The 60,948-nt window shown below is 28.8% G+C and overlaps 8 protein-coding genes and 1 pseudogene across 9 annotated transcripts; 7 read left to right on the top strand and 2 right to left on the bottom strand.

Moving 5' to 3' along the window:
* Nucleotides 1-329: 329 nt before the first annotated feature.
* Nucleotides 330-2,166, top strand: LOC126552384 (uncharacterized). Its single transcript, XM_050207082.1, has 2 exons — nt 330-1,031; nt 2,089-2,166. The coding sequence occupies exons 1-2, from the start codon at nt 330-332 to the stop codon at nt 2,164-2,166; spliced, it is 780 nt and encodes a 259-aa protein (XP_050063039.1).
* A 2,892-nt stretch (nt 2,167-5,058) lies between these two features.
* LOC126552383 (putative nuclease HARBI1) lies at nt 5,059-6,245 on the top strand. The gene is made up of 2 exons (XM_050207081.1): nt 5,059-5,309; nt 5,692-6,245. Exons 1-2 carry the CDS (start codon nt 5,198-5,200, stop codon nt 6,243-6,245), a joined length of 666 nt encoding a protein of 221 aa, XP_050063038.1. The 5' UTR covers nt 5,059-5,197.
* A 502-nt stretch (nt 6,246-6,747) lies between these two features.
* On the top strand, nt 6,748-7,950 carry LOC126552382 (craniofacial development protein 2-like). The gene has a single exon (XM_050207080.1). The coding sequence runs from the start codon at nt 6,748-6,750 to the stop codon at nt 7,948-7,950; it is 1,203 nt and encodes a 400-aa protein (XP_050063037.1).
* A 2,393-nt stretch (nt 7,951-10,343) lies between these two features.
* On the bottom strand, nt 10,344-50,201 carry LOC126552168 (fibrinogen silencer-binding protein-like). Its single transcript, XM_050206810.1, has 7 exons — nt 50,119-50,201; nt 12,783-12,987; nt 11,534-11,738; nt 11,086-11,187; nt 10,876-10,983; nt 10,655-10,762; nt 10,344-10,564 (listed from the first exon to the last, which is right to left on the bottom strand). The coding sequence occupies exons 2-7, from the start codon at nt 12,984-12,986 to the stop codon at nt 10,344-10,346; spliced, it is 948 nt and encodes a 315-aa protein (XP_050062767.1). The 5' UTR covers nt 12,987; nt 50,119-50,201.
* On the top strand, nt 14,863-16,632 carry LOC126552381 (piggyBac transposable element-derived protein 4-like). Its single transcript, XM_050207079.1, has one exon. The coding sequence runs from the start codon at nt 14,863-14,865 to the stop codon at nt 16,630-16,632; it is 1,770 nt and encodes a 589-aa protein (XP_050063036.1).
* LOC126552169 (uncharacterized) lies at nt 25,284-27,028 on the top strand (annotated as a pseudogene).
* LOC126552380 (uncharacterized) lies at nt 32,624-35,533 on the top strand. The gene is given in 6 exon segments (XM_050207078.1): nt 32,624-32,755; nt 33,033-33,257; nt 33,342-33,731; nt 34,241-34,393; nt 34,438-34,708; nt 34,711-35,533. Coding segments are annotated over 6 exon segments (1,974 nt in total). The 3' UTR covers nt 35,514-35,533.
* On the bottom strand, nt 33,713-52,627 carry LOC114126894 (uncharacterized). Of its 2 annotated transcripts, XM_050206812.1 has the most exons (9): nt 52,483-52,627; nt 52,318-52,424; nt 52,026-52,192; nt 50,905-50,945; nt 50,723-50,832; nt 50,322-50,380; nt 50,184-50,262; nt 36,186-36,295; nt 33,713-33,805 (listed from the first exon to the last, which is right to left on the bottom strand). In XM_050206812.1, the coding sequence occupies exons 3-8, from the start codon at nt 52,056-52,058 to the stop codon at nt 36,243-36,245; spliced, it is 375 nt and encodes a 124-aa protein (XP_050062769.1). In that variant the 5' UTR covers nt 52,059-52,192; nt 52,318-52,424; nt 52,483-52,627; the 3' UTR covers nt 33,713-33,805; nt 36,186-36,242. The 2 variants fall into 2 exon arrangements, with proteins under 2 accessions (XP_050062769.1, XP_050062768.1); XM_050206811.1 differs by lacking the exons at nt 33,713-33,805; nt 36,186-36,295 and having other exon boundaries at nt 50,125-50,262.
* Nucleotides 52,628-53,374: 747 nt separating this feature from the next.
* Nucleotides 53,375-56,413, top strand: LOC126552379 (uncharacterized). Its single transcript, XM_050207076.1, has 2 exons — nt 53,375-53,561; nt 55,677-56,413. Exons 1-2 carry the CDS (start codon nt 53,375-53,377, stop codon nt 56,384-56,386), a joined length of 897 nt encoding a protein of 298 aa, XP_050063033.1. The 3' UTR covers nt 56,387-56,413.
* The last annotated feature ends 4,535 nt before the right edge of the window (nt 56,414-60,948 follow it).

The raw sequence follows: 60,948 nt of genomic DNA, 5'->3' as shown, positions 1-60,948 counted from the left end.
AAGTCTGCAGCAAAAAAGTTTTCTGTATCGAGATCTACATTACAACACAGACTTAAAAATCCTGACAAAAAAGTATCATGTGGACCAAGTCCAGTATTATCTGAGGAAGAAGAAAATACATTAGAAAAATGGATACTGGAAAGTTGTCGGAAAGGATTTCCTCAAAGAAAAGAAGATCTTTTAGTTACTGTGAAACAATATCTAGACAAAAACGAACGAACTACTATTTTTAAAAATAATTACCCTGGTAATTTTGTTATGTTAAATAAATTTTTATATTACAACCATTTATTATGCTTTTTATAGGTATTGGATGGTACAAATCTTTCATGAAGCGTCATCCAAATATATCTGTCAGGACAAGTGAACATGTGACAGCTGCAAGTGCCTGTATTAGTGAACAAGATATAAAAAAATGGTTTGAAGGTATTAAACAGTATTTAAAAGAAGAAGGTTCGTATGATATATTGAGTGATCCAACAAGAATTTTTAATGGTGATGAAACGGGGTTTTCCTTGTGTCCCAAAACAAAAGCAGTTTTAGCTCCTAAGGGTTGTAAAGATGTTTATGAAGTCTCAGTAGGGAATTCAAAAGAAAATTTGACCGTCATGTTTGTATTTAGTGCAGCTGGAGTGATGTGTTATCTGATGGTTGTGTACAATTACAAAAGAATTCCTCAAAATATTTTGAGCTCAGTACCGTCTAACTGGGGAATTGGTCTGTCTGACAGTGGTTGGATGAAATCAGAAACGTTTTATGAGTTTATTGCAAATATTTTTCATCCTTTTTTAGTACAGAATAACATAAAACTACCTGTAATTTTATTTGTTGATGGACATAAAAGTCATCTCACATATCAACTTAGTACACTTTGTTCTGACTTACAAATTATTTTAGTTGCCCTATACCCTAATTCGACTAGGATATTACAACCAGCCGATGTAGCTGCTTTTCGCCCACTCAAAGAAGGTTGGAAAAGAGGAGTATTTGAGTGGAGGAAACAAAATTGTTCAATGGCGGCTGTAACTAAAGTAGATTTTGCTCCAATTTTACAAAATGTTATTAAAGAAACAATAACACCAGATATTTTAAAAAATGGGTTTAGAGCTTGTGGATTATATCCATGGAATCCAAATAATATTAATTTTGATAAATGTCTTGGCAAAAATCTAGTAGCTGCAGTTGATGAGCATTGTTTAACTGAAAATAATTTGAACTTTGAAAAATTGTGTGATATTATTGGTCCAGAAATTATAACAAAATGTAATACTATTAACGGTTCTATAGAAAGTACACCTATATCTGAAGAATTGCAAGCATTAATTAATGTGTACAATTTATTAAAAAAGAAATCAAATAATGAAGGTGTAATTTGTATTCAACATCAAGATGATATAATTGATAATTTACATCAAGATGATATTATTATTGATAATCTATATCAAGATGATATTATAACTGATAATTTACATCAAGATGATATTATAATTGATAATCTACATCAAGATGATATTATAATTGATAATCTATTTCTAGATGACAACAATCACGATAGTAATATATTTTGTGTAAATCAAAATGATATTTATGTTGAACAGAGTACTAGTGCAGTTATTTCACCTGAAAATAATAATACTGATATTTCAATTACAACTGATAAAAATGTATTACAAGAATCGGAAGACAAAATTATCACACCACGGGCTAAGATAAAAAAACTTCAGGTGTCTCCAATTGACACTTGTCTAATATGGCCAATAACTCCTGAACGTAAGGGTAAGCGAAATACTGAGAGAGTTCCATTTGTTATTTCTTCTGATAAGTGGCAAAGGATGTATGAAAAAAAAGAGCAATCAAAAAGAAACATTATGGAACAAAAAGAAAACAGGAAAAAACAAAGACTGGAGAATAAATTAACTAAAACTAAAATTGTGCCTGTAACTAAAAACATTAAAACAAGAAAAAATGTGGTCAGAAATATTTTTAAACCGTTGGCTTTAAGTAAAAAACCAGCTGAAACTATCACTAGTGGACTTTTTGAAAATTCTAAAACAAAACAAATTTCTGATGTTTTGACCTTAAACACAGATGAGTGTAGTAACAATTCAAGTTCTTCTAGTATTTATAAAAATACAGGACTGTGTTTTAGATGTGGACATAGTTTAAATGATGTTCAAAATGGTTTGTCTTGTGAGTTTTGCTCATACATTTATCATCTAAAATGTTTAGATAAAAATGAAATCTGCAATGAAGGATCAGGGGAATCAATTTTATTTATATGTAACTCCTGCCAAAAAAATTTAACCAACACACCAATGTGATTTATATTTTTAGTTAAATATATTAAGATTTTTTTTACATGTACCAACTACCTATTTATTTAATATTTATTGTTATGACAAGGTACTATTGTTTTTTTTTAATTTTTAAAGTTTTAAATTGTTAATATTTTTAAATTTTGTTATGCAATTTAAATCATTTAATTGATTTTAGTTTATTTAGTTCTATATTATTAATATTTTTAAATGTTATTAAGTATGAAACTTAAATTATTTAATTGTTAACTATTAAATTTGAGAAAATTATAAGACTAGTGATAAAACATAAGACTGTTTTAATTATAACCAAATAAACATTTTAAACATTGAAATGTATTTTATTATTTCTTCTTATTATAATCAAATATTAAAACTAAATTATTAGGTACCTACATAGCTACATTTTAATAGGTATCTGCCTATTAAAGTTGTTTAGCATAATTATTATTGCTGCTAGATGTACTAATTTTAGTTTTTTTATGATTTGTATCTATTTTACTCCTAACCACAATACAGTACTACATATTGTGATAAAATAAAATGTTAGGAATCTTAGAATAAGTTACCTAAGTGAAGCATATAGGTAGTTAAATATTAAATTATAAAATATCTTTACAACACAATTAGTTAGTTCATTAGTAGTTATTTTAGTAAGAATTATAAACTAAATATTATGTATATTTTTCTACAGTTAGGTGTAGTTTGGTTACTTTGTTTGGTGCTTATATATGTGTTTTATAATTATTATTCATTATACCCAAGTAGTAGCTACTATATATCTATACAATAGTAAAAGAAAGTAATTTTATTTATTAATTTAACCAAATAAATCGATAAAACTATTAAATTACATATATAATTTAAGAGGATGCCAATAACAGAAATTATAAAACCAATAACACAATTTTAGGTGCCAATAACTATAATTTTCGGTTATTTTATACTTGATAGTAAATAAAAAAAAAGTATTTAATATTTATATATAATGATCATATGGTAAGATTGATAACAATTTGCTTAATCATTGAAAATGATAATAAAAGTTTAAACTATGTTTAAGTCTGAAATATCATGAAAACAAATTTACACTTTTCTAAAGGGTGCCAATAACTGTATACTTTACCCTATGCGTTCTCTCGTGGTACGGAGTATAGTTTGGCGGTCGCGGTTGACGTTATGTTATTAGTTTATGTTACAACTTAACGATTTTAACGATAATATTAAACGATATTAAAGGACACTGGTTTTAGTCAGTCTTAGTGATTTTTGTTGTGAATACTGAATAACTCAGAATAATTTCACACCTACCACGAAACCTACCATACGTCTGCAACGGTGCTGTAAGTAGGTAAGTTAACCTTAAAAGTTTAAGTTTAAGTTTAAGTTAATCTATACTATCTTGTAAGTGTATATTATTTTATAGGTAGTTATTACTTATTAGCCAATGTACTTACCTAGTACCTACGTCGTATATGTACATTGCACGTAGGTAGGTATATAATATAGTTTTGGTATTTTCTCTAGTTCCTGATTTTTTCTATTTTTTAATTGAATTGAAGTTTAATTATTAAATTTAAAATTGTAAAATATTAAGATGGAATGAAGAATGTTTTAGTAGCTACTACCTAAATATAAATGTATAGGTAGGTACTCGTGTAGTTACCTACCTAAAATTATATCATTATTCATTAACTACTAAAGTCTAGGTAAGTTAACATATTAATACATAGGTTATAGGTACCTACTATACGACTAGATAAGTTGTATGTTACAATGTAATTAAAATATTACAAAATACATAAAATGATGGGTACATAAATTTACCTAGGTATTATTTAATAAAACACAATATTCATCAAGACAATTTATTTTATATTTGATAAATGTATACTTATGTGCTATTAATGTTATTCATAACTCATAATACTCAGTAATACATTTTGTAATTTGTGACTATTAGGCCCGGTTTTTCAGTCATATTTAACTGCTAGTTAGAGACACTTAACTGTCAGTTAAATTTAACAGAGAGTTAACTGAAACTTTTCAGTTTATCAGTTAATGGTTAAACATAACTGTAGGATAAAGTGTTGGTTAAGTTATCTGTTACTTTTTCTACTAGTTAAACTTTTAACTGAAAGATTTAAACATAGAATAATATAATATAATATAATTATATACAAAAATTAACACCTTATCATTTTATGATTACAATGTACTAACTATTTTGGCTAAAAATTTATACATTTTATGTGTACCCGTCCTACATATTTGTTAATTTTTTTTAAGAATAAATAACTAAAAAACATATAATGAATCTTCAACCAAATCTTTTATTTGATGACAACGATGACGAAATATTAGAGTTTATTAATTATCGTCGAAGACCTTACACGGTACGAGATAGAATTAATCATATGATGAAATGGGATGATCATGATTTTAGGATAAGGTTTAGACTTTCTAAAATAGTTGTTGAACAAGTATTGGAATTAATAAGGAACGATATATCTGTAGAAAACCAATGGTAAGTTTGGATTAAGAAATAAAAAAATAATTTATTTAAGCAAATAAAATATTAAAATAATTGGTAGGTACATCCTATTTTGTACCAAAATAGTAAGGTTATATTTATGAAATTAAAATATAAGTTTGTAAGTATTAAATCAGCATTTGTGAATGATGAAATTCTATATTTATTAATAATCATCACATATCAAAATGATACACCTTCTTCTTTGGCTTTCTACAGGCCTTTCAGGTTCATTGCCGAAACAACTATTTACCTCTACTTTTCTCTATTTTTTGCCATTTCTTCCCCATTCCATACTTCCAGCATCTTCAAGTCTTTTTTTATTTATGATACACCTTACTATTTTTAAATGGCATTTTTAAATGAAGTGTATACATTACAGAGATCTTTCTACAAAATTGCTCGATTCCCAAAAGTTATTGGTGCAATAGATTGCACACATTTTCGAATTCAAAGCCCAGGTTATTTATTATTATTAAACTTCATATAAAAATAATTTACATTGTAATGCTATACATAGGTAGAAGTTTGGTATCTCAATCACCAATAAAACATCTGTATCAACACCTCCCCAATTGTTTTTTTTATGCCTCAGGGCTTCATTATTTAAATAATATAAAAGTTATTTTTACGCACTAAAAAGTAATAAATAATAATAATAATATATATTTTAACTCCTGATAATGCAAATAATAAAATTTACTTAATTAATATAAAAATAAACATTATGAGAAATTATCGCCTATGATGTTGCATAAACAAATTTAGATTTTTTTACTAGCAGGTACATATTTTTATGTATCAAATAAAATAATAATAATAATAATAATAATAATATTTTAGGAGGTCATAATGCCGAATATTTTCGAAGCCGAAAAGGATATTTTTCATTAAATGTCCAAACAGTTGTTTCACCCAATTTAAAAATAATGGACATTTTAGCTCGTTGGCCAGGATCTTGCCATGATCAAACTATTTTCAGGAATTCAAACATTCACAATCAATTGGCTAATGGTAAATGGGGAAAAAGCTTAATTGTTGCAGATAGTGGATATAAAAATACCAGTCATATTGTGACTCCTTTTATAAATCCAAGAGGAAACATTGAAGAGCTATACAATGAATCAATAATTAGAACCAGAAATCCAGTAGAAAGAGCATATGGAGTTCTTAAACGTAGATTCCCAATTTTATCTCTTGGTCTACGCTTGAAGCTAACTACATCACAAGCTGTAATTGTTGCTTGTTCAGTTTTACATAACATTGCATGTGATAACAATGATTTAGAAGCCCCCGATCTCATAGACATAGTATTACCACCAAATGAAATAATCAATATTAATCCCCAAGAAATATATGAAGAGGGTTATGCAAGACAACAATTGATTAACGAGTAATTCTCTAGACTATAAACATAATAAAAATAAAAATAAATTTTTTTATTACCTAGTTAAATACATATTTATATAATATTACTAATAATATATTTTAATTATTTTAAATTACTTTAATATACTTTAGCCCTCAGGGGATACTAATTAATTAGTATTACGGGTTTGGCGAACCCGGGGCCCCGAGCTCCTACTGGCGGAAAGTCCCAGGTGGATGATTCCAGTAGGAAATGGCGTAGGGATTATGGCGTCCCCATCGCCCGATGCAACAGCGTCGCAATAGCCTCGACCGACCGATTCCCGGGATAAGGAATCTCCTCTACTAAGCCAACGGTCTTCGGAGTGGATGAGCGAGTAGAGTAGGGCAATCTCTTGTCCTAAGGTGAGAAATCGTCTTAAAGGGCGGATGAATTATCAGCTGTGATAATCAACGGCTTGAGGATGCAGAAAGCAACAGGGATACTACTGCATTAAAGATCTAAGGATAACCCTAACCTAAGTAACCATCATGACAAGTCCCCCTCACAATAACAACCTTACTGATCATGGAACTCGGATACCAAGATCCGGCAGGAGGAGTGACAAGGCTTCTCAGGTCGCCAGCATGCGAAATCCTTGTGCAAAATTTAGAATTGGAACATGGAATGTGAAAACCCTGCTCAAAACAGAAAAAGTGGAAGAATTAAAACAAGAAATGAAACGTGCAGAACTAGACATCTTAGGAATCTGTGAAACACGATGGGCTGGAAATGGTGACTTTACATCCGAAGAATTTAGATTTATACATTGTGGAAACGAGAAAAGAGGAAAAAATGGTGTTGCGCTGATACTTAGAGGAAAATGGAAAAATAATGTCCTGAATACCTATCATGTTAATGATAGAATGATGATGATTAAAATACATGCTGAACCCACTGACATGTATGTTATACAAGTTTATTTTCCAACATCAAACAGTGACGATGAAGAAGTGGAAAACATCTACGAACAATTAGAAGATTTACTCAAAATAACTGAAGAGAAATCAAATGTATTTATTATCGGAGATTTTAACGCCTCTGTAGGAGAACAAAACTTTACATCGACCACAATGGGAAAATTTGGTCTTGGAAAACAGAATGAAAGAGGACGGAGGCTTCTGGAATTTTGTGAACAAATAAACATGATCATTACCAATACATTTTTTGAAACTCCAAAAAGAAGAAGATACACATGGAAAGCGCCTGGTGACATAAACAGATTCCAGATTGACTTTATTCTAGTGAAAAAAAGATATAGAAATCAAATTAAGTCTAGTCACAGCTATCCTGGTTTCGACATTGACAGTGACCATAATCTAGTCCTTGCTAAATGCAATATTAAATTTAAAAGAAGAATTAAAGTACTAGAGAAAAAATGGGCAGTGGATAAACTTAAATCCGATCCGACTCTGAAATCTTTTCAAGAATTAATGGAAAAAACAGACAACAGTTCGTGGGAAGAACTGAAATCTACCATTACACAGAATGCTGATAAAATACTTGGTAAACATATCCTAGAACCTAAGAAACCCTGGATGACAGAAGAAATTCTAGAACTCATCAAAGAAAGAAATATTTGGAGAAATAAAGACTACGATAAGTATAAAAAATCAAGAATACTGTTACAGCAGAATGTAGGAAAGCCAAAGAAAAATGGATGGATGAAAACAGTGCGGAAATTGAATATATGATGAACAGTAACAATAATGGAGTGTACGCAAAAGTGAAAAGATTACAATACGAACCCAGGACAAGAAGCAATATAGTCAAAGACAAAGAAGGTAGGATTGTGTTCGATAATGAAAAAGTAGCCAACAGATGGAAGGAATACATGGAAGAATTGTATGTGGGACCAGAAATAACAATTGAAGATCAATACATTGAAAATGAAGAAGAAGTAGACAATAACATGAAGGGACCACCAATTGACGATGATGAATTTAACAAAGCATTGAAGGAACTAAGTGATAAAAAAGCAACTGGTGTTGATGATATCCCAGCAGAAATATTAAAGAGTTTGGATGACAAAACGAAAAAATCCTTATTTAAATTCATTTCCCCCGGATTTCATCCAAAGTAGAACCATCACAATACCCAAAAAAGGGAATGCTACGGAATGCTCAAATTATAGAACAATTGCTTTGCTCTCACATGCCTCCAAAATTCTTCTAAACGTTGTTAAAAACAGATTGAAAAGAAGAATAGACGCTCATTTACACGAAGACCAATTCGGGTTCAGAAGTCAAAGAGGCACCAGAGAAGCAATCTTAGCATTGAGACAGATTTTAGAAAGAAGAATAGACGTGAATAAAGATACTTACCTGGCCTTTGTTGACCTTGAAAAGGTTTTTGACAAGGTGGATTGGAGTATCCTATTTGAAACATTAAGAAATGCTGGCATTGATTGGAAAGACAGGATATTTATTCTTAATCTGTACAAATCGCAATCTACTATAATAGATGTCAACGGTTGTAAAAAAGAAGCAAATATCAGACAGGGTGTTCGCCAGGGGTGCCCTTTGTCTCCTATTCTGTTTAATCTGTTCATTGAAGTGGCTATAAACGAAGTAAAAGAAAACACTCTAGGCGTGATTATAAATGGTCAGCAAATTCACTCCATCCGTTTTGCAGATGACATAGCACTGCTCGCAAACTCCGAAGAAGACATGAACCAAATTCTTAACTACCTGGACTTAACCCTGAACAAATTCAAACTTAAGATTAACGCCAAGAAAACTAAAGCAATGGTAGTAAGTAAAAAGTATGATCAAAGCATGACAGCCAACATCAAACTAAAAAACGATAAAATAGAACAAGTACAAGAATTCTGTTATTTGGGAAGCTTGATCACTCAAGAAAATAAATCTAAAGAGGAAATAAGAAGAAGGATTGCCTTGGCCAAACACGCTTTTGAAAAGAAAAAGACCCTCCTAACTAATAAAAACCTGAGTATTAGAACAAGAAAGAAATTTATTAGAACGTACATCTGGAGTTTACTGTTGTATGGATGTGAGACATGGACGATTGGGAAGTATGAAAGAGATAGACTTGAAGCAATGGAAATGTGGTTATGGCGAAGAATGACAAGAACAAGATGGATAGAGCGGAAAAGAAATGAGACAATACTAGAAGAAATAGGTGAAACAAGAAGCATGTGGACATCAATAATGAAGAGAAAAGTCAAACTAGTGGGACATTTGCTGAGACACAATGACTTCATCACCAACATTTTTGAAGGAAAAATAGCAAGCAAACGATCACGAGGACGTCCAAGAAAATCTTATTTTGAAGACCTGAATCATCTCATGGGCTGCTCCTCCTACCAACAATTGAAGAGAATGGCATGGGACAGACAAGAATGGTTACACCGACAAGGCACTGCCTTTAGAAGCTGATGATGAATATACTTTAATTACTTAATAAAAAGTTTTGAAAATAAAATTATACTTAAGAATTTAAATTTTAGTGTATATTATTCATTATTATTTATTATTGATAGTTAAGAGAACATCACACACACGTATGTCGTCTCCGTCTTACACATTACTAAATAGCTAATTTGCTATGTAGTACGTGTTTAAGGGGATTGGTGACGGTGATTTCCTGTCTTTGTCTAACACACGCGCAACATAAGAATTCAGACGTTTTTTTTTTGTCCAACGTACCGATTGATACGGTAAAGCGATAAGAATTCTGAAAACAGATTTGAATTCGTTGTCAAGTCTACTTGAGAACGGCCAGTCCACATTTTTGATATTATCTGCCAAAATCTTAAAATTATTATATTACAAATGAGTAATTAAAAAATTGTCATATTTCAATTATTTAAAAAGTTATATTTTAATATAAAAAATGTGGACTGGCCGTTCTCAAGTAGACTTGACGACGAATTCAAATCTGTTTTCAGAATTCTTATCGCTTTACTGTATCAATCGGTAGGTTGGAAAAAAAACACGTCTGAATTCTTATGTTGCGCGTTTGTTAGACAAAGACAGGCAATCACCGTCACCAATCCCCTTAAGCTGAAGATAACATATGTGGGTGCAAATTCTCTTAAACATTTTAAAAAAAGGATTATATTAAATTAATTAAATTTTTTTTTCATTTCTAACTCAATTCTTAAAATTTCAAGTTTTAATGCATGCTCTTCTGCCATATATTTTAATTTAGTTTCATGTTCTATAGATGATTGTAATATTTCTTGTCTGACAAGTTGTTGTTGCAAAGATACCAACTCCATTTTGGTTTCTGCAAGGTTTTCAAATTTTTCACCAGCTGAGGTCATGCAATGTTTCTTAGTGTTAGCTGCAAATATTTAAGAAAACATTGTAGTACATATTTAATGTCTACATGTAGCAAAAAATTGATACTTTGTTTCAAATTATAAAAACTAACATGGTTTTTGATAACTGTTATTTGATAATAATTTTGTATTTTTAAGTGTTGTTCTTAGCATTTTTGTTGAGTTTAAAGGAGACCAGCTTGAATTGTTTTGATTATTATCTAATAAACAGTATTGTAATTTTTAATAATTAAAAATAAATAATTATATAATGTAAAGTGCCATTAAAGTTCTACACATTTTATTTGTGTGAAATATTTGGATTTAGACCTACGTTGCTCTTGATTTGCATCTGTAAAATATGATTCCTTATTTAAATCTACCTCAACTGTATCTATATCATGTAGTGAAGATGATGTAGCTGTTGGAAATTCTTTGATTACTATACATCATAAATATATCAATATACCAATTATTAATCATTTATAAATCACATGATTCATTATACAATATAATGTAGTAAATGTAGCACAAAAATAATAACAATTAGTAAATGATATATTATGTTCATGCGTTAATGGTGCATTATCATCAAACTCCTCTTCGTTTACAACATATTCTTCAACTAAATTTTCTGTACTTGTTTCTTGTGTTGTGATGGATTTTTGTTCATATTTTAATTGATTTTTTGTTCATAGAAATAAATTGATAAATAATGCATTAAAAAATGTTCTCATCATATTGTCAATAAATTTAAATATATACATTTATTACCAAAAACATTGTTCAGGTTAATCTCATTCTAATAGTTTTAATAAAAATAAAAATTATTACATTAATAATAAAAATAAGAATAGTGCTATGGTTTAACCAATAAATAATAGGACTTCAAATTTTACAAAGGACAGGAAGATTTCAAACAGAAGGACATTAAAGAACAATAAATGATAAATTGTATTAATTAATAGGAATGGAAAGGAGTAGGAACTTACGAATTGGAACATCACTATCAAAATTACAAGGTAAACCTTCTGCTGAGATCCTGATTATAGAATATAATTCATTTTCTAAATCACTCTGTGCTTCATAAGGTTTTACATGTGGTCCACCGACAGTTTCAAATAAAGTTTTTTTAGACCCCCTAAGCATTTTCTTGATACTTTCATACTTCTGTTTCAAGTTAGTAGGATCTCTTGGCTATAATAAGTAAAATTATGATTAAACGAAATAGTAACTAAAATAACTTATTAATTTATTATAAATAATAAAAATAAAAATAAAAATAATTATAATATTATTGTTATTTTTAATTATTTATTATTATTACTTATTATTTATTTATTATTTATTATTTATTTATTTATTTTACTTACTTTACTTTTTTAAGTAAGAATTTTAGTAAAATAAATATTAATATAGTTATGGTGACCAGTATAAAAATTTAAAAAAAATTCCATTTTAAAACTTAGCTTCTCCTCTGTCGTAATTGCCAATGCATATACCCATTTTGCCCATATCATAGGACATATGTAGACGTCGTAGACCATAGGTCATCTCCTACTACAAAATTGTATTTTTTAAAATTATTATTATTACCTAAGTACTAAAAAACTAAGTATTTAAAATTATTTTGTCAACCAATTAGATGTGTGTCTTTATGATAACAATTCTATGAAATTTAAATAAACTTAAACTAAAGTATAAATATTTTAGTTATTTTTAAAGGTAAAAATACTAAGTGTAATATTTGAATAAGTACAAAATTTTGTTAAAGTATAGGAAACATTAACAAATTAAATTAATTATGCTAACAACCAATTAGATTGCATTAGCTCGAACCATAAAGTCTAAATTATGTAAAAATAAAAAATCATAAACATACTAATTCTACTGTCTTATGAAAAATAGTACTTCTGGTCACCATAAATATAATATTCTATTCTTATGTTAATAAGAATTAATATTTTAGTAATTTTATAAATTAGGCAATAATAATAATAAGATTCAATTGAATAGTAATTAGATCCCATTTTCCAATAGATAGCTCCTTCAGAATTGATGAATGGTATATTTTTTTCTACATACTGTTCTCACAAAAAAAAAAAAAACACATCATTGTAAAACCAATAAATTCAGTGCCAGGTATCAAAAAATGTATAAAATGTAACAATACATGATTGTTAAGTGAAATTAAGAAAATTATAATATATTGCAATCTATTTTATAAAAAATGTTACGTACACAGTCAAGTGTTGCAGCATTATATTTTTCGGCAATTTCGACCCACGCTCTGTTTTTGTCGTTCCATGATACCGCATTTGACTCCTTATTTTCCAAAACTCTTTTTTTTTGAAGTGCAAACTTCAATAGCAATTCCTTCTCACTAAAGGAAAAATTTGTCGACCTCACTCGTTTTTTATTGATGGAAGCTGATTTCTTTTCCATACTATAAATATACAATATATACAGTATATTTATATTATGTATATTCTATTAACTAAAATAGCTAACAAGTATTTATTAATTAATAATTATTGATTATTATTAATTAATATAAACTAATTAACTATTCACTGGCAAATGGACAATAACAATACGCCAATACATATAATTTGTTCTTTGGCAATATCTAGTTATCTAAATAATATGATAATGATGCATAATAAAACCACGGACTAAGATAGAATGGTCTGGTAACGGTAGGGACGGCGAGGTGGTGGGGTCTGATCCCCAAATGTTTCTGCCCCGCTACACTGCACATCTATCACAAGTACACTATATTCAACGCTATCTAGTGATAATAATATACGATAGAAAAGTAAATAGTGGTTCCATATTATAGGTTATTATAATATACTATAATATTTCTCCATAGATGGCGCTGAATGTAGTGTACTCTGGTACCTTGTCTAGAGAAACATTTGTGTCACACTGATAAGACATTCGATATCAGTCCATTCTATCTTAGTCCGTGAGTAAAACATAATGATAAAATTATTTTGATCGATCACGTGGGTGACATCTTGTACCAAAGTAATTAATATCCACTATCATTTCTTCAACTTCTAGGTAACTATCTAGGAGCTAACTATCTGAAGGATTACTACTGATAAACGGAAAGCAGCAAAACCAAAACTTTATCTGCCAAATAAATTTATCCAACGGTTACTTATCTATTAGTTAGCTATACTACTGAAAAACCGGGCCTTAATCCATTTTGTTACATTACCATTTTTTTGTTTAATCAATATACAGGCATCCATCTCCAATCATACCATGTTTACTAAAAGAGTTATGCTTAAAAGGTAATAAATTAAATAATATGATTGAGTTATAATAAAGGTGTGTAAAAGGGTATAAGTCAGTATCATGATGTTTTAAAGGTAATAAGTCACTTAAGTGCAATAGTTATTAAAATTTTCAAAATGTTATGTTGTACAATAGTATAGGTAACTCATAATTTAACACTTAATAAGAATGTGTGTTCGTATTATACATTTTTTAAATAATAATATTATAATCATAAATAAAAAATATTAAAACATCATTATTAATTAATTACAATAAAAATATAATAATTTTTTTATTATTATAATTGTCTAATAATCTTTTTAAGTAATATTATTTAAACTGTACAAAACAAATATTATAATAATAATATTATTAAACTACCGAAAATATATTATACAAAAATCGTCATAATGTTATTATTATAACATTATATTTCTAATCATATTTGTGTACTGTATTAATAATAATATTATATTATTATCATTACACAATTGTTATCTGGGATTTGTTTCAAAATAGAATATATGACAACATTTAATTATAATATATTCTAGACTGACAAATCATCTCCGTTCAGAATCGTTTTTCGTGTACAATGATACCAATCATTGCATTCAAATTTAACCCTTAACTACCGACATGCGGTCTATCGGACCGCCGCAAGTATTTGTTTACAATTTACTATTTATACAGTGTTGTAAATTTTATTTTATTTTGTAGTACCTTTAAATGATCGACATCTAGTTAAGTTGGCAATGTTTAATATTCTGGTGTTTTATTTTTTTCCTTGGAAATACAATATTTATTTTGAGAGCGGTCTGTCAGACCGTACGTCGGTATAAACTACCGATCACAATTGGTTATTTTTAGTCTCGATTTTCTAACTATTATGTTTTCGTACCCAAACAAGATAAGGATTTAATACATTACACATTTAATCAGTCATGCCGGTGCGGTCTAACAGTTTGTCTATCAATACGGTTGTTTTTTTTTCAATATTCGTTTATTTTTTTACATTTTTTAATTGGCAATGAGTGTTCCAAGTAAAAGTTCTGTACCAGTAAATTCAAATGATTTCGAAGCAATAATTGACCAATGGTTAGATTGTGAGAGTGATGTGGATATCGATAATAGTGACATAGTTATAGAAAGTGAACACGACACAAATTCTGAAATTTCAGATAGCGATACAAATTCAGAGTATGGTGAATCGGAAGACACGACCGATGGAAAAGTTAGTAAATTTTACTATGGAAAAAATAAATATAAATGGTCACAAAAATCATTTTATAGTCGTAATACTAGAACCTTACAACACAATATCGTAGTAAATTTGCCTGGATTACGAAATAGTTATCGCAATAATTCTAACATAACACCTTTACAAGCGTGGTCCTATTTTGTTGACGATGAAATTTTATTTGAAATTTTGACTTGGACAAATATTGAAATTTCTAAACACAGAGAAAAATATCAAATATATTCAAGTGATTTGAGAGACGTTGATATTATAGAACTACGAGCTTTTATTGGCTTATTATTTTACTCCGCTGTGTTCAAATCAAACCATGAAGATATTTCTTCAATATTTGCGACTGATGGGAGTGGAAGAGATATTTTTCGTTGTGTTACTAGTAAAAACCGTTTTTCTATTTTACTTGCATGTCTACGGTTTGATAACCCTGACGATAGAGAAGCCAGAAAAATAAACGATCCAGCAGCAGCTATTTCTGGAATATTCAATAGATTTGTCAATAACTGCCAAACTGTTTATACAATGGGTACATGTGTATGTGTGGATGAAATGTTAGTTGGATTTCGAGGACGGTGTAAATTCAAAATGTATTTACCACTCAAACCTGTGAAATATGGTTTAAAAATTATGTGTTTAGTTGACGCTAAAACCAATTATTTTTATAACGGATATATATATGTTGGAAAAGATTCTGATGGAAATACTTTAGATGAAAATGATAGAAAATTTTCTAAACCTACTCAATCTGTTTTACGTCTCACAAAGCCAATAAATAAAACTAATCGTAATATCACTGCAGACAACTGGTTTACGTCAATTGAACTTATTGAAGAATTAAAAAAGAGAGGGAATACTTATGTTGGTACTGTCCGGAAAAATAAAAGAGAAATTCCTCCCGAATTTTTGCCTAAAAAAAATCGTCAGATCGGCTCGTCATTATTTGGTTTTACAAAAGATATTACTCTTGTTTCTTTTACTCCAAAATCAAATAAATGTGTGATTTTAGCATCGTCTATGCATCATAACAGCTCAATTGAAAATACTGGTAAACCTGAAATAATAGAGTTCTATAATTCAACAAAAGGAGGTGTAGACAGTTTAGATCAAAAATGTGCTATTTATTGTACTGGAAGGCGAACTCGGCGATGGCCAATGGCAATATTTTTACGTGTACTAGATATTTCGGGTGTGAATGCTTATATTGTTCATAAAACCAATGAGAACTTTAATGACATTGCTAGAATTAATTTTATGAAAAAATTAGCACATTCATTAGTTGTACCCGAGATGGAAAGAAGACTTCAAAATAAGAGAATCAATAAAGAAATCAAATCAAATATTAGGCGCGTTTTGAATATACGAAAAGATTTGTCAAGTACTCCATTACACGATCACCTACTAAATCCTCGTAAGACATGCTATTTATGCCCACCAAAAAAAAAAAGAAAGACATCGTATCCTTGCTATTTATGTGGACAACCCATATGTTTGGAATGTTCAAAAAAAGTTTGTAAAGAATGTATAGGAATCTCGGAAGAAATTTAAAGGTAGATTAATTCGTAATAAAAATATATCAATTTTAATCGTTGTAATTTTTATTTTTTAAATGTAAATAATTATTTTTTTCAGGTTATATCATTAGGGTATGAAGTTTAGAAGAAAATAATTTATGTTTAATTTCAATAATATGAGTAATATTTCTTTTTTTTTTAACAATTTTCAAAAAGAAAAAAAAAAGGAAATTTTTTTTATTTTTTTTTATTTCGACTGTGTAAAAGTACCTAATTTTTTTTTTTATGTATAGATACCATTAAGAGTACTTCAAATAAATATAAATTAAATTTTGTTGCATTAAAACTCGTATACTTTGTCATTTAGGCTAAGTACATGAATATGCGGTCTGGTAGACCGCACGTCGGCAATTATGTTACTAATTTACACGTCGGTAGTTGAGGGTTAATCTACCCTTGTCCGAGGTCCACCCCACCCCCTAATGTACAGCAGAGCGGTACCCACTTGCCGACTTTTTTATTTTATTTTTTTTAATTATCACCTAAATCCTATTGTTGCAATAATATTTATATATACATTATTAGTACAATATAGTAAGTTATTAATTAATTATTACTTAACTATCTTAGTTTGTGCTCAATTTTGTCAAACACAAGTAAGTGCCTATGTATTTTATATTAACTCATCATACCTACTATTATTATTTAATATTATTGTGAACTGTACATTAAACTGTAATGCTTTACACAATTATTATGAATTTGTATCTTTAAAATTACTAAATCAAAATATTAACATTTTTTGTTTTATTTGTATTATTTATCAAGATAGGTAACTAAAAAGGACTAAATAATTACAATGGCCAATTAATTTGACACAGTTGTGAAGTTCATAAAAAAAAAATTTAATTGATAAATTAAAAAAGAAAAATTTAATTAGTTTTTCTTTTAAGTAATATACATTGTAGTACACGAGTGCATAACTATTATTAAGTTACACAGATAAACATATTATAATATTATGTATAATACTGCCTCGATAGTACCTATATCGTATTTAGTTTAAGGACTACTATTAAGTTTTTATGTGTATCTATATATTGGTAAATTACTCGAAACTTTACTATTAAACATGACTAATTTATAGGTAAAAAGCATTTTTTTTATACTTTTTTTAGCATTCTCGCTAAAACAAAATACGAATTAACTTCAAAATACTCTATATTTAAAGTTAATTATGAATACCTATTTTAGAGTTAATGTTTGTGTTATATTTTAAAAATATTTGTATCCATACTTTTGGTTCCTTTTTTTTCGTTTGAATTAGGTGGCATATTACTATAAATGGGAAAAGAGTTAGTTGTTTTTAAGATCGCTGGTCTCCAACACGACATACATGCTCCTTTTCTATAAAAAACATTGAAAGTTGATCAACAAATTGATATATGTTATTTATTTTTATTTAATATATTTTTAATATTATAATTAGGGCTCGGAAGTTGATGCATTTTGCATTTTTTTTTAATTTATGTAGTCATTAATCTATCAAGCTAAAAATCCGATTTAGATGGTCTACTAAAATAATCTGAAATTTTTATTTTGCATTTTTTGCCTTTTTTTCTCATTTATATCATTTTATCACGGTCTTACATTTTAAATCATTTTTTTTTCGACAAATACGTCATTTTTCTAAAATATAACGAAATTTTCTTTTACATACATTTAATGCTTCATTTTTTTCATTAAATGTGAAAATGTCATAAAAATAAAATATACCTAATATCTTATTTTAACTTTTAAATATAGCTTATTGTTGTTAGTGTTACGAAAATAACTAGGTACACTAAAATTACTGGCCGTGGTCGAGCTGTTTATCTCGCAATGTTTGAAATATAGTGTATTTATAGTTTATACTTTGTAGACTATAGTATATTTATATTTATAGGGTATTATTGTAAACAATAAAATGATTAATTTTCAATAACAGCTAACACGTATTGTAGCCGCTATATTTTGTATGATATAATTTAGTATTCGACCGTCTCGTGTAGCGTATTGTTGACCGTTGTCCTATCTTAAGAACTTTTCTATTAAAAAATGCCTAAAAACAAAACTTCGACTATTGCTCGTTCACGTGCGTTTGTGTCTGAATTCGGAAGTGATATTTTTTCAACTGATGGATATATACTTTTTTGTAAGATATGTGACTTTAAAGTTGCCGCAGATAAAAAGTTCACTGTGGAACAACACGTGTCACGTCAAAAGCATATACATGGTATTGAGCGCAAAAATTTACAAACTGAAAAATCAAAAAATCAAAGTTTACTGACACAACCATCCAGAAAATGTACATTTAATTATGATTTGTGTCAAGCCCTATTATTGTCTAATATTTCGTTGAATTAATTGTCCAACGACTGTTTTCGTAACTTTTTGGAAAAATATACAATCAAGAGTATTCCCGTCGAATCGACATTGAGAAAATCGTATGTTGCCCAATGTTACGAAGAAACAATGAATAATATAAAAAAGTATTGTGAAAATCAAAAACTGTTGATATCTATTGACGAAACCACAGATGTGGAAGGCCGATACATCGCGAATGTAATTATCGGTACGTTAGAAATTGGATGCTCAGGAAAAATATTTTTACTTCACACAGAAGCACTGGAAAAAGCTAATCATACCAGCATTGCTAAATTATTGGATAAAGCACTTCATCTTTTGTGGCCTCAAGGGATTAAATACGACAATATTTTGCTGTTTTTGAGCGATGCAGCGCCATATATGGTAAAGGCTGGTAAAGGCATAAAAATAATGTACTCCAAAATGGAACATGTCACCTGTTTAGCTCACAGACTACACAGGGTTGCAGAAGAAGTTAGGTTCAGTAGTCAGAAAAGAAATCCGTAGATATTTACATTTCAATGATAACAGTAAAATTTTAGATAGACAACATCCAAATTTTGATCGATTACATAAAATACGCCCACTTATTGACCATTTAAATGATAAATTTAATTCAATTCCGTATCCAAGGGACTTATCGCTCGACGAACAAATATGTGCAACAAAAGCACGAAGTTATTTAAAAAAATATATGCCGGCTAAACCACACAAATGGGGGTTTGAATTCTTTGTCTTGTGTGATTCGAAAGGATTTTCTTACCAATTTGAAATTTATTCAGGCCAAGAAAATGATAATAGATTTCGTTTACCACACGAGCCTGATCTTGGCGCTAGTTCAAACATAGTAGTACGGCTCACAAGAAATATTGAACGTAATAAAAATCATAGAATTTATTTCGATAATTTTTATACAAGTATTCCTTTAGCTGCGTACCTAAAGCAGAATGGAATATTGTGCTTAGGGACAATCAGGAAAGATCGCTTACCAAATAATAAAATTCCAGATGAAAGGACAATAAAAAATGACCCACGAGGAAAATCTTATGAATATTTAACTGTATATGAAAACACACCAATTTCTGTAACTTCCTGGAAAGATAACAAGCAAGTGAATTTATTATCGACATACTGTGGAATACTACCAATGCAATCCGCGAAAAGATTCGACAAAAAATTTAAAAAAAAAATTGATATCGACTGTCCAAACATTATAAAAGAGTATAATCGATTCATGGGTGGGATGGACCTACCCAGACAGCAATTATATAATATCAATATTATTATAACTTTAAAATTAAATTGCATTTTTAATATTATATTTATAAAGTTAACTAAATATTTTATGAAGTTTAAAAATATAATATTATAACCAAAATATTTTATTAATGATAAAATTGTATTAGTTTTATAATATTTAAGTTCTAACTAAATTAAAATGTTATTATCATATTCATATTTTAATTTGAAATAACATTATTCTAACAATATTATTATCATATTTTATTTAATTTTAATTTATAATATTTTAATATTAATCTCTTTAAAATATTATAGAAATCTAAAATTAATAATTTAAAATAATATTTTGTGTTAATCTTAGTTGAATATTTAAAGTTGATTAAATTTATAATATTTCAATTCATAATTTTCATTGCAGTGCGTATTATTAAAATAGGTACCACCTATTATATAAATTTGTATATTACCTATAATAAATGCATAATTATTTACATATTATAATATTAAAATACAATTTAAAAAAATTGTATTAATAATAATTTAATAATTTATTTATTTTTATTGTTTTCTTTTTATTATTATTACATGTTTTAATTATTATAGTTTTAACTATTACTATATTGTTAAAATATAATATAGGTATATATATATATTATGATTATAAAAAAGTACTGTTAAGGATAGGTAATTTGCGGTTAGCGTTATCGCGGCTTTGGGCACGCATTGTTTATTATGTTTCTATAGATAGGGGTGGCAACGATATATCAAATAATATAATCGTCATTCGTCAATCATATATCTATAATAAATAATATTATATTTATTCTTTAGGACTTTAGAGTGTATTACTGAGCAATAAATGATATATTATAAAATATGTTAATTATAATAATAATAATATAGCTATATAAAATAAAACAAATTCCCACGACTGATGTATTTCGTCAATATTTGGTGCTGGTGATGGTTACTTGCCATGCCGTCAGATCGACATACTTGTACAGTAGTTGTACATTTATTTGTTACTGGTGCCGTTCCCGAAGATTGTCGGTAAATGTGAATGTGATACAAGTCAAAGGAACGGCCAATATTACTTGTATTACTATAGTCAATTATGTCAGCCATGTGAACACCATGATTGTGCACTAGTTAAATGTACAATTATTATTGGCGTTTTTGCCATTTGGCAAGTACATCAGTCGTGAGAATCTGACCGTGCTGTACGTCTGTACAAAATTACAAAATATTAGGGACTATTACTCGCTGTATAATAAATAATAATATAATATTATCTCATCTTATCTTCTAGTCGTCGTGCTGTCACCGGTGGAAGTACCACCTCTCTATCGTTGGTGTATACGACTGGGGAAGCGCGGGGTAAGCCCAGCCACCAGGGTTATTTATAAATTGTATTTATAGTTATTCTTATAAGTTTATATTGATTTTCCCATAGACCTTATATCTAATCTAATCTGCTATACTGATTTATTATCATATTTTAATCAACGGCCCAGTGAATTTATAGACAGTAACATTTTACGTATAATTCTAATACAAAAATTATATGATGGTTATTGTCATGCCTAAATAACTCATTTAACCACGGTTATTGGTAAGTGCGAGTGTGCGACGCCGCTCCGGACTGCGGAATACAGACTGCATACTGATAGACGGACAGTGTTTGTGTGTGTATTTACACGAATGTTACTTACGATTTGTGACTTGTATTTGATTTTGCTCTTTTCGGCCTGACCAGGGACTAGTGATTAATTATTATTATTATTCTCCAATCGCCATACAGTAACGGTAAGTAATATCCACTTAATTGCTTATAAAAATATTAATAAGTTGTTGTATTTTACCAAACTATTATGTGTTTAGTTGTCATTTACTAATGGAAATGGCTTTATATTAGTAATAACATGTGCGCTTTTAGAAATTACCTTATTTAGGTTTATTGAGGGAGGATTATATACTTTTAATTTTATAAAACTATTATGTGGTCCAAATTGGTCCAAATGGTAGGTAGTGATTCTAAGAATATATATTAATATAGGTAGGTACCACCAATTTATTATTGAAAATACACCTGGTGAAAATAAAATAAAACCAAAACTATAGGTCTATATTATAATTACACTAATTCCATGACTTGGTATTTACATATCTAATATTTTAAGTTGTATTAAAGGTAAAAATAAATAACTTAATAAGTAATAACTATAACCTATCCATACCTTCAATAATTCAGTGTAGCTGTTACCTGCTAGTTTGATGCATCATATTATAACATACCTCATGCTTACAGCAGTGTTAAATTATCAAAGGCATGGTTTTATTCAAATTCTATGACAGTATAAATTAATTCAATTTTTTATTATTTCTCAGATAATTGTTTATTTAATTTTGGCTTAAACACTAAAATATAAATTGTACTTCAGTACACCTGCATTATGAATATTAGTAGTCGTACTAAACGAAGAAAAATTAAAAATGAAATTGATGTTATACTAGACGAACCAAAATTATTATATAATTTGCCTGATGAGCCTTCTCAATCTAAAGACACAATATTTTCGAAACCTTGTAAATTGCTTACACAATCTTCAATTAATTTTTTAAAACCTAAGCAACTTCCAGGAAATTCAAAAGATGAATCAATATTACCAAAAACTACAATTTCTAATGATTTTACTTCTTCTGTTTTTAATTGTCAAGATAGTAATAATTTATCTAGCCCCATTTACTTCCCCAGTAATGAAATCTGGTCTAGTCCTGTTGATGATCAACAAGATGATCAAGGAATACACCTTCAAGATATAAGAAGTTTTTTGGGAAGTTGGGCTATTCAGTTTAATGTGCCTCATAATGCTATTAATGCATTATTAAAAGGCTTAAAAAGTCATCCTTGTTTTAACTATTTGCCTAAAGATATTAGAACACTACTCAGTACTCCAAAACAAATTTCAAATAAAATTAGGTGTGTTAACCCAGGATCCTATGATCATTTTGGTTTGACTGCAGGAATATTAAGATATGCTACTCCTAATTCTGAAGAAATTAAACTTGCCATTGGTATTGATGGATTACCGATTTCTAAAAGTAGTGGTGGTCAATTTTGGCCTATTATGGCTTATATCATTAATTCTCGTTCAGTGTTTTCAACCGTTTTTCCTGTTGGATTGTATTATGGAAACTTAAAGCCCAGTGATAGCAATGATTACCTGCACGATTTTGTAAATGAAGCATGTGAACTTCTTACTAGTGGAATTGATTTTAATGGTTTACATTTAAAAGTATCAATAAATGTTTTCTGCTGTGATTCTCCGGCCAAAGCTTTTATTTTAAAAATTAAAAGCCATTCTGGATTTTCATCATGTAGTAAATGTTACATTGAAGGAGAATATAAAAACAATAGGGTTTGTTTTCCTTATTCTTCAATAAAGTCCACTGAAAGAACACACCAGTCATATATAACCATGTCAGATGAAGACCATCACATTAATAATCAAGTTTCTATTTTATCTGAATTGCCTAATACTGATATTGTTAGCATTTTTTCGCTAGACTATATGCATCTGGTTTGTCTTGGTGTTATGAAAAAACTATTGATTCTCTGGATGAATAAAGGCCCATTAAATGTCCGTATTCGTGCTGCAGCAGTACATGAGTTATCAAACTATTTATTAAACCTCAATCAATATATACCATCTGATTTTGTAAGGAAAGCTCGAGAACTAAGTGAAGTTTCACGTTGGAAAGCAACAGAGTTTCGATCATTTTTACTATATTTTGGACCCATAGTGCTAAAAAATATTTTAAATGAAAAGTGTTATGTGCATTTTATGGCTCTTAGCATTTCTATGAATATATTACTCAGTCCAGATCGCGGAGAGTTATTAGAATACGCAAACCAATTACTTGATTATTTTGTTAAACAATTTGAAATTATTTATGGAGTACAATTTTCATCTCATAATATTCATGGTTTGATTCATTTATCTGATGCATATAAACAATTTGGTCCTCTTGATAATTGTTGTGCTTTCAAATTTGAAAACTACATGAAAGAACTGAAATCATTAATAAGAAAACACGAAAAACCACTTGAGCAAGTTGTCAATCGTTACTCAGAAAGAAATGCATTAACTATTGAAGAAATTTTTAATAACCCATCTAATAAAAATAAAAACCATATTATACAGAAAATCCTATTCTTGAACAAGAACATTATGATGGTCCTTTAATTGAAAATTGTACTGGATCTCAGTATAAAAGATTATTTTTTAAAACTTTGAAAATAAAAGTCAAAGGAAATGCTGATTGTTTTGCCTTAACAGATAACGAGCTAATTATTAAATGTTTGAATATTATTTATGATAAGGGTGAAGTTTATCTTATTGGGAAGTGTTTTAAAACTATTACATCACTATACAATGACCCAATAAATTCATCAATGTTAAATATTTACCATGTGGATAAAATGTCAAACACGGTTAAAAGTTGGCATGTTTCTAAAATTGTTAAAAAAATGATGATTATTGAACATAATAATCAAAAAATAGCAATGCCAATCATCCATACAAACAAGGATTAAATACAAATTTATTGTATTTATTTTTCTATAGTCTTATTAAGTTATTAGATTTAAATTTAATATGTAAATAATAATAGTTCTAATTTTGATGACTTCTAAAATTAATTATTTTATAAATTGTTAAACATATAATGTAAATTAAATTAATTTATATACACAATGCTTATGCATTTTAAATACCTAGTTCCTACTATTAATTAATAGTAATATATATACTATATAGTTTATAGTTAAGTTGTTTAATAAAATTGGGAATAAAATATAAATGTATCTATATTAATTAAAAATATTACTTCAGGCATAATAAAAGGAATTACCCATAACTATAGATGTATAGGTAGGTATATTATTTTAACTTATATATTATATTATATTGTAACAATTTTATCATATTAAAGATGAAGTTCATTATTTATTTATTATTATTACATTTTTTCCAGATGAATACATGGATCGTAGTTTATTTTTACAAAGACAATTCAGTCGAAGCAGTACCTAATATTTGGTTTAAAAAAAACATTTGTGCTTGGCCTAAAGACACTAAATTGATCAACAAATCAATTGAAACTAGAGTCAAACCAAATAAAAAAGATTTTACATTTTTTTCTGCAAGAAAGTTGGGAAATAAAGATTATGGTATGGATTATTTCTTTCGAACACTTAAGAATATTTTAGTTTTTACAATTCCAAATTTATTTTTTTAGATTCTTTATCAGAGGCCCGAGGAAAAATACCTAAAGCTTTATATAAATCTGATCTCTCGAGTGCTGAAGACGATGAAAAAACTACAAAAAGTCCTAAGAAAAAACAAAAAATGAATATCACACTACCAGTTGCAGGCTGTTCAAAAAACAATTCATTAATTGCTAGTGATTTTCCTCCACATTTTAATAGCACATTGATTAAAGGTAATATGAAATTACATGACTACTATTAGTATTGATATATTTATATCAGGTATTAGCTTTTCACAATATAAGGTCTATAATATTATTTATTACTTGTTTCATTGTTTGCAACTAATTTATGTTTTAGGAAATCACGAATCAACACAATATATTAACACAAAAGAAAAAAAAAATGATACATTTTCAAAAATTAACTCAGACTCTGGTGATTCTGAAAATGATGCTGTATGGGTCATTGAAGATTATTCAAATCAGCAAAAAAGTAAAAAAATAAAATAAATAATGTTTATTAGCATGTAACTTATATATATAGCAATATAACAATTGGATTACACACATATTATAATAACATAATAATAATTTGTTTTATAGACTCTGAAAATGAAGTGCAACCTGAACAACTGAATGATTTTATTATGAGTCAAAATTTGAATTGGTCATTTGACGAAACAAATTTGATTTTTGAAAAAGAAATTAATTTTTCTGGTAGTAAATGGTCTGTTGAAAAACAAAAAGATGATTTACCTATAATATCTGGTGCAGTACTCAAGCATAAATGTCATGAAAATCTATCACAATCACATGTCAAAGTATTGAATTTTAATGACAAAAATACCGAAGACGATGAAACTTTAATTAAAAAAGATATACAAGGTACCTATTAAGTATATTTAATATTTTTATTTTAGTTTTAATAATTTTCAAACTCTTTATTCAAAGGTACATACTATTATTTCGGAGCTAATACCATATTCTTCTATTTAAAATAGTTCATAAATACTTTTTGGGAGGTTTTAAAGATTTGAATCTTTAAAAATATTTTCAAATATTCACCATTTAGTATTTTATTTATTTCAATGAATTATAACATAATTAATTGATTAATTGTAATAATGCAAATTAAATTTTTTCTTTAAATTAATCTTAAATTGTAGTAGGTATTAAATATTAATTTTTGTTTTACACTTTTCAATTTAAATTTGATTTTATTGGGCGTCTAATACTTAATTTAATATATTATTACAAATAATTAAATATCTCTAATTATAATAATCAATGTCTACTATTTTTATTTTTGTAGAACTAAAAAGTTATGTAGTTAAAACATTAACAAGTTTGAAGTATAGAATTGATGGTTTGGAAACATTAACCCAAACAATTCATTTAAACGTCGAGAAGATTATTGATAATCATATGTCTGTACCTGAACATCGCTCAACTGTATCCTATGAAGATAATATATCAGTAATAGATATGGATTCATATTTTCCTATTAAATGTTATGATGAGCTAACAAACTTTGAAACAATTATTTCTAATTTAGATGTTCGCCGTGTTTTGGTAATTATATATAATCTATATACAATCTATAATCAAAATGAAATAATACAAAATAATTTCAGGTCTCTAAATTGTCTTTATTGATAAGTGGATCACTAGGAAACAGCATAAGACGAATTTTAGGAAGAATGTTTCAAGATGATTTATTACAAACATACTCTTTATTAGGATTCAAAAAAAAGGAATCTTTTTCAGTACTCAAGTGCTATCGTTTAATATTTGGTAATAATTAATTACATATATATTAAAATATCAATTATATAAACATTTAAAATTAATGATTATGATACATGTTTAACATTTCAGATATTATAAGAAGCAATAGTAAGTTCAAACAAATTCCTGAAAAAGAAATTGACAAATGCATTGCTACTTGGTTGTCACATGCTAAATTCAGATTGCTCAAAAAATCTAAAAAAGTATCACCTGAAGACATAGATTTTGAATAATGTATATTATATTTACTTTTTTTTTTAATATTATATAAATAACTTTTTATTCATACTATTATTAGTATTATTATTAATGTATAGTATTACTATAATACAATCAAATTTATTTTGTCTTTTTTATAAAATAATAATTTTTTCTTATTGTTATTGGCAATTGCCCGTTTTGTTTTATTATAATGTAAAAAAGTTCAAATTCAAACAATATATTATCTTAAAGTGTCATCTTATTTTATTTTCTATTACTTGATGATTTGACCTATTTATATAATAATAATTTATTTAAATATTTTTATTCATATAATAATAATTAATAAAGGTGATTTGTTATATTCATAGAAAATAGGTAACTTATTATTTTTTTTTTTTTAAATATTTTTATAATTTATAATTCTGTGCATTACCTACTATATACTTATGTGGTGCATAATTATATAATTTTGCCTTTTTTTGAAACAAAATTTAAAATATTTACATGTTATTGTTTACAAGTAAATTAGATGAGATTGATTGACGAGAGGGGGGTTACCCAGTAGCGGCACCCTGTGGAAAGGTTTATGAAATTTAACCTAAAACTAAATTTATTAATATAATTATATAAATTAAAAAACATTTATGCAATAATAATTTGTTTATGTACCTATCATAATAATACAATAACTTGATAATGATGTTTTAATATCATTAATATCATTTTAATTTAACATTATGGAAACATTCAAATGATGTTTATCAATACTTAAATTAGTTGTTGTAAAATATTAACTTAATGTTGTTGTAACATTTATAAAATGTTATGGAATAATATTTTAGTAACATGAATAATGTGGCCAAAAAATTTGTCCACAATGTTATCACAACATTAAAAAAGATTTATGAAACCAAAAATGAACTTTATTGTAATATTGATATTTTTTTTTAAATATTAATATAAGATTATTATAATCTAAATTTGCTGTCTGGGTATTAGACAGTCTTATTGGCCGATATAAAATTCGAATGCGGTCGAGAAAATGGTACATGAGAATTTTTTATCATCTTATCGATACATCTGTAGTAAATTCGTGGTTATTATATAAAAGGGCTAGAACACAAATTGAACAACCATTGAATATACTCTTGTAGAATGGCGAAAAACTTTAGCTCATACTTTGACTAATATTGGTAATGTCCAGACTCCGACTAGAGGACGGCCGTGTTTGGAAAAAGAGATAAATAAGAAAAACAGAACAAGACCAACCCCTCTGCCTTCTCAAGATGTAAGGAAAGACTGTATTGGCCATTGGCCGGATTCAGTAGAAAAAAAAGGACGATGCAAACATCCTAATTGTAGTGGTTACACATATTTTAAATGTAATAAATGTGAGGTATATTTATGCATAAAAAAAAATTGTAACTGTTTTACAAATTATCATACTATGTAATTAACCAATTTGCGTGTATATATATTTTATAATCCAACAGTGTAATGGACTTTTAATAATTTGAAACTAATGTGCAATTTTATATAATAATTCCAAGGTGTGATATCAAACAATTAAGTGAGAAATATTATAATATTAACTTTATATTGTTCCTAAATAATACATTATAAATTTGTTAAATTAAATGATTAAGTTTTTAATTTTAAAAAGTTATTTTATTAAAAATAAGTACGTCATGTTATGTTTTAAAGAAAAGAATAAAAATAAAGTGAAATCTGAACTAATTATATTGTGTTATAATTATTAATTTATGTTACTCTTATGCGCAATGTTGCAAATATGCAACAATCTGAAAATCTTAAGTTATCTGGAAAATATTGAAGTAGGATTTTTTTTACTATTTTTACGTAAATCTACGACAAAAAATAAATAAGAAATATTTTTTTTTTTTAAAAAACAAAATATTGCGCATTGAAGGGTTAATAGTGGTCCTTAAACTAAATACGATATAGGTACTATCGAGGCAGTATTATACATAATATTATAATATGTTTATCTGTGTAACTTAATAATAGTATGCACTCGTGTACTACAATGTATATTACTTAAAAGAAAAACTAATTAAATTTTTCTTTTTTAATTTATCAATTAAATTTTTTTTTTATGAACTTCACAACTGTGTCAAATTAATTGGCCATTGTAATTATTTAGTCCTTTTTAGTTACCTATCTTGATAAATAATACAAATAAAACAAAAAATGTTAATATTTTGATTTAGTAATTTTAAAGATACAAATTCATAATAATTGTGTAAAGCATTACAGTTTAATGTACAGTTCACAATAAATATTAAATAATAATAGTAGGTATGATGAGTTAATATAAAATACATAGGCACTTACTTGTGTTTGACAAAATTGAGCACAAACTAAGATAGTTAAGTAATAATTAATTAATAACTTACTATATTGTACTAATAATGTATATATAAATATTATTGCAACAATAGGATTTAGGTGATAATTAAAAAAAATAAAATAAAAAAGTCGGCAAGTGGGTACCGCTCTGCTGTACATTAGGGGGTGGGGTGGACCTCGGACTAGGGTAGATTAAATTTGAATGCAATGATTGGTATCATTGTATACGAAAAACGATTCTGAACGGAGATGATTTGTCAGTCTAGAATATATTATAATTAAATATTGTCATATATTCCATTTTGAAACAAATATTCCGATTTCATAAAAATTTAAAATTCAAACGCTCAAAACATATTTCCTATAATGACGCTTAAAATTTTCTCTATAGCTTTTTGAAGCAAAACTTATGGACAACTCAGTGTTGAATTTTTTAACGTTAGATATAAATACAAACAATTTTATGAATTTTGAACTACAAAATAATTTGCAAATATTCATGATTTTGACGAATTTTTGTAAAAATTTGAACTTCAAATGCTAATAAAAAAAAATTCTGCCTATGTATTCTTATAATTTTTTAATCACTATAAGAATAACATATGAGGAACTTTTTATAAAATTTACAAGTATTTTGATAGGGGCAAAAAAAATTTTTCAGAAAAATTGAAAATTTCAGTTGTCTATAAATAGCTCAAAAAAAACTCAAAATATTTTGAAAATTAAATCATGTAAAGAAAATGCCAATCTAAATAATTGGTAAAATTTTCAAGTATCTACGACTTATACTTTTTGAATAATAACAAATAAAAACTTTAATTCTAATTTCTATTTAAATCTATGTTAAACCTTCTATGCCAAAAAAGTAGTTTCTTAATACTTTTAATTTTAATTTGTTCACTAGGTAGGTTTTCCCTATTATTTTAAATTTTAAAAATGATTGCTGCATACTACCGATTAAAAAAATATCGCCAAAAACGATCTGCTGAAGTTTCGAATTTTAGAAATTTATTTAGCCCTCCTAATCCTACAAATAATTGTGATAACAATTCTTCATATCCCTTAGTAGATTCATCCTTTGAGTATTTAAACTTATCAGAGTGCAGTTCACTTAATTATGAGTCTCCTCAATCTTCCCCATCACAGCATTCCAGTGGCGTAATTATGGGGGGGGATATGGGGATATATCCCCCCCAGACCTTTTTTTTTTTTAGAATAACCATAATTAAATTCCCGTAAGCACTAAGTTTTAAAAGATTTTAAGATAGGAAATAAGAATTCATGGGTATTAATATATTATCATAGTTGAGATTTTTTTTTTGATTTTACTAATATAAGATTACGTCACTACGATACCTCATCAATTACAATATATTGACAAGAAAATTGTACAGCTCATAGTTAAAATATAACACTGATAAATCTACAATTTACGACTCTAGATTAAAGTTTAAAGCATGAAATATTTCTCAAAAACGTGAAAGATTGAAAATTGTCTAATACAATTAATAAAATTAAAATTAATATTAATGCTTATTATTTATCAATTACCTATTAATTATATAATCTAAAAGTTCTTATAATAATCATGGATACTTATGGAATAAGTACAGATATATTATTACTTTATTGTTTGTTCTTGTTTTCGACTAAACTTGGTAAAACTTCGATAGCATATGGGGTATTTCAAGGAAATTGCTTATCGACGACGCGCGACGTCGACAAACAATGTATTATTATTATTATTATTATTATAAGATATTATTCTATTCTGTGGTATTAATTATTTTCGAATATTATATTACTGTAAACGTTGAGCAACAGTGTAAGTGCAACACCGATGTCGGTTATTATTTATATTATAATAAAATAATATTTTTTCTTTAACTGTGGTCTGTGGATGTGTGTTTATTGTGTTCTATTATTTAATATATTACTTAATTACATATTAAATTATTAAACAAAAAATGAAAAGACAGTCGAATGCATTTATTTTTTTTTTCAAAAAAAAGCGTAAGCCTGATGCTGCCTCAGCAGCAGTCTCTAAAAACAATCATTTTCAACAAATAAGAAAACCTAACCCACGAATGGTTGTTGATTACGTCACGAATAGCGAGCGCTGAGGAGGGAATGGTTAGTTCTGTTAACCTTAATCATATATTAAAACTATCTAATATAGTAAAATTTAATAATAAAAAAAAATTGGAAGAAACAGTCGTTTTTGAATATAGTTCGTTTTGCATCATGAACTGAAATAGTACGTTTTGGAGTAATGTATGCAATTAGCACGTTTTGACAATATCTTTTAAATTTTTATTACGGAATCTATTGCAAAAAGTACAGAAAATAGTAGTCAGCTCAGTGCCTACAAGGTTTTTCGTATTTTTACACAAATCCGGCAGGGATGCAAGACTTTCTTGAAAACGCCGTCCTATGGCCCGACATCCGTGCGGAGGCCGTTGTGAGTGAAAAAACAACGTCAGACGTGCTTGGCCTGTTAGTAAGATCCTCTAAGGACTGGCCGTACTACAATGTACATGATCGGATGCACTCGGCATTGGAGAGGATGCGTGGCGTAGTCCGTATCAGTCCGTAATAACCATCTGGATTTAGATCTAATACTGGTACGCAACAATATCAACAACATAATCGATTTTCTGTCTGACGATTCTCGAGTGGTCATCAATACCGAGAAAATCGTCGAGAAGATTGTGCTGCTCATCGGTAGTTTCAGTCGTATAATGTGTGGTCTAAAGATCGAGCAACCGCGACTGGCGGCGTCAGCATTTTCAAGCCCAAGGATAGAAAAACTGAAGGACCCGTCATTACCATTCCAGGCAGTGTTCGAGACCAATACAGTGCCCTTTACCAACGTGAGTTCTCTTCTATTCCATTGTTATGAGAGTTATATATGTAGGTACCTACTAGTTAATTTTTTTTTCACTTTCAATGCAGGTATGCAACTCATTTTTTAGACCGAAATTAATGGCCTTGCAGTTGGTGCTGTCCCACTGCATGGTGAATACGCGGTTTCCGCCCGACTGGCACTAAGGACACGATTCGTTTGTCCATGTAATTCACCGGTTTGTTTTTAAATTCATAGACGTATTTCTGATATATTTTACAACGGATAATACTCAAATGCGGAAGGTATGGTACGGGGTTAAGAAAAGTCACACCGCATGTCTGTGCCTCAAAGACATTACAAGTGCTCGTACAGTGACTTCTTCCTTACCGACAAATAATATGACATATGGGTATGAGGAGCAGTCCACTGTGCCAGTGGCCTGGGCGGAAATTAACGAGTTGCGGTCGATGGTGCAAGAACTGCAGGAACAAAATAAATATTTTTTAGAACAAATGAAACGGCAACAGGTATGTATTATTGTAATAATAATTGGCAGTTTACATTGAACTATCTGACGAAAACTGAGAATAATATAATATATTTCTAAACAGGTAGAAATTAATGATCTAAAGATACTTGTCGGGTACAAACAGGTGATGGAGAATCCAACTGCAGTGGAGCCACTGTCCGCCGTACCCACGGAACAACCCTGCGCCACTGACATCTGCAGTCCTAACCCGTTTGGCAAGAAGGTGCAGTCACCAGCGACAACTGCAGTCACTTCTGTCATCCCGGTTAGGACAGTGCAGAGTAATTTTAGTAGTGTTAACAGAGTTAGTAGTGTTACAGCTAGCACGTCTAAACGTAGCAACACTATGTGGCTTTATCCTCCACCCAAAGTAGCGAAAATCTTGTCTACAAACGCCCCTTATACCGCCAAGGAGGACCGGCTCATTTTGGAGTTCGCCTCCAAAAACTTGACTGAAGTTGGCGGTAAAAAGGTTCGGAAGGTTTTGCAGGACAGTGGAGTGATACCAAATCGCACATACGAAAGTCTCCGCACCCGTTACCATCGCTACTTGAAAAAAGATTAAAACCATAATATTCGACATTAGATTGTGAGTGAAATGTTATAAGTATACGTTAATTAATTAGTATTTATGGTGTCGCGTCAAAATGTCGCGGTAATTTTGTCGCTGTAAAAAGATCGCAGCAAAAACGCCGCAATAAAAATGTCGCCAAAACAAAAATGTCGCAGGTAGTAATATATCGCCGTAGTCGCCGATGTGGCTCGCAGTTCCGGTTTTCATTCGATCGTAGGTATGATTAGATTAGATTAAAGTAACATAGGTAATAAAACGAAAATAAAGTTCAGTATACATATTAGTGTGTAATCTGCAACCGTAACAGAAACTCTATAATATAATATAATCTGTACGTTATGGCATTTGAGTATATAATACACCAAAAAAATGGAAAATTACTGAATTTTAATTCTTTTTTATACAAGAAAGAAAGAGAAAACGAAAATAAAATTATTTGGAAGTGCGTAGAGTATAATGCAAAGAAATGTCGAGGTCGATTACATTCATCTGGACAAAGTGTAGTTCATACTACTGAACATAACCATGTGGCCGATATTGCAAAAGTTGAAGCTAAAGAAGCAATGGCAAGACTTAAAAATATTGCAAAAACTACTCAACTTAGTACCCATTCTGTAAACAATTTCCGAGTACAACAGGATTAAAACGAACAATTCAACGAGTTAGAAAAATAAAAAGATCAGCTCCTCCTGATCCAAAATCAGTAACTGAACTCAAAATACCAGATAATTACACAAAAACTTCAACCGGTGAGCTTTTTTTAAAATATGATAGTATTGATTACGAAAATAACTTAGACCGGTTTTTAATTTTTACTACCGACAACAATTTACAATTGATGGAACAATGTGAACATTGGTTATGCGATGGTACATTTCTTGCGTACCTAGTATTTTCCACCAACTCTATACTATTCATGGAATAAATTATTCAAAAGTTGTACCAGCTGTTTATATACTTCTTCCTAATAAAAAAGAAGATACTTACAAACGTATGTTTTTAGCATTAAAATTTTTAAAACCACAGCTTAATCCAAAATCAATGACGTTTGATTTTGAAAAAGCTGCTATGAACGCTTCAAAATATGTTTTTCCATCAATTAACATTAAAGGGTGTTTTTTCCATTTAACACAATCTATTTGGCGACATGTACAATCAAATGGGCTACAAGTTAGGTATACAAACGATTCAAATTTTGCACTCGAATTAAGAAAACTAGCAGCCTTAGCTTATGTGCCTGAGAATAATGTAATTTCAGCATTTGAATCTCTGTTGGATTCCGAGTTTTATAGAGAAAATGAAGAGAGTTTATCAGGTTTAATTAACTATTTTGAAGACACATGGATCGGAAGACCCTGCCGGAGAGCGAGAAGAGCCCCTTTATTTTCTATAAATGTATGGAATTGTTATGCATTATTAAAGTATGATATTCCACGAACTAACAATTCAGTCGAGAGTTGGCATAATTGTTTTAGTTCAATGTTAAGTTCTCGTCATCCATCTATTTGGATTTTTATCGATTCACTGAAAAAAGAAGAAAGCTTAAACCGTCTAAAAGTTGAACAGTATATTGCTGGCATCAAACCTCCGAAAAAGAAAAAATACAAAGATTCTGCAAATCGATCAATTAACGACTACCTGCGTGGAATTTCGTATAACTTCCAATATCAATTGACATAAAAATACAATTTATTATTTTATTTATTACAACATTTTTAATTATTATTATTTTTTTGTGTACTCTATACATTATAAAATTATTCGATGTATAGATTATTTCTAGACACAATTTTATCGGCTGAAATACCAGATACCTTATCATAATATCATTGTAACTAATTTTAAAATATCAATATAAAATATAAATACGACAATGAACACTGCGACGAGCAGTTTGTAATCTGTGTTAGTTTTACGTATAATAGGTATGTGTATTGTGTAGTACTAGTCTGTACTCTGTAAGTCTATAAAATCAATTTTTGGCAACATATTTTTGCATATAAATCCGAATCCTAATTATAATATATTAGTATTATCATTGAGTATCTATACTCAATGGTATTATATTAATCATATTTTTGACATCGCGATATTTTTATATTCGCGACATTTTTGTGTTCGTAACATTTTAACCGCGACATTTTTATAGCGACATTTTTACAGCGACAAAATTACCACGACATTATGACGTGTATCCAGTATTTATAAAGCATTTATTTGTTAATTTAAAATAGATTAGGTTATATAATATCATCTAGCATTAAATTTATATTTTATTTTTTTGTTGCTGTTATTTTTAAAATGTAATTTATAATTATTTTGTTTGTAGATCTCACTGATTCTAACTGGTACCTGGTATAGTGGATTAGGCCTCTTGGGGATACCACTTTAATAAAAACGAGCCTTATGCTATACCTCTGTGGTGGTGTGGAAAATAGCAACATTTTTTTCTTGGACATTTTCTGAAAATTAACTTTTTTGTTACTCACATAGCATAGATACTTTTATTAAATCATTTTAAGATTTATTTTACTTTGCATAAAAGTCATTTGGACAAAATGTAAGAAAAAAGAATACAAAAATAAATAATATTCCAACAAATTTGGCCAATTTATACCGTGCACGATACTGGTGGTTATTAAATATACGAGTACAAAATACACTGACCATTGATTTAACTACTAAGCGGACTAAGCGGGCTATAGCCTATAGATCAGGGCCCCCTCAAAAAATATAATGAACTAACAGTTTTTCTACAATATTATAGTTATACAATTTAAAGAAATTATTTTAGCAATTTTATTTAAAGATACATTCATAAAAATCATTTAGCTATACAATTCCTTAGTAAGTCTGTAACAAATGCTTTAAAGTTTTATAAGTACACATAAGAATTTAAAGAGTTTTTAGAAGTAAACGGGGCTTGTTTATTGAAATATTTAATGTTGGATTTGAACTATTTTGCAATTCTCTTGTTGCTATTAAAAATTAAGGAAGTGATAAAAGTGGTCTGAAAAATCCAAGCGATGATGTCAATATTATATGTATGCAAAGAGAATAAATTCTAAAATCTTTCAGCAATCAAAATATACATTATAATACATTATTGTTACAATCTTAAGTTCTACAGCATTTATACAAATTTAATATTAATTATTTACATAATCTTGAAAATACTTGTTTGTTATCCAATCATGTAATTTTATTAATTTAGTCAGTTTCATCTACTTTAGGTTAATTATAATTGTAGAAGTTCCGCAATCAGGTAACGCAATAAACAAGAAAATCAAACAATTTGTTTTTTACTGAAAATTAACTGTTAATTGTTTTTTTTAATAATAAATTATTCTAGTTACTTTACGATAGAGGTTAAAACCTATCGAATGTATGAAAATCAGTGCAATGACTACCTTCTATTTGCATTCGTCAATAGACCGTTACAAATACCGTTCGATAAGTTCAGGAAGGAATGTTTTCACTTAAAATGCGCAAGTTTGCCCGGATGGGTCTTACTACAAGTCAAGTGAAAGACTGATACTCGTTGATTAGTCGGGCGGTCTTTTACATGCAGTTTATCGATGATTATTTATATATTGTACAATATTGTTATAAATGAAAAATTGCGTCTCTTGTGCTTTAATAATTAATAAGTTTAGACGATACTTTTATCGGATATTTTTGAAACCGTCGATAATAAGCTGATTGGACTATTTTTTTTTTATATTAGGGCCAGTACTATCTTTATCAGGTTTTTTAATCATTATTAATTGTGCATTTTTTCCACTCCGAGGAAAAGACTATACTACTATAGTGTTGTTGATCAGCAGAACTAGGATTTTAATGCATTTGCATCTTTTTTGGAGGATGTCTTACGCGATGCTTCCCAGGCTACAAATGTTTCAATTACTCCGTGTTCTAACTACAAAAATTGTTTGGAACATTTTTTTCATTTATGGCAAATTTTATAAGGCATATGAAAAAAAAAGATATAATGCATTTTGTTAGCACTTTTTAATTTGTAAATAAGAAATTTTTAAAGATTTGAATTTCGATTTGACTTTAGTTTTGACCGTGTGACCGTATGCAATATGTTTTACATTGTCGGACAATGATTGTCCAAGTTGTTCTGCTTATTCAATGTTTGTATACCAGTTGTCAATAATTGGAGTTCCCTCCAAAATCTAAATAGGAGTCTATCAAATACATTAAAATTTATGATGACACACTTTTTTCAGGAGTATTAATACTTATATTAATTGTGTACTCATAATTAGAGTACATTTAAAGTAAAAATAATTTTATTCCGTAATTGTATTTTTTGTTTTTTAAATACTGTTTAGAGAATAGTCTACAAATAAAAGGGATTGTAAATTCATCAATACAATTATTTTAAATTATTATGATTAAATACAAATTATTCTCTATTGAATTGTTCTCCATTAATAAGGAAAACAAATTGAAAACATATTTATAGTATTATGTTGTTTATTTATGCCTATTTTATCGTCGATTTGATAATAATATTATAATTATTATAGAATAGTATAGAAATATCCAATTATTATCTAACTTATTGTAGTGTTTATGACTAATTTTAAAAATAGAAATTGAGTTACATCTCATTTCGTGGGAAATATTATTATTTTATAAGGACATAACTCAAGATACGTCTGTTTTCGGCGGAAAATACAATATTAGGAGTCTATAAACTATTTGATGTTTAAACTTTATAAGCTCCATGATAGAATGGAGATACTGTCGTTATCATAAGAAAACGAATAAAAAAAAGCCTGAGTGCAGTAACTGATTTAAGTGGGAAGTCGGAAAGGTGTGATACATAAGGTTATTTAATTTTTATCTGTGCGCAACAGTATACTATTGCTAACAAAAAAGATTTTGAGTGAAGCTCGGTAGATAGCTTTACATTATCAACAATCTAAAATGTTTTATATAATATTATATGTAGTAAAATAAATAAATAGGTACATCTAAAATACAAAATTAGTAGGTACTTATCAAAATTATTTATATAATTCTAAAAAAAGCTCAAAAGTTCCTCAAATGTTTTGAACATTTTACCTTGTCTAAGTAAGGCTAATATAATTAAACAACCCAAATTTCAAGTTTTTATGTATGTTTTTAACCGAATTACAACAAAAAAACTCCGAACTTAAAAACTCAAGGACTAAAATCCAAAATACAACAAAAAAAGGTCTCTTGTTATTATTCATTTGAAGCAGTATTTTTGGTAGAAAACGTGGCCCATAATTATTTAATATTATAAAATAAACTGTGAAATCCTACGTTTTTTCTCCTTTAACCGCTTTTATTTCGAGTACCGTTTCGAAAATCGAAAAAAGACTCCTTAAAGTACTAGCTCAAGAACATAACCTTTCAAAAAAAAAAATGCTATACTTAATACTTTTGAACAAGTTTAGAAGGAGAAAAGATGTTTCCAGAATAAAAAAAGAAAAAGAAATAAACACCATTATAAAACCAATACATTCCTCACTTCACTCAGAATCTAAAACGTAAAAAGATAAGTGAATAAACTGAAAAATGATAAAAAGTAAGTTACGTCCTTCTTCGTTGGGGGTGCGGAATGTGTCCATGTGGTAAACCATAATGAACTTGTCAATGGAGTTATTAGAAAAAAATTTAAATGGAAAAATATTTCATTCCGATCTTGAAAAAGCTGCACACATTGCTGTTTTTCAAAGTTTTACACAATGTACAATTATAGTATGCTGTAAATTCCATTTAGGACGAAGTTGGTTTAGGCGTTTACAAAAAAATAAGTTTATTAAAAAATACGCGAAAAATAATTATGAGATAGGAATATGGGTTGAAATACTTTTTCGGTATACCTTATTTAAACCCAAATGATGTTTCGGACGCATTTACTAAAATAATTTAAATAGTTTCATGCAGCATAAGAACGGATTTTTCTGATTATATTCTACAAAATTATAATGATTTTGTTGCTAATTTTGGACCAGAACTATGAGGTAGTGAACCAGACTATAGCGACGAACGGAGCTGAAAATTTTCATATGCATTTCAATAGTCAATTTTATACTACCCACCCTCACTTTCACTAAGTTATTCAAGTACTAATGGAAATTCAAGTCGATACTGATTTAAAAATAAATTCAATAAAATAAATAAAGAAAATACCCATAGAAAAGAAATTAAAAAAAAAAAACAAAATTACATGTATACATATACAATACTGCAGACAAAATCCGTTAATTTGTAATATGGATAGTTATAGTTATGTATCTTCAAATGTTTATTTAGGTTATGAATTCAGTTAGATATTTAGTAACCTATCTCTGAACGACCAGACAGTTTTAAAGCATCGATGTGTACAGTACTTGAAAATTCTACTCAAGCAAACTTCAACAGAAGTTACCAAAAACTGTACAGATTCTTGAAAAAGTATTATAAGTACAAAGTTAACTTTAAGTGTTATTAAAGAATCGTTAACACCATTGGCCCAATTTTTTCTGTTTGAACCTAGGATAATAGAAAAATGAATATACAAGGAAACAATCTTACCAATATAAAATGGATTTAAACAGATAAAACATTTTCGTTTTGAAAGGAAGTATGTGATTATAGAGATGCCAGTGAATCAAATCCGTTTGAAGAACTTTGCATATTGGCAATGCGCCAATGCGGTTATTAGTTTTGCCATGGTCTAACGCTGACGTGGAAAGATTATTTAGTTAGATGAATTTGGAAAAAACAAAACAAAGAAATAGAATGTGACCTTAACTGCTGGGTTCCATTTTAACTATTGAAAGTAGATTAAGGAAACAAAATGTTTGTTGTGAGAACTAATCGTTACCAACAGACGTCTTAAAACAAATTTCTATATGTTTCATTTTTTTTTTAAAAAAGTATTAATCTATAGTATTGCATGTTATAATTTTACAACATGATATACAATTGTCTTCGCCATATATTTGAATCATAGTCTATAATTAATATGCGTTGTTGTTCATAAAAATTATTCAGTTCGATTATAATCATCGTACATTGTTGGTATTGTGTGCGATATTTCACGTAATAATATCGAAAAAGTGCGTAAATATTTGGACGAATCATTTGATTCATCTGACTTTTCTGATCAAGATGATTCAGATATTGATCCAGATTTTTCGTTACCAAGTACAAAACAAAATACATTACCAATAACAGGATCATTTAGTACTTTTATAAATACTGGAAGTGGCACGAGTATTGAATCGTTCGAGGTAAGCTCATGTGATAGTAATAATAATGATTACAAAATGCTAATAATGATCAATGATACGAGATTGATACTTCGATCCAAAATCATATTGCCAAACTCTTTGAGCATCTTGTTCTCAAGTGTATTCAGCCATCGGTTAATTCTATCTTAGTTGATGAACAATATGGCCTTAAGCCTAGCCGTTCTGCTACTACAAATCTGTTAGTATTTCATAATTTTATATTGGAAGCCATTGAAAAACGGACTCAGGTGGATGTTATTTTTACGGATTTTTCCAAAACGTTTGATCGTGTTGATCATAAAATACTAATTGAAGTCTTATATAAAGCTGGATTTGGGGATCCCATTCTATCTTGGTTCAAATCATATTTATCTGGCAGGGTCCAATGTGTCAAAATCCTAGGATGTAAATCTGAAGCAGTTGCGGTACCTTCAGGTGTTCCTCAAGGGGGGCATTTATCCCCCTTGTTGTTTTCTCTATTGATTAATGGTAGAAAATTGGTTATTCCTGATTCTTTGTTCCTTATGTTGACGATTTGAAAATCTTCAGGGTAATTGAGTCAGTAACTGATTGTGTTACCCTCCAGAAAGAGCTTGATGCTCTTGTTTTGTGGTTCAATTCTTTGGGACTAAGCTACAATGTAGGTACATGCCAATCCATGTCTTTTGCCAGGAATAAAAATATTATTAATTAAACGTATTTGAGAAATGGATCAAGCATTAATATTTTTACTAGGAAGAAAGACTTGGGTATTCTTTTCTGTCCAAATCTCGATTTCCATTATCATGTAGAGGCAGTTTGCTAATTTAAAAGGTACTCTGAAATAAATAAAATAATCAAATTTTTGGAATATCAAGGAAACATTGAATATATTGCAAATGCAACTCAAAAAGAAATTAATGATATATCCACAATTTTTGTAAATTCTAACTACAGCAAAAAAAAAGAAAAAAAATTTTTAGCGCAAAAAAAATAAACAATTACATTTATTACTGGCAACAAAATATTACACTACTAAAAATACATATTTTCTCTAAAATCTAAGAGTCCAGGACCTAAATTTGCAGCTTTATTGGACGAACAATTCATTTTTTTTCTCCGGAACCCATATTCATTAAAAAACATACATTCAATTTACAAGACAATATAATTTATTCAAGCAACATACAAAATTTGAACTACATAGTATCATATGTAATAACATTTGGACTGTATGATTCTATTGACACGTGAGTAAAAATATTTAATAATTAATTTAAAGTTATAAATATACAAACATAATTCTTATATTATTATTGTTCTTTTCATTTTATCCGTTTTTAACCTAAATAACATGATTTCGTAAAATCTAAATAATAGAACATATGCAGATCTATACGGAGAACAATTTAATCTCTAATGGTTTTCGTCATATCTCCCACAGTTTTCCCGGGAAACAGATCGTAAACGTGATTTTCAAATTATCATAATCATTATTATTATAAGATTATGTGATATCGGACGGTCCTTTTTTGGACTTTCTGCTTTAAAAACCACTACAGAACGATTGTAAATGCACTCATGAATGAACTCATACCACTTTCAAAGCTGTAAGTCCAAAACTTGATTTTATACGATTTTCCAAGTACAAATACTTTTTTTTCTGAAATTTTTTTTCAGACTATATGTCCGGTGAACTTATAATAATCACTACCGGGGTAGTAAGCTATCGGTTTATAATTCATTAAAAATCATAATTTTGTACTACGACTTAGCCAATCATATTCCTTGATTCGTTAGGGTCTCTGCTATGCTTGGGATGCATTTTGGAACATAACATTAGCATACACTGATGGTGAGGTCGAGTTGTCCAGAAAACGGTAAATTCGTGCAGGATTACATACATTTTTATAATTATTAATTAAATAATGATAAGCGATACGTTCGTAATTGTGATGTCTATGAATTCGTTATAATGTGTAGAATCAGAATAAAATATAATATCTTACATAAGTGTTACCAACATTATTAAACTCAACTGCAAAAGGGAAAAAATATGATAATCATAACCTGATTATTTTTCGATAATATGGTTTTTTCCATCCTGAATGTATGAGATAATATAAAATGTTATGCACTTTTTATCAATTCTTGACATATTTGTTGATGTTTTGCCGCTGGTTTCGTTATTATACGTACAATATCACGGAGTTTATAGAAGGTTCTATTTATGTACATTACAATGTACATTGGGACTCGTCGGCTCAAAACGACCGTGCGATGGAAACGGTCAACGGTCGGCGTGAATGTCATAATCTATTATTGCTATTAGTAGCTTGACGTTCACATCGTTGTTATTTTCCGTCGTTACGTGTGTAATTTAATTTTTATTTAATTTTATCGTAATAATTTTAACATAATTTTTTTTAAAAATGAGTAAGCTTACTCACACAGATATAATTGATTTATTAGATGGGAATATCTCTGAATTAAGCGATTTTGAAAGTGATACCTATAGTGTTGGAGAGTTAGAGATTGATGAACTTTTAGAAAATTTTGATGAAAACGAAACCTTTGAATTACTTGACTACAATGATATTGAGAATGTAAATGACTTCCCGGAAGTTGATGTGCCAGGTTGGTTTACCATTGAAAAAAGATATGAAATGGGTACAAAAACCTTTTACACCTCCTAAAATAAATTTAAATGAAATAGAACAATCTGACTATCCCGATGAAATACAAAGTCCATTATATTATTTTTCTAAATATTTCGATGATTCTGATTTTAAAAATATATCATTTTTTTGTTCAAAAATATACAAATAATTTTAAATTTTAAACCTACAAATACTCAAGAAATGAAAGAATTTGTAGCTATTCATTTAATGATGGGTGTTTTGAAGTTCCCGCGTATTCGCATGTATTGGGAAAATAATACGCGAATACATATAATTGCGAATACAATGAACAGAAACCGTTTTTTTAGTATAAGGTCACATTTTCATGTAATCAATAACATGGATATTCCAACTAATAACCATGAACAATTTATTTAAGTTCGCCCACTTTATGACCGTATTAAAAAAGCTTGTTTGAAATTACCTACTGAAAATAATATAGGTGGATGAACAGATTGTTCCATTTAAAGGCCATCTGTCAGTGAAACAATATATCAGAGGGAAACCAAATCAGTGGGGTATAAAACTTTTTTTATTATTTGGTCAAAGTGGCATTGTGTACAATATACTTTTTTGTATCAAGGTCTTATGCTTGAAGTATCCGAAGAATCGCGAAAAATATTTGGATTAGGTGGAGCAGTTGTTTTGTATTTATCTGACCATTTGCAATGTAATGACCACTATCTAACGATGGATAATTTTTTCACATCAATAAATTTAATGTATACACTGCAAAAAAAAGAAATTTATGCGACAGGTACTATACGTACAAATCGTTTTTGTAATCCTCAACTTGTATCAGACAAAATAATGAAAAATTTAGGAAGAGGGACAATATTTGAAATCAGCTCTAACGTTCTAGATATAAATATAGGTCTTGTTAAGTGGTACGATAACAAACCTATATATTTATGCTTCAATATTGTGACATCAGGAGAAGTGGACAAGGTAAAAAGATGGGACCGCAAAAAAAAAGAATATGTATACATCGAAAGACCTGAAATAGTACGTCACTATAATAAGACAATGGCGGAGGGGGGTGTCGACAAGCATGACCAACTTGTGAGCTTTTATCGTTGTTTTATTAAATCTAAGAAATGGACATTGCGTATGGTCAGTCATGCATTCGATATGGCTGTAAGTAATAGTTGGCTAGAATATGTTGAAGATGCTAAAAAATTAAAAGTCCCTAAAAAAGAAATTATGGACTTACTAAATTTTCGAATGAGATTGGCAGAAGAGTTAATTTATGTGGGTAAAACAGTTACTACCCCTTCAAAGAATAAAGGACGACCAACGAAAACACCATCAAATGTTGTCAAAAAAAAATTATATTCGGAAACTCAAAAGATGATGCTTGTTGACTCACGACCGACAACGTCTGTTCAACATGATAGCATAAATCATTTGCCAAATTACGATGGAAAGAAAGAGTTCAATTAGGTGTTAAAGTACAAGGTGTAAAGGAAGGACACATGTATATTGCGACAAATGCTTTACTTCAAAATCAAATTGTTTTTCATTATTTACATTATTTTATTACGATGTTGCGAAATATTATACATGGGATAATTAAAGTAAAAAATGTGATACGAGAAAGCAAGGAAGTCCAGTTAATGGATATCCTAATATCTATAAAATTGACACTATAGGTCGAATGTATTCAATACATCCAAATAACCCAGAATGTTTTTACTTACGAATATTTTTACATAATGTACGTGGTCCAACGTCATTTAAAAACTTAAAAAGTGTTGATGGTATTGAATATGATACATACAGAGAAGCATGTCAAAAACTTGGATTACTTAAAGATGATTAACACTGGGATGATGCATTGTCAGAAGCAAATGACACAAAACGATCAAGTCAAATAAGATCGCTTTTTATAATTATTTGGACATCATGTGTCCCATCAAATCCACAACAATTATGGGACAAATTTAAAAAAAATATGAGTGAAGATATATTATATCGAAAACAAAAATTGATTATTTGTGGGGATTTTTATTATACAGATGAAATCTTCAAAGAAACTATCAATATCATAGAAGATGGATGTTTGTTAGTATCTGGAAAAATTTAAAACAATGGGTACTGACATTCACTGAATCGAATACAAAATACATCACTACCAACAGAAATCTTACGCGAAACATGAAACAACGTCACAGATTTAAATACATATATCAATAAAAATAAATCGCAGCTAATCGATGAACAAAAAGAGGCATTTGAAGAAATTATGGATATTATTAAAAGAGACGAAGGAAGCTTAATTTTTTTAGATGCACCAGGAGGTACTGGAAAAACTTTTTTATTAAATTTAATATTAGCGGAAATACGAAAGAAAGGAGAAATTGCTTTTGCAGTAGCTTCTTCTGGAGTAGCAGCAACTTTATTACATGGTGGACGTACTACCCATTCAGCACTGAAAATCCCTCTGAATTTCAATTTAACAGAGGAGCCTTATTGTAACATTATAAATAATTCTGTTACTTGTGAATTATTCAAAAAAAAAACAAAAGTTATAATTTGGGATGAATGTACGATGGCACATAAAAAAGGTCCAGTGGCATTGCATAAAACTTTACAAAATTTGAATAACAATGGATATATAATGGGAAAAGTAGTGGTTATTTTAGCTGGTGACTTCCGACAAACATTATCGGTAATAACACATGGAACACCTGCTGACCAAATTAATGCATGTTTGAAAAAATCTTATCTTTGGAAACATACAAAGATAATAATGTTAAAAAAAACATGAGGGTATTTTTAACAGGTGATCCTACACTATCAACTTTTTCAGAACAATTACTACTTCTTGGTAATGGGAAATGGAAGGAAGATTTAGAAATTTTTGCAATATAGTAAAATCAATTGAATCTTTGAAAACTCATGTATTTCCTGATATGCAAAAGAATTATATCAATCATGAATGGATATGTGAAAGAGCCATACTTGCACCGATAGATAGTAGATATATAGTAGATTATATTAATAAAGATATATATAACTCTCTGCCAGAAGAAAGTAAAACATATAAATCAATCGATACCGTATGTAATCCAGGAGATTCAATACACTATTCAATGGAGTTTTTAAATTCTTTGACAATACCAAGTTTACCTCCTCATATATTAACTTTAAAAATTGGAGCACCTATCATGATTTTAAGAAATATTAATCCACCCAAATTATGCAATGGAACCCGTCAAAGTGTAAAATCTTTGAAAAATAATGTAATAGAAGCTACAATATTAACCGGATGTGGAAAAGGTGAAGTCGTATATATACCAAGATTACCTATTAAACCCAGTGATGTGCAGTTTGAATTTGAGCGATTACAGTTTCCGGTAAAACTTGCATTCACCTTCTCTATAAATAAATCTATTAAAGGTAAAGTATAGGTAAATGTAATACTTACCTGCCGGACCGTCGTTGTTTGGACTTGATCCATACAAAAACACTTCAGAACGATAGTAAATGCACTCAGGAATGCACTCATACCACTCTCAGAGTTCTAAGTCCAAAGCCTGATTTTATACGATTTTCCAAGTACGAGTACTAGCAGATTACGAAAATAATGAAATGTTTGGTATTGAGCACATCTCTGTTGGTAGTGATCACGCTTTGAACCCACCAAATTTTATTATTTTAGTATTTAGTCTTTATTGGAAAATGGTGGGCTGTTTAATATGTCATTGATATACATGATTCCAAAAGTTATCGTTGGGCTTGAAAAGGTTAACCCAGCGTTGGGAGTGCGGCCATATGTGTTAACCAAGTTTACTATAAACAATAATAACAAATTATTATATTTGATAAGCGGACGTAATATGCACTACCGCGGTGGAGACGAATCGGTTAATTGTTGATTAAAACTTATGATTATGTGCTACGACTTAGATAATCATATCGCTGGATTCATTAGGGTCTGTGTTATGTAGGGAATGCATTTTAGATGCATACAATTAGAGTACAGTGGTGGTGGGGTCGAGTTGTCCAGAAAATAATACTAATTGCAGGATTACAGCGAATAAAACACTACGTTTAGCCACCTATAAAAGTCCAACGATAGTAATCGTACTTGGAAAATCGTATAAAATCAGGCTTTGGACTTAGAGCTCTGAGAGTGGTATGACCGCATTCCTGAGTGCATTTACTATCGTTCTGTAGTGTTTTTGTATACATCAATTGCAAATAACGAGGTTGGTAGTGATGTATTTTGTATTCGATTCAGTGAATGTCAGTACCCATTGTTTTAAATTTTTCCAGATACTAACAAACATCCATCTTCTATGATATTGATAGTTTCTTTGAAGATTTCATCTGTATAATAAAAATCCCCACAAATAATCAATTTTTGTTTTCGATATAATATATCTTCACTCATATTTTTTTTAAATTTGTCCCATAATTGTTGTGGATTTGATGGGACACATGATGTCCAAATAATTATAAAAAGCGATCTTATTTGACTTGATCGTTTTGTGTCATTTGCTTCTGACAATGCATCATCCCCGTGTTAATCATCTTTAAGTAATCCAAGTTTTTGACATGCTTCTCTGTATGTATCATATTCAATACCATCAACACTTTTTAAGTTTTTAAATGACGTTGGACCACGTACATTATGTAAAAATATTCGTAAGTAAAAACATTCTGGGTTATTTGGATGTATTGAATACATTCGACCTATAGTGTCAATTTTATAGATATTAGGATATCCATTAACTGGACTTCCTTGCTTTCTCGTATCACATTTTTTACTTTAATTATCCCATGTATAATATTTCGCAAGGTTCGACATTACCGCTTCTTTAAATCTAAGGTATTTCGCTTTATGCACAAAACACTTCTGTAACTCTTCAATATCTCTTCTATCCTTCTCAAATTTTTTATTCTATATTAAGCGTCATAAATATTCGATATACCTCGCCGTACATTAATAAATATTTTAATATGAAAATTATAATAATAATTACGTATGATTCAAAAAAACTAAGCAAAAAAATCTCAACTATGATAATATATTAACACCCATGAATTCTTATTTCCTATCTTAAAATCTTTTAAAACTTAGTGCTTACGGGAATTTAATTATGATTACTCTAAAAAAAAAAGGGCCTGGGGGGATATATCCCCATATCAACCCCATAATTACGCCACTGGAATGCTGTGATGGGGAAGATTGAGGAGACTCATAATTAAGTGAACTGCACTCTGATAAGTTTAAATACTCAAAGGATGAATCTACTAAGGGATATGAAGAATTGTTATCACAATTATTTGTAGGATTAGGAGGGCTAAATAAATTTCTAAAATTCGAAACTTCAGCCGATCGTTTTTGGCGATATTTTGTTAATCGGTAGTATGCAGCAATCATTTTTTAAAAAATTAAAATAATAGGGAAAACTTACCTAGTGAACAAATTAAAATTAAAAGTATTAAAAATTAGTAAAAGTATTAAGATACTACTTTTTTGGCATAGAAGGTTTAACATAGATTTAAATAGAAATTAGAATTAAAGTTTTTATTTGTTATTATTCAAAAAGTATAAGTCGTAGATACTTGAAAATTTTACCAATTATTTAGATTGGCATTTTCTTTACATGATTTAATTTTCAAAATATTTTGAGTTTTTTTTTTGAGCTATTTATAGACAACTGAAATTTTCAATTTTTCTGAAAAATTTTATTTGCCCCTATCAAAATACTTGTAAATTTTATAAAAAGTTCCTCATATGTTATTCTTATAGTGATTAAAAAATTATAAGAATACATAGGCAGATTTTTTTTTATTAGCATTTGAAGTTCAAATTTTTACAAAAATTCGTCAAAATCATGAATATTTGCAAATTATTTTGTAGTTCAAAATTCATAAAATTGTTTGTATTTATATCTAACGTTAAAAAATTCAACACTAAGTTGTCCATAAGTTTCGCTTCAAAAAGCTATAGAGAAAATTTTAAGCGTCATTATAGGAAATATGTTTTGAGCGTTTGAATTTTAAATTTTTATGAAATCGAAATATTTGTTTCAAAATAGAATATGTGACAATATTTAATTATAATATATTCTAGACTGACAAATCATCTCCGTTCAGAATCGTTTTTCGTATATAATGATACCAATCATTGCATTCAAATTTAATCTACCCTAGTCCGAGGTCCACCCCACCCTTTAATGTACAGCAGAGCGGTACCACTTGCCGACTTTTTTATTTTATTTTTTTTAATTATCACCTAAATCCTATTGTTGCAATAATATTTATATATACCTTATAAGTACAATATAGTAAGTTATTAATTAATTATTGCTTAACTAAAAATCAATGCTATTGTGAAAATTGACTTACGTATGCCTAAGTAAATGCTGTGACAATTACATATCGATTAACAAAAGTAAAACGTTCAATATTACCAGGTTCTGATGAAAATGTTGAAATTGAATTATATTCGGTCTCTACTGATAATCTTTCAAACGATTCTCCTTCGCATTCCTACGTAAAAAATAAAACTTATAAATCAAGTAAGTTGATCAGACAATTATAGTTTATACATTTATTGATTCGGGATCGTTTTCAGGATCTGGAAACGTCAAATTCGATGTTGTAACATCTGTAAAAAGAACAAATATTGTATTAGTTGTGTTCAAATATTTTTAATTAAAAAAACAATACAATATCGACATAATATTATCTGTCTATTCAATTTCGATATATTTAATTTTAAAAATAGAAAATTGGTAAGGCGCTTCGGATCATATTTTTTTTATCGGCATTTATAAAACAAAATCAAAAAAAAAAAAAAAATAGAAAATATCTTCTGCTAATAAACTCAACCTTGAGAGTTAAATTAATAACTTATTTTAAAGTACATTGTCGAAGCAATTTAAAATCAATACATTCATCATCGTTTAGAATCTAAAACAAAATAATTGTAGAATTAAATGTTATTTACTTTGTGTAATTAGAAATTCATAGAACCTCAATGTTAATGCATTCAATTGCTCCTGCATAGTTTTGATCGTATCATGCATGGTAGCTTCAGTCTCAATTGAATTCGTTGATCTTAAAAATAGATAAATAGATATGTCTTACATCTATAATATAAAGAGTATACTATAAATGATTTGTTTTTACTTTTTTTTGCATTCTTCAATAGAAACAGATCTCTCATGTGACTGTAATAAATTAAAAAATATAAGAAATCAATGCTATTGTGAAAATTGACTTACGTATGCCTAAGTATGATAAAAATAAAGGATAGATAAAGGGTCATAAAGGGTAAACGTAGATAAATGTACCTATAAAAAACTCGATAGGGGTGTACGCAGTAGAGGTGTATAAAAAGATTGAAACCCTGCCATCCTATGTCGAAATCATTATTTTTTGTTTTTAAATTTACTCACTATAGTCTCTTAAATCATGTATTTACCTAACCTAACTATAGTCCATATTTTTCTACAATCTATGATTACAACTGAACTGATTTTACTCAAATCTAAATATCGTTAGGTTAGCCAACATTTCGATACCCGTTGTATATATCTATGTATAGCTCTTATATTATAAATATTTTTTGATACCTATTGAATTTCCCAAGTGCATCCTCAAATATTAATAATAGAATATTATTGTAGATTAAACTAGCTAAACTTCCCGCGAGGTACAGTGGGTAATTCTAAATTTAACAGGGGCAAATTCAGATTATACAGAATATATAAAATGTTATTCGAAATAGCCATTTGAATCAGATGTTCTACATTAATTGGGTTATCATCATATTCTCCATTCATCTCCAACATCTAAACAATTATTGAAGTTCTTATGAATACATAATAATATAAACGGTTATATTAAATTATTTTTAAATTCATTAATAGGTCAACTTAGATCGCGACCAGATAACTACTTCTAAATTATGTTATTCGTTATACACTTTATCATTTTTTAAATTTTAATAATAAAAATAACCCAGATTAAAGTTATTTTTTCAAATAACATCCATTTTTCTTACTTTATATTAGTAAGTACTTGTATGAGTTTATTTTTAAAATTCTGTTGTACTTAAATCAAAGTTTGAATATGTTTAATTTTTGAGTTATTAATATTATGTTTAATGTATAAACATACATTTTAACGATAAAAATCCTTAAAATGGCTTTAAAAACTATAAAATATATTATAATATGCGGAAATGATCACTCATCCCGATTTGGGACTAATAAACGATCAATTTATAAAAATTTGTCTGCACTTACTCCAGATTCTTCAAAGTCTCGTGCTTTAGGCATGGACGAGCTTTTCTTTTTAATGTAGATTGTGGTCGTTCAATACGTAAAAATTCATCATATTCTTCATCAAACGTCACTTCAAAATCATCGTTCAGTGGTATTGTTAAAGTGTCATGAATTCCAGTATAAACGTCCTTTTAATTATTAGTTATTTATAATATTTATAATATTATAATTATTAGTAGCTTACAAGTACCAGGTTTCAGTATAATCGATATTATAGAATATATATATAAATATGTATTGTAATTTAAAATACCTAAGCACGGTTTTGGTCACTTCCGGTAAAACGTTAAATTTACTTAAATTTATGTGGCGCACAATCACTTCCAAAATTCGAATTAAGAAATAGTGGTTTATATGTTTCTGAAATTTACATTGATAATTATATATAATATTCATATGCAATTAAACAAATACTCACATTTTTGGCATCAATAGCCATTTGAATCAGATGTTCTACATTAATTGCGTAAACCATTTTTTTTTGATTTAATATCGTAAATATAAAATAGATTATTTTTCACGAAATAAATACCAAATTAGTAAGAACGGATAATAATTGGTAATAATTTTGTTGAAAAATATGAACTAATAATGTTTAAATAATTGTTTCTAAGACGATAAAAAATGATGTATAAATATTTTATTGTTTTAGTAGCTAGTATAATACTATAATATAACATAAATTTACATTATTATTTTATTATCATATTAATATTGAAAATTACAAAATACACGTCGACTACGGTAGCATGTATGATTATATTAGTAAATACCTAAGCTATGATGTTATTGAATAGGCACTCATAAGTATTATGTCAAATTCTTAAATTTTCATTGTAATACTGACTCTAAATAAACGATAGGTAATAAATAGTTGTTTCACAAAAAAGTACAAAAAATTGACTAATAAATCTATATACATATAGGAGACGGCCCCTATTCACTCATCAACGCCCAGACCAAACCGCTGGGTCTAGAGACTTGAAATTTTGTACAGAGGTTCCTTAATATGAGAAATCGTATTTAGAGACATCGCAGACTACAGACTTTATATCGGCCGATAGTTTAGTCGGGTTCTTAATCAGTACAAAGTTGTATGCAAGAGCGCACATTATAACGATTTAAAATCGGCCGATAAATAAGTTTGATGGACTACACGATTGCCTTCAAACTGAACTGTTGGTCAACTATCGGCCGACTGCTTAATCAGTATGGCGATCATTCCACGCGCGCACTCTGCCGATTTTTAGTCTGCCGACTCGGCCGATTCACTGGAGCTTAGGAGCGGGAAGGTAGTACGTTGTCGCACGATGTCGATGCTTGTGGAAACGTCTATCGAAAATTTGATAGAAGAAATTGAAAAGAGACCAGCACTATATAAAAAACAACTAAAAGAATACTCTGATATAAATCTGAAGAAAAAACTATGGGAAGAAGTGTGTGAAGTAGTTATTCCCGATTGGAATGAGCTTGGTGCCCAGGAAAAAACAAAACAAGGTAAAAGTAATGGCATGAGTGCCATCAATCAAATTCATTATCAAATGAAAAATAATAATCTACTAATAATACTCTAAAATTATAATTATAATTACGTATAATAATAGTATAATAGATATAAATATACGTACAATAGATACCAAATTTTGTTAAGTATAAATATATTAAACACGTTTTAAAAATAACAACTTCTTATATCAAAGTTTCCACGACACAGTGGTGCGATAACGATGTCGCAGTGGTTATTTTTATATTACTAATTTTAATCTAGTATTAACGAATAATACAACTTCAGCGTAAACACTATACTGGAATAATAGCGTATACACTATACTAGAATATTAGATCATGTATAGTTTTATTTATTAGATTACCTAACATACAAATTAAAAAAACTAAACAATTATTAAATGTAGATAATTAGTTAAATAAATAACTTAAATTATAATAATTATAATAATACAAAAACTATAATACAGTATAAATATAATTAAAATGAGTGAGTTTGTTTTATTAATTTACCTATACCTAACCAAATAGTTGTAAGTTATTACACTTTGTCATATTGACATGAAATGGCGCCTTCTGGAGAAATAAAATATGAAGACATGTACTGTCGCACACTGTCCATATTATTTCTCCCACGGTTGTTTTCATTAATTATCGTTAAGTTATCCATGGGACAATTGTAGAGAGTATCTGTAAATTTTACTCCATCTTTGATACGTACATAATTATGAAGAACACAGCAGGCTTTAATAATTCGAACACAAAAATCGATATTCACATCAATTGGGCGGTGAAATATACGCCATTTGTTTGCGAGAATCCCAAATGTACACTCAACCACACGACGAGCTCTTGTATGTCTATAGTTAAAAATTCGCTTGGTGTAGTTTAAATTTCTTTTTGCATAAGGTCTTAAAATATGATTTCCAAGTCCAAACGCTTCATCACCAACGACAGAGAATGGAATGACATTTCCGTCATCATCATTTGGCAAATGCCTCCCGGGGGGAATATTAAGCTGGTTGTCAGAAAGCCGTTTTCCCATTTGAGATGTCTTAAATATTTCTGAATCACTAGCTGTTCCATAAGAACCTACATCTATGTAAACAAATTTATAATCTGCATCTGTCCAAGCCATTAAAACGCAAGAGAAGAATTTTTTGTAATTAAAATATGATGTTCCGGAATGTTCTGGTTGTATCATCCTAATATGCTTGCCGTCTATCGCTCCAATGATATTGGGAAAATTTGTGCGAGTATAAAATTCGTCAGCAATTTTAATCCAGTCATCTTCTTGTTTAATTGCCATAAATAACGGTTGAAGTATGTTCCATATTTGCTCACATGTAGATTTAGTTATATCTCGTATTGTAGAAGCTCCCATTAGATACTCAAAAGACAACGAGTTAAAACTAGCTCCGGTAGCCAAATATCTGGAAAGAATTAATTATATTATTTTATCACGTACGTCTACTGATAATAATTGTTATTCTATTTGTATTTTATACACATTTGTAATCCAAATTTCAATATTTGTACACCACCCCCAAACCTAATAGTGTCTACGTAAATAATAATAATTATTATTGAATATAAGTGGCCTGCACGTGACTTATTTTAGTATGACGAATATAATGACGAAAATTTGCAAATTATTTTGTGTTAGGAATTTATAAATTTTTTTTTTACTTTTAAATCTAAGTTTTCAAAATGTAATACAAGATTCCTCATAAGTTTGTCTACCTTTGAAGTTTATATTCTTACAACATCGGATATTTAATACAAGGCTCCCAATACATCGTTACAATAGCACTTGAACAATATTAAAAACATTAACAATAATAAAAACATTTTACTTTTATAGGCATTTGAAGTTCAAAATTTGTCAAAATTTATCAAAATCTCGAACATTATTATCAATCATTAGAATTAAAAAATTATAAATTATTCACTTTTTATAACTGAGGACTGAAAATTTAAAACAAAGATTCTCATAAATAGTTAATACTGTAATCAAAAAATCTAAAAAATAAATTAATACAGTTATTTTGTACAGACATTTTATATTCAAATGTACTTATTATTATTAACATTATTATTATTCAGGTCATGAAGTGCAAAAAAAATGGGCTAATTTACGGACTTGTTTTCGTAGAGAATTAAACGCCCAAAAAAACACAAAATCAGGACAAGCTGCAACCAAGAGGCGTAAATATGTGTACTTTGAAAAATTATTATTTTTACTTCCCTGTATGGAAAATCGGCCAACGGAAGGTAACCTGGAACCAAATGATTCTCATGAAGACGAAGACGACAATAACGATCCTGGCCCTACCACTTCAACACCTATTCCTCATCGGAAAAAGAGGACTAATGTATCGAAACCAGACGAGTTGGACGAAGCATTAATAAAAGCATTAAATCAGCCGGTTGATGAAGATACAAATTTTGCTTTATCTCTTGTCCCATCACTCCAGAAATTAAACGCAGAGGAAAAACTCGATGCTAAAATTGGTATTCTTAACATTTTTAAACAAATAACACTAGCAAGGCGTTTTGATACTAGTTCTCAATCAACAAGTAGCTACAATGTCTTACAGCGACCGTTGTCTTATCCTGTATATCATCCAGGAAGTAACATGCCACCACCACAAATATCTCAGCATTCAAATTATACTTCCAGTTTTACCACACCACACAATCTGCCTACGTTTCAAGACATTCAAAATACTCCATCGCCAGAAAATTCTAATGATACAGTTCGTTCCCATTTTTCTAATTTTTCAGATGATACGGATATAATATATGACTTATAATATATAATTTATAAGTATACTTATAATATAATAATTTTACTTATAATGTAATAAATAATAATATTAATCATTTATTTTTCAATATAGTTAGTTTACTGATTTTTAACTTTAATAAAAGAGATTTAATAATTTTTGTGGTATATCTTACCGTATCGTAACACTCAATCTTTCCTCCACAGGTATAGAGAGTCTTAACTGTGTATTCTCCTTCGCTATTGCTGGTCCAATTAATTTGACGAGTTCATTAAAGCTGGTTATGCTCATTCGATAGTATCCAAAAAACTTTTCTGGGAAATTCAATAATTTGGAATGCAATGTATGAAATTTTCCCTGCAATAATCTGTTACTACAGATTGGATGCACCCAATATTCTCTATTTCTCTTCTTCATTCTCTTCATAACCCTTCTTCGTTGTATTAACGCAATAATAACATTTCTTGACAACATTTTTTTTTTCGCTTAAAGCGAAAGGTATACTAAAAATGCGACTTCTATCGTCAGCAGAATTCAGTATAACTATGAAAATTTTTCCAGAGCAGTCGGCCGACTATTGGCTAGTTTGCGTACTCACCACCAACCAAACTGTTTAGTTGGCCCAGTGTGCGCAATAATAGCCCAACCCGACTAAACTATCGGCCGATATAAAGTCTGTAGTCTGCGATGTCTCTTAATGTTATGTCCACCTTTTTCAACAACCACTAAAAATTAGGTACCTATATTCTATGGCCGACTAATCATCTTCGTATAGAATCGTTTTTCGTATGCAATGATATTAATGATCATTGGATTAAAATTAACACATACCTACATAATAGTAACCAACTGTACAGCAGAGCGATACCCACTTGAATACGCTTATTTTCTTATGTAGGATAAGATGAAAGTGATATTATGTATGTTTAACTTATATACACTATTTTTTTTCCGATACACATATTGACTTAATGATGAGCGTAGTAAGAAACAATTATTTGAGATACATTTTATTTAAAAAATATTGCGTATACTCAAGTCATTATTTATCAATACATCCCTGAGAATACAAACAAATTCGCTAGATATTTATGGATCATTTTAAGATTTTATTGTGGCGAAGGAGTGAGTGACATGTACCAAAATGTACTGGCAATGTGATCAAATTTTAAACTTCCTTCGAAAGACATATTAGTCTGGCGGCTGGTATACAAAGAGCTTCAGATGATGTTAAAGAAATATTTGGGTGTACAATATATTTTTTTTATAAGTCTATATACTTTTATATATCTTATATCATACTTTGGAACAGATAATTCAATATTGGTAAGTACTTGGTTTCGTTAGCAAATTTCATGTCGAAAATTCACAATATTTTTCTAAATGATACGATAGAACTGTAAGAAGTAAAAAGTTTATAAAACAGCAATATTTTCATAACACTGGTTTTTCTATATGAGGTGGTTTTTTAGTTAGTTCCACCACCAAATTTTCTGTTTATTCTGTACCGCGGGACATTCACATCGTGATGATTTTTTAAATAAGATATTTATATAGATTTCTATGTAAGTATATCTATTTCTATTTTGCAGTAAACTGAATTGCAAATCCAAACAACATTACAATGCTATTATTATATTATAATGCTATTAGGAAAGATGGACAGTATGAATCCAATTAAATTCTTACTATTTGTTTTTATAATGTACCTTATGTATAGTATTTACAAACTATTTTGGGTATTTTTAATAATACAATAATTTAATTAAATACTTAATAAATACTTTAAATTATTCATTCAACCTTATATTTTACTACGAATAAAAGAAGCTGCTGTTGAATAATTACGTTTTACACATCCATAACATTATACAATATACGTATTACGAACATATATATATATATATATATATATATATATACATATCAGTCAGTTATGATAGCCTCATAAAATATTATGCGTTCATGGGCAAATAGAATAATATTATTTGACTAAATGATTGATTTAACAATAATAAATACGCGAACATATTTAATTAAATAGTCGTGCTCAGTCGTACTACTAGACGCATGACATTAACGACTGATGACTAACTAGCGACTAGCGGCGGCGCGCCCGGTAGGTGCGATTCGCCTATAAATGTAGTTAAAAAACAATCCGCTAGGAGCGTTGTATTACATCTAGCCGTTCACAAGCTAGCTGTTGGGTGTTATTAAAATATTGAAATATAGGAATATATTATATATAAATAAAAAATAAATACAAAATACACTGACCATTAATTTTGGTATCAGCAGAGGCGTATTTATGCACAGACTTATAGGCCTGGGTCTAGAGAGGTGACATTGGAGGCCGGAAAAATTTTACGATTTTTTTGTTTACAAAATTACAAAAAGTATTTTCATATAATGAAATCAAATTTAACTAATTTATCGTTCACTCAAAATTAAACTAAATTAGTCTCTTTAGTATAGACTATACTACTATAGTGTTGGTGATCAGCATAACTAGAGTTTTAATGCATTTGCATCTTTTTTGGTGGATGTCTTACGCGATGCTTCCCAAGCTACAAATGTTTCAATTACTCCGTTATTTATTAACACGGGTTCTAACCACAAAAATTATTTGGGATATTTTTTATTTTTTATTTTTTATACTATATTATTTACTTATTTTTTATTGACAAAAGTGGTTCTAAAACCTTCAGCAGTGTCCGGTATAACTGTAAAAAATCTCAGCCAAATCGGTTGAGTACTTTTCTCGGTTAGTGTAGTCGTAGAAAACCCCTTAACATTTGATACATTAAGTATAGATTAAAATTAAATTAAATTAAATATAAAAATATATATATATACTAGCTGACCCCGTGCACTTCGTTGACCGTTAAAAATGCCAATGCTATAATATGATTCACTAAGACATTTTCATTGACCATTTTTAGTCTCAAAAAACTTGTTCAAGCACCACTTTAAAGTGCGAATTTTGTAAAATGCTTTCTTATTGCACACTAAATTTATGGTACGATTTTACGAATTTACCGTGTAAATTGAAAGCATCGATCTATCATTGCTCAGATCCCGTGGTGGATTGCGGACTCCGCGAGATGTATAAGTTTATTATATCTAACCCATTAAGTTTCAAAATTATATCAAATTTTTTTTTACTAAAGTGGATAAAATACAATAATGTGCCATCTCGTGGTTTTCATATTGTTATGTTAGTTTATTGCTGTGATTTTGAGATTTACTGTGAACATTGACTTATTTCGCTAATTTTTATTTTTGTTGTTATGGTTTTGACAAAATATAACAACAGGTCTACAACTATTATATTCAATCATAACCAACAGCGACCTTAATATAGTTTATTTTCTTGCTGGACAGTGACGTCATTATACACTACATATTATCATTACATTTACATAAGCGTCTTCTCCTGCGACCAATAGGAGCGAATCATCAGTGAAAATGTTACAAAAACGGGGAAAACAAATAATAATAATAATAAATTGTTACTATGGTTACCGAAAATAAAATAATAATAATAAAAGTCTACGTAACAACAGACCATTATTTATAATAATTCATAACTCTTTTGCTTATTAAGTAAGAGAATCGATCAAATGCCATAAATCTTTCCGTGATGAGCTCTTCAATTAAAAAAAAATCATTACGATGAGTTCAGTAGTTTCAACAGGTCTACAATTATTACATTCAATCATAACCAATAGCGATCTTAATATAGTTTATTTATTGCTGGACAGTGACGTCATTACATTACATATTATTACATTTACATACCTAAGTATCTTCTCTTTAGGAGCGATTAATCAGTGAAAAATGTTACAAAAACGGGGACAATAAATAATAATTATAAAAAATTGTTACTATGGTCACCGAAAATAAAATAATAATAATAATAATAATAATAAATAGTCTACGTAGCTTAGCAACCATTTATAAACAATTATTTCTACCGTAAATTATCAAAATCCCTGTTTGAGCACTTCTATTATTTTCTGGACAACCCCTAGCTGTCCCGATATTAAAAAATTTGAAAAAAAAAACTATCCTATCTTTTAAGTTGGACCAAATTACACGCGTTGTAAAAAATTTCATCAAAATCGGTTAAGTGGTTTAGGAGCCCATTGAGGACAAACATTGTGACACGAGATTTATATATATTAAGATATAAATTCCGTTGGTTACGGCTTATCGTATAAAATAGATGCATTCATCAGATTGCACTGTACAGCAAGTTCATTGACAAGTGTTAAAAATTTTTTAAAGAGTTTTGGTATGATTATTTTTAAAAATGACAGCAATTATACGTACAAAATTAAGTTGCAGAACACGCAATTCTGTGAGTCAAAGATATAGAAGAGCAAGTCAAACTGACGAACAACATACGAAGCGCGGAATGAAGTCGAACTGAATCGATGGAATCTAAATCAACGATATAGAAATGTTGCGTTTAACCCCTATTGAGCTGCATTCAATTATGTTGAGGAAATCGATAACATTTTACATCAAATCGTTGCTATTGGATCAATGAACTTTGTGTGTCAATATTGCAAAGCATTTAAGTT

The sequence above is a fragment of the Aphis gossypii genome, chromosome X (assembly GCF_020184175.1).
Source record: "Aphis gossypii isolate Hap1 chromosome X, ASM2018417v2, whole genome shotgun sequence".
Lineage (NCBI taxonomy): Eukaryota > Metazoa > Arthropoda > Insecta > Hemiptera > Aphididae > Aphis > Aphis gossypii.
The sequence above is the reverse complement of the archived record's forward strand: the minus strand, read 5'-3'. Positions and strand labels throughout refer to the sequence as shown.

Bases quoted from the DNA above. Each gene is read 5' to 3' on its own strand.
- LOC126552384 (XM_050207082.1), top strand. From the start codon at position 330: ATGAAGCGTCATCCAAATATATCTGTCAGGACAAGTGAACATGTGACA. The intron at 1,032-2,088 runs GTAGATTTTGCT...CCTTAAACACAG, and splicing joins CAATGGCGGCTGTAACTAAA to ATGAGTGTAGTAACAATTCA.
- LOC126552383 (XM_050207081.1), top strand. From the start codon at position 5,198: ATGGCATTTTTAAATGAAGTGTATACATTACAGAGATCTTTCTACAAA. The intron at 5,310-5,691 runs GTTATTTATTAT...ATAATATTTTAG, and splicing joins TTTTCGAATTCAAAGCCCAG to GAGGTCATAATGCCGAATAT.
- LOC126552382 (XM_050207080.1), top strand. From the start codon at position 6,748: ATGACAAGTCCCCCTCACAATAACAACCTTACTGATCATGGAACTCGG.
- LOC126552168 (XM_050206810.1), bottom strand. From the start codon at position 12,986: ATGGAAAAGAAATCAGCTTCCATCAATAAAAAACGAGTGAGGTCGACA. The intron at 11,739-12,782 runs GTACGTAACATT...TACTTATTATAG, and splicing joins ATGCTGCAACACTTGACTGT to CCAAGAGATCCTACTAACTT. The intron at 10,763-10,875 runs GTAGGTCTAAAT...ACTGTTTATTAG, and splicing joins AGATGCAAATCAAGAGCAAC to ATAATAATCAAAACAATTCA.
- LOC126552381 (XM_050207079.1), top strand. From the start codon at position 14,863: ATGAGTGTTCCAAGTAAAAGTTCTGTACCAGTAAATTCAAATGATTTC.
- LOC114126894 (XM_050206811.1), bottom strand. From the start codon at position 52,058: ATGCCTAAAGCACGAGACTTTGAAGAATCTGGA. The intron at 50,381-50,722 runs GTAAATAACATT...TTCTTTTTACAG, and splicing joins TGAATTTCTAATTACACAAA to ATGTTACAACATCGAATTTG. The intron at 50,263-50,321 runs GTATAAACTATA...TTTTTTACGTAG, and splicing joins ACGATCCCGAATCAATAAAT to GAATGCGAAGGAGAATCGTT.
- LOC126552379 (XM_050207076.1), top strand. From the start codon at position 53,375: ATGTCGATGCTTGTGGAAACGTCTATCGAAAATTTGATAGAAGAAATT. The intron at 53,562-55,676 runs GTAAAAGTAATG...ATTATTATTCAG, and splicing joins CCAGGAAAAAACAAAACAAG to GTCATGAAGTGCAAAAAAAA.